At 37.1% G+C, this 72,089-nt stretch overlaps 1 protein-coding gene across 3 annotated transcripts; it reads right to left on the reverse strand.

Annotated features, from left to right (window-relative positions):
- Window positions 1–6,896: 6,896 nt before the first annotated feature.
- LOC149781718 (uncharacterized) lies at window positions 6,897–47,990 on the reverse strand. 3 transcript variants are annotated; one of them, XR_016414774.1, is made up of 3 exons: window positions 47,853–47,941; window positions 9,676–9,848; window positions 6,897–7,028 (listed from the first exon to the last, which is right to left on the reverse strand). XR_016414774.1 is itself a non-coding variant. In XM_089935821.1 (3 exons), the coding sequence occupies exons 1-2, from the start codon at window positions 47,917–47,919 to the stop codon at window positions 45,341–45,343; spliced, it is 231 nt and encodes a 76-aa protein (XP_089791947.1). In that variant the 5' UTR covers window positions 47,920–47,990; the 3' UTR covers window positions 42,215–42,346; window positions 45,332–45,340. The 3 variants fall into 3 exon arrangements, 1 of the variants encoding a protein (XP_089791947.1); XR_016414773.1 differs by lacking the exon at window positions 47,853–47,941 and adding an exon at window positions 11,801–11,936; XM_089935821.1 differs by lacking the exons at window positions 6,897–7,028; window positions 9,676–9,848 and adding exons at window positions 42,215–42,346; window positions 45,332–45,504 and having other exon boundaries at window positions 47,853–47,990.
- Between the last annotated feature and the right edge of the window lie 24,099 nt (window positions 47,991–72,089).

Raw genomic sequence — 72,089 nt, forward strand, 5'->3', positions numbered from 1 at the left:
ATCTTCTAACTTAGTTTCCGTCATGTTTGAAAACTCTGTCTTATTGATTCATTGCTAGCGTATCTATATAGGGAATATGACGTCATAGTTATCTCTCTTCGGATTGGAAGACAGACTCCACACTGTGACTGAATTTTGTAACGCGTGTTAGGATTGGCTAAAACAACTCAATCCGTTTCTATCAGCTCTTCCACTATCAATAACCTCAGTTAATTTCAGTCCCTTTACATGTTCTCGTTAGAAAAAGTGGACTAATGTTGAATCATCTACTCTTGTATCGACGATGTTTCTCCGTGCGGACTTAACCATGTATGTGAAATCATCATGTACAATCATCCGGATCACTAATACGATCATTTGGAAAAGACAAATTATGTAGAGTGATTAGGCTGTTTGAAGAGAGTCTTCATCTATGCTCCAGACATCATAACAAGTTTGAGGAAGAGATGAAGACCTATATTTGCCCTCTTAGTAAACGGAATGATGTGAACATAAAAACAAAGGCCCTTTTCAGGGCTACACTTATGCCTAGAAAAGATTTGCTTTCTGGCCAAACTATTTTTAGTCGGTTGTATAGTTATTTGTGAGATAGACTGATGTTCTTCAATCTATGTCTATGTGTTATTTATGTCTATGTATCTACTGTATTTGTCTCTATGTAGGGTAGCGCTTTTAGAGGTCAGCCACTTGCAACATTGTTGCCAGTACTCCGCCGAATTGAGGTCAGGCCCTTTCTACATTCTTCCCAATCTCCAGTACCGTGACATCACCTCACCTGTTCCATTCCTATTGGCCATATACAGCAACTCCACTTTCCCTTGTCGCTATATATGCCCAATATTTCACATGTTAAATATCCTTTGTCGATAGAATTGCCCAGGGTGATCTCAAACGTATTGTCGCTAGAGTTGCCCAAAGGAGTCTGTAATATATTTTTCATTGTCGATAGGGTGGCCCCACTATACTACTCACGGAATTATATAACCAGCTGGGTTGAGATATTTTACAACTTGGAGTAATTCCTTTTTTGCAAGGAGTTTAATATTTCCATATGTCGCCATCTAAGATAGCAAAATGCTCAGGACCTTAAACGTGTTATCTCAGTAGATTGTAAATTGTCCTACTTTCTTTTTCCTCTTCATTCTAAACAAGCGTTTTCTCGATAAATTTGCTCCCATTACAACACCAATAAATACATATTCATTAACTGCTTGGTTATCTATTCATTAATATCACTAATCCAAAAAGTAAATATCAGTTTTCGAATTAAAGTTAATATTTTGCAACATTTATATATCAACCTGATTTGTGTATTCGTTAATAATAAAGTAATATACAACTCGGTATTAATCTTTACTCAATTTTTGCTTACGGTGGGGTTATTTTGTCTGATCTTGGCAGAACAGAGATATTCCACTATCGTACATTGAAATGAGATACAAACTTGTTAAAAGCTAATACCGGTAAATGACACTTGGGCGGAATAATCAAATCTGAAACTGGCGCTCTTTAAATGTACACTCTCCACATTAAAGAAAACACCGAATAAGCAAATCATATTGTACGCTCTCGTTATCAAAGAAAATACTGAATAAGCAAATTGTATGCTCTCATTATAACAGAAAACACAGAATAAGCAAATCATATTATACGCTCTTATTATTAAAGAAAATTTAAGAAAATATACTGTACGCTCATTTGCTTCGTTTTGAATCTTCAGTAGTAAAAAAATGTTGGACTGAAATAGTAATTTGCACAAATATAGAACATTTTGCAAACTATATGGCTTCGGACATCCATTGCTATGTGTATTTTCACTGATGTAGCATACAAACTAGCTAGACTTTATTTTGAGACCTGAACGACGTTTCGCTTTTGGAAAAAAAAATTCAGATAAAAAATTGAGTTTTGGGCCCAGTAAGAAAAACAAATGGATGAACTTATAACCTACCATGGGTGTATTAACTAGATTTAATTTTCGAAATAAATATCACGTTATTGTTATGTATATTTAATTAATTGTTTGTTTATTGTTAGTTTTACAACTTTTTATTTAATTACATGATATTCCAATGTAACATTGTGTTCTAGACTTGATCTTGTCCAAAACTGATTTGATTTCTGCTTGACCTGATTGACTTTGTTTTTACTTCATTTATGTCAACAACTAATACATAACTAAAGTATTCTCTATGCGTATGAGCTTAATATCATGATTATTATTCAGGTAACAAGAAGGAGTAAATATTATTTTTTTCTGGGTCAGGGGTTTTTGAGTTTCCTATGTGAATATTATAGGTTATTGTGTTGTAAGTAAACAAGGTTCATATGATCATTCTAGAAGTTTATTTTCCATTAGGTAATATTTTATTTATAGAAACTGTTAATTGTTACCTGAGTTCAAGTAGAGAACTATATAATAATAATAATAATAATAATAATAATGAGGACTTGTATAGCGCCTAATCTTTAACAGCTCTAAGCACTTTACAACATTAGACAACACCTATACGATAAAAAGCATATAATGATATGATTACAAAAACAAACACCATGAAAATAGAAAACATAAAAAACATGCTGAGAATATTTAAGGTAGGAAACATTTTTAGGTCTTTAAGTTTGTTCTTGCAGTCGAAATAAGTGAGCTTTGAGAGCCCTCTTGAATGTGATCATTGTGTCTTTGTGTCTAAGTTCAGTGGGCAATTCAGTCCACGTTGCTGGGCTCTGGTATGCAAAAGAACGATGTCCATATGACTTTGTTTTCATACTTGGAATAATGAATATACGATTGCCAGAAGAGGAGCGTAAGTATCTGGCTGGTGTGTACACATGGGAGAGGTCGGATAGGTATGTTGGACTTGAGTCCGACAGTGAAACGTAGTACAGAGAATAAAGTTTGTGTTGGATTCTGGATCGAATGGATATCCAGTGTAGGGTACAGAGTAGCGGGGAGGTGTGCTCTGATCGTGGTACTCTAAGTATGATCCGAGCAGATGTGTTTTGAAGTTTCTGGAGCAAATATTGAGATGAACCAGACAAAACTGAGTTGCAATAGTCCAGTCTTGAAAGTACTAATGAGCACACAAGTGTTTTAGTGGAATCAACTGAAAGATATTTGCGAACTGAGCTAATACGTCTCAGCTCAAGATATACAACCTTGCATATGTTCATGACATGTTGGTGCAATGTGAGAGTACTGTCCAGAGTAACACCTAGGTTTCGTACTGATTGTGTGAATTTAATATTGGTATTGCTGATATTTATTGTTTGAGGTAAAGGATGTGAATGAGAAAGTCTTTGTGTTGTGATCAGAATGACCTCAGTTTTATCATCATTCATCTGCAGCTTGTTACGTGTCAGCCATGATATCACATCAGAAATGCCCCTCTCTACATCTTGGATGGTATCATCAACTTCAGTTGGGTGGCTAGATTTGTATATTTGAGTGTCATCAGCGTACAATTGGTGAGACACTGGATGATGATCTATGACACTTGAGAGCGAGTGAGTGTACATAGTGAAGAGAACAGGTCCAAGAACAGACACCTGTGGAACACCACAACATAGATCAACTGGGCTGGAGTGTATTCCATTTGCAGATACAATTTGTGTCCTGTTGACCAAGTAGGACTTGAACCACAGTAAGGCTGTATCATGAATGCCAAATACATGCTGGAGAGTGTGAAGTAATATATCATGGTCTATTGTGTCAAATGCTGCAGACAATCAAGGAGGGTGAGGACTGTAATCTTTCCGCTATCCAACGCAGAGAGAATGTCATCAACTACTTTTAGGAGAGTAGTTTCAGTACTGTGGCAGGGGCGATATGCAGATTGTACATTGCTAAAAAGACTGTTTGAATTTAGATGAGACACAAGCTGGGATACAACAACCTTTTCTAAGATTTTTGATATGAATGGGAGATTAGAAACTGGGCGGTAGTTCTTTAAATCGTTATGGTCTAGTGTTGGTTTCTTCAGCAGAAGCGTTACAATGGCAGTTTTGAAAACTGATGGGAATTGCCCGGATGAGAGAGAGGTATTAATAACATCAGTTAGTGAAGACAATGCTGGATCTAAGCAGTGATATTAGAATTGGATCAAGGTCACATGACTTTGGTGCACTCTTCATCACGATTGTACGTACGAAATCCATAGAGACAGGTTCAAATGCTGCTAATGGCTGCTTTTCAAAATATGTATCCCAACTGTATGGTGACGACGAGTCAATTGAAATTGTCAAGCTTATCCATAATGGTTTGTACTTTGTCACGGAAGAAATTTGCAAGCATGTCCGGAAGGTCTACTGGAGAGAAGGTAGTTGAAAGTGGTGTAGATTTGCTTCTTGACATTAGCTTGTTAATAATCTCGAAGAGCTCTTTGCAGCTGGAACTTTCCATGATCTTAGTAGTATCGTGGGCTGATTTCACTGCATATTCTATATTTGTGACATTCTTCTTAGCGGCAGTTATCATGTTGTTCTGCGGTATGAGGTAAGCAAGTTGTTAGGTTAGCTTGGATGTCGTGCATTAGCTTGGTTCTTTTTATCATACGGAGATTAAATCTTGTAACTGTGAATATTTTACCATTCGTGGTTTAACATCGAGCACTTTACAGTTGTATTATGTTGTGAACTGTTTGGGAATAATTGTATTTTATCAAAGTATTGAATTCAGGTGATTATTGTACTGGAAATACAACAGTGCTCTGATAAAATTCTTCGATAAAGACATTGACTGGAATTTAAAATATATTCAATGTTGGAATAATAGTTATGTGATTCAACAAAAACTGTTATAACATCTGCACTCCATAAGCTTCAACGTAATCGTCATCAGCTTCAGTTTTGTGTCTCTGCAGGAATTAAAATTAGTAGGACTTGACTCTTAACTAATTCTTGGATTATTTTGGGATTTAATTCGCAATAATTTTGTCTACTTTCACTTTGTATTCTAGGGAAATAAATTATTTGTTAAATTGTATAAAGCTTGTTGTCTTTTGCTCTTTTCTGTTACTTCTTTAAGAACATAGACTCGCAACACAATATTAATAACTGAAGATTGGGATAAATTTTCAAGTTTACCAAGAAAATTTTCGGGATGATTGTACAGGGAAAAAATTTGTTAGTTCAGAAAGATGTTACAGTAATTAGTGGGGGTTGGGGTTGGTTGCTCGCTGGTCATATGTGAAACAATTTCCAACAATAGTGTCTTGTTCATTAAAAAGTGTTTAGTTGAATTACAGTACATTTCTGGTGTGGACTAGAAATCATAATTTACATAACTGAAACGAAATATTAACATATTTTGTTTTCATTAAAAGCAAATTTAAATAGCTCTGATTTACCATTACAACTCAAAAACAGGAAATTATTGTATATGTATAATCTAATGCATTTTTCTTTTGATATTGACATCATAAATCATCTCAATCGATAAGTATTGAAATAAACAATTTTGTTTATAAATATAGTATGCTTATATTTTTGGCACATGTAAAGCTAGTTTGGAGAAAAGTTAGTACAATGGTGCTGAAGTGCTGTGCATTACCTATTTTGTTACGTCATAACAACACATTTGTGTGAGTTATAATAATAATGAAAACTATGACCAACAAAATACTTGAAACGAGGATTGATTGTTTAAGCAACATTCGCAAGTTTATCTAATTGTTTTGCAAAAACGAATGGTTTCTTTTTAGCCACGTTCATTATCTCCCATTTGTGATTTGACTATGTGGGTTGCATTTCAAGGTGTCTGAATAACTGGAATTTGCAGGCGAATTTTGTGACAAACTATTTTTTGAGGCACAAACTAGAGAAAAAGATATTCAAACCTATCTTTATTTTTTTGTTTCAATTTACGTATCCACCCAACGATCCAATGCATTACAAATATTTAATATATATATATATATATATATATATATATATATATATATATATATATATATATATATATATATATATATATATATATATATATATATATATGTGTGTGTGTGTGTGTGTGTGTGTGCATATATGTGTGCGTGTTTGTTTGTGTGCGTGCGTGTGCGCATGTTAATGGTTGCTGTAGTTTGTTTTGTCTCTGTTAGAATTAGTAGCTATCATAAAATAAATCCGCATGGCGATGCACTTATCTTAATAATATCTCGGAATTTTGTATGCCTTAAGCCTGTTTGGTCTTCGTGATCTTGAATGGCAATGTATTTTATTGGCATTGGGTTAAAAATGACAAGAAGAAATTAAATATGAACATTAACGATAATAGATGCATCGCAAGCAGCTAGCAAACTGTTTTCGGCTCCTGACATCTTTCCTTGTTGGTTTATTCATATAAGATTTCGATGTTAATATTTTGTGTTTTATTGTGAACAAAGAAATAGGTAAATCTTAGCGAAATTTCTCCGCTGAAAATATCATCTATGAAGTTTCAATCATGTATATTTTCATCTTATGCACTTCAATATTGTTTTTGCTTTTGTTAAACGGTGCTAGAATATTGGTAAAAGTAGTTGTTGCTCCTGTATCTGGAAAACAGTTTTTAAAAATCCAATAGGTATTTACATATTTTTTTGTGTGTGTCTACTTTGCTTTTATGCCAGGGAAATCCGTCTTAAATTGTTAATAAAACAACCTAATTATATGTATGTGTATAAAACAAGTCAAACTGCAAGCATACTTTCAATGATTAAATAATTAAGACAGACAGATACTCGAGGGTGATATCCTGTAAATCTCTATCTATCAAAGGATCTTCATCCATTCATTAAATTTACTTATTTATCCGCCCGTGTATTCATCTATTGATTTGCATCTTCCTGTATTTCCTCTTTTCTTTATATCTACCCATTAAAATCGTCTCCGATTAGAGCAAATAAATAAAACACAGCTGATAATAATATCTTTATTCATCTCATGTAATCATTTGATTATGCGTGTAACCCGGTGTCTCGTTGAGTAGCTTGCTGCTTTGTCCATTATAATGCCGGCTCATCCGGTTCCAACGCCATGTCAGTGAGATCCTGTGGATAGAAAGTATGATTATGCCAGGCAAAATCTAATTAATTAATGATTAGTTCTGACAATCCATTTCAATATTTTTCTCTGTCAGGTTCTACTTAAAGGTTACATTTATATGCATAGCAAAGTTAAATGATCCCGACTCTCTGAAAAGAGTGAGGGAAAATATTTTTCCCATTCCTATGAGTATGTGTGTGTGTGTGCTTGTGTGAAATTTGGATTCGTAACATATCTTCAACAATATATCAGTCCTATCGCTAACATGCCTGTAATGTGGCAGCTTATAGTGATGGCTAGCATTGGGGCATCATGCTGCAGACATGTAGCATGATATTCCACTCAGTCATATTATCCTGACACCTGGCCGACCAGTCCTAACACTAATCTCCTAATGCTGAGCGCCAAGCAGGGCAACTGCAAGTACCATTTGTATAAGTGTTTGGTTTGACTCGACCGATGTTCGAACATCCCAGATCAATGCTTTAACCACTTAGGCCACCGGAGCGATTCCTATGGTTGTATGATCCAGATAGCTATGTGATAAAACAATGAGGAATTAAGAAAATCCTTCATATGCATCAATGCAGAGAAGGTAATTTCCTCGAGTGCAACATAATTTGGCGACATAAAATGGAACATTGCCGAGACCTTCATGTAAACGTTTTATACAGAAGGTGAACTATTTCTATCTAAGACTAATACATGATAATTATTGCTTTACAGTGTACTGCGAATATTGATGCAAATTACAAATAGCAAAATTACCCCTAAAAATGTAATCGCGTGAAAATAGCGTTAGATTTGCCCATCATACTCTCAGCTGCATTCTTTTGAATTTGCTGTGTAAGGGCACATTGGACTGTAATAGTGAATGGAATACATTTGGAACCTTTCACAAACTATAAGGCTTTCAAATTTGTATCGCTATATCTTCCTGATTGATCCTAAAATCTCTCTAGACTTTATTTTTGAAACCCTGTATAACCTTGCGCTATCGGAGGAACCTTAACTCGAGAAGTGGAGTTTTGGGCCCAATTAACCAAATGAGAGCATGAACAAAATAGTTGGTGTCCATGTTGCTCTGATTCTTTGTGTGCATGTTGTATGTTGGCATCTAGAAAATGTCTTTATATATTCCGGGCACAATGAAGATGTCAATGCACATTTTGGTACATTGAAAAATAATTCGGTGTAGGCAAAAACGATAACGGTGCTATAGTTATGTGTGTGACTTATTTTGTTGCGTCATAACGACGAAATTCATCTGTGTTAACTAATATAATACTGATGATAAAGTCATTAGACGAGAATAACAGAGCAATTTTACAGTAAGAAACTGACGCACAAAACGCGAATGAACTATAATATTTCATTTAAGCTACGTTCGACATCTGGTTGCATTTTGCTGTATCGAATGATTTTATTTTAACCAAATTTATTATCATCCATTTGCGATTAGAATCGGTGCGCTGTATCACGAGGGTCTCGGACAGTATTGAAATTGCGGACGAATTTTGTCTCCACCCTGCTTCTGACATACATACTAGATATAGAATGTGACATAAATTATTTTAATTTTCCCTTTAAATTTACTCATTCATCAGACGATCCAGTGTAACATAATTCACTAATACCTAATGATAATTCAGTCCTTGAAAAATTAGTCAGCCACAGGGTACACAACTAAACATGCTACCAATTAAATATTGAGCTACTGTATGATTAATATTTAATTTTTATTGCAATGGCAATATGCATGATTAATATAGTTACCTGTACAGTATTAAGATAAATTCAATAAAGTAAACAAACATTAATGCGACTTGTAGCCAAGATGTTATATTTGAAAGAAAGTTTTTATATAAATGAGTCCCCGTCAAAATATATATTCTCATCAAGGGTAACACCAGACGCATGAACGTTTTCACACACACACACACACACACACAAACACACACACACACGTGCAAAATGCATGATTTCCAAAGGAAGGCTTCATATGCAGTTTGGTATTATCATTATTAAATATATCATTTTGAATCGTAGAGTGACGGTTGCAAATGCTGTCCATAGACACATAATGTGCGTAGGAGAAGTCTGAAGGATTGTCTGGGAAGATCGGTAACATGACTGTCTATGAAGCATATAAACGACAAATATGAAAACTGCTACTATTTCTACTATTACAATACAATTCATGAAGCAAGCTTAAAATAATATATAATCTAAAGTACTAAAACATGCTTAAAACATTCTGAATTGTGAACATAAACTTCTGAACGGGGTCGTACTCGAGAAAGAAATAATAGAGAATGAATCTTGTCACATCATATGAGCAACAGTACAACTCAGAAGGGGCCCTGAGTGGCCGAGTGGTCTAAAGCGCTCTCCGTTACGGATCACTGCCATCTCACCTCATTCTGCGCCGGTTCGAGTCTTGGATTCAGCCAATGTGGGTATGTGAAAAAGCTTGCCAGTAGCTTCTCGTGGGTCGGTGGTTCTTTCCTGGTTTTTCCGGGTTCTTCCTGCACCATTAATACTGGCCGCCATGTGTGCTGAAAAATGGCGTCAAACCCTACAACAACCACAACAACACAGAAATAGAAACTGACAGAGAGACAGAGGCAGAAACAGAGAAAGACTACATACATTTTAATGTCACCATCTTCTGCAGCAGTGCACCCAGCCGCACTTTAGAAGATGAGGTGGACAATGTGGGCATCTGCCCGCAAATATGGGATATTGCCAGGGACAAGCAAACCTGTCTGGTACGCAAATGCAATGGCGATGATGATGGTGATGATGCCGCGAGTAGCCATAACCTGTAAATGTAACAAGAAACGAAGCATCTTTATCGGCAGAAAGGAACGTATCACGAGAGATACTTATTGCATTGATCATATAAGACGACATTAGTTTCCAAAACTAACTTTCAACTAGTATAAGTGTGTAGTTTTCGACTAATACCAATTCAGTGCGATAGTCATGGCAAATAAGCCTTATCGTCCACTTCAAGTTGTTTAGCATTTAGGGTCGTTTGTGTAACAAACTCAGGTTAGGATTGCTTACACGCAGAGCCACGGAAGTTCTGAAGAAAAAGAACTTTCCCAACGGTTCGTGTAAACATGCACGTGTTCGGACGATTTTATCTTCTTTATTTAAATTGGGATTTTTTTTTGTACGAGTGGATATCGTTGTTGCTTATTTCTCGAATTAAAACAGGTTTTCCTTTTTGGACTGTCTTTTTCCGCTTCATACAATGAACGTACACTACAGTAAAAGTCTGGTGTTCCCGGCAAAAAGATGTAAAAACAACTCTGTGCACAACAATTGTGGACTGCCGCTATCAGATTATTCTAGAGAATGATTGACTAGAATAAGATTTTGATCTACCCGTCACACATAATGTACAGGAAATGCATTTATTTGTATCAATGATATCAATTTCTTTTTCCATTTCCTGTACATGGTCAATTAATATGGGTAGTCAGTCGGATATCGTGCAGCACATCAGTATTTTATAAATAAAAGGTCACTAATTAGCTGCAAACAATTGACCTTGTCTGCTCCTTAGCTATTCAACTTCAGCCAGACACGGATTCTGTAGCGATATGCTGCCCAATTCGATTGCTTAACAGAACGTTCTCCTTAGATGGTACTACCTACTGTCGGCTAGACCTGAACAGAGTTACTTATTGCTCAAGGTTGTGGCTGCATACTTTTATGTAATAAATTTGGTGGGCTTACTTACATATGAAAACACTACAGATAGAAATTCACCTGTTGCTAGAAATGACACGTTTACTCTGCATACTGCCTTAAATATTATAATTGTTCTGCATTTAAATGTAGCTCAGTTTTTAAACACTGCTGTAATGTGTGTGTGTGTGTGTGTTTGTGTGTGTGTGTGTGTGTGTGAGAGAGAGAGAGAGAGAGACAGACAGAGAGAGAGAGATTTCAGTCCATGAAATGGACGAAATTTTTTTTTATGGCAATACCAGCAGTATTTTCCTCTGTTTTGTTCCTTTACTTGTATTTTTTTAACTCATACTGGCTGGATAAAACCGAAACTCGTTGTGCTGTCTTCGGGTTTAGTAAGACAGTCTATAAATGTTTTTCTTATGTTTGCTCTTTATGAGTCTACAAACAAAATAATCTGCCCATTTTTCACAAATATTCAAAAGATTTCATAACTTGTTGAAAGTGACATTGTACAATATTTAAGACTTTTAAACTGTTTGCTTGCCATTCTTTTTTAGAAGCGGTTACAACATGGACATATATAGGAAGTAATAGGGTTTAAATTTCATGATCAGAGAGCCTTTGTACAGATTTTAACTCTTAACGGTACGGCACCGGCAGACCAACCCCATCTTTCCGGTACCGCCGTACAGTCAATGAATGTCTTACCGGCTTACCTTCACCGTTTCCTATTTAAGTCACGTCATTCCTTCAGGGAAGTTAATTTACTTTTCTCACATCAATAGAAATACATCTATTAGATTTAAGTAAAATATAATTGTATTCATCTTCTAATTAATGTTTGACAAGATCACAAGATTTATTGGGCTTTTTGATTGATCTATAAATATTACTGCTAATTAAATCTACAATTATCTGAAATACCATACATGATTTAAACAAATTATATGCGCCTAAATTTATAATTCCTTCTTTAAATCTAATTAGCATGATCAACTTTGCTGATTATCTGAACCATTAAATGAATAACGCTGGATTGTAATGCATGTATGTATTAATTATATGTACTTACCATCCGATGGAGCGATGAAAACTGCCAAAGCTGAGACAAAGACCAATAAAAGCAGCAGCTTCGACATTTTGCGAAGTTTTCTACACAGATTAGCCTTGTTTACGTATGGAAGTCTTACTCAGTCTACTGATTTGTCGAATATTTCGAACTCTTTTATAGTTTATAAGTTTAAAAATAAAACCGCAATGCGGTCTGCTTTGAACCACTGTGATAATATGTTTTATTGTTTATTTGAAGGGCAATTTGATAAATGGTAGGCTGTGTTGTAATGAACGTCGTACATTTTCTTCTTTGTAGAACAAAGTTAAATTAATATTTTTTTCTTAAATAAAATGTATTTTGACAAGAAAATTCAGCAAATGTTTCTTTTCTTTCTTTGCATTCAGTGGTACAAAGTGACAGTTTGATTTATTGCTAATAAAATGTTTTTGAGCAAGTATATAGTAGCAATTGTTTTCTTCGATTAGTTTCATTGACTATGTTCCAAGTCAATTTTTTATGTTTAACGAACTCGATCACGACCAGTACCCCAGATTATAAACATGCTCTCTGTTTCGTGTAGAAGTAAAGCGAGCCTAAACACCTAAGTATGCATGTGATAAGTGAGCATTTAAACAGTTCCAGGTGGGTGTCTTTTAATGCTTTATAAGGATATTAGAATATTCACATGTTGTTTTCTCTTCATCGCGTACTAGTATTCGAGAACACCGAAAATTAAAATTAAGCAACACTTATTACAGCGACAAGAGAGGAGAAATTTTAAAGATGAATATTGATGTGAAGCAAATATCTTGCCGGAATAAAAGAATATTTTAGGAACAGAAAATTTAACAGTTACTAGACAAGGTATGTTTTATGTTCGTTTCTACTCTTTCAGTTGGGATCTGAGAACATTAGAAATAAAACTCATGCAATTATCAGATCACTCGTATATTTGTGTACCTCCATCAAGTTATGGGACGTGGATGGGTGACATAATATGATCACCCCACCCCCCTTAATCATCATCTAGAAGATGATCAACTACGGTTTTAGTGCCGGGATCGAGCAAACAATAATATAAAATATGAAATTAATCTATGGAGTAATAGAGATATAAACGAAGACATAGAATAGAACAACAGGAAGTGAACAGAGCATTACTACCAATTTAATCAATTATATAAACCAAATCAAATAGGACATGACATTTGTATTATACACTTTCTATTTATTAGAAATAGAATGAAAAAATTAGGCGCAATACAATTGGAACGTTCTGTTAAGACAAATTTCTTCATATAAGGGAGTGAATGATTGAATTCAACTTGATGACATGTCAACATAGCCTGGTTGCTTCCTGTCCCTTCCAAATCACTGTTGGTGACATGTCTGAGTTACTGTATTTAATTTCCTTCTCTCTGTCTCTCGTTTTCTCTGTCCCTCTCTCACTCCCTCCCCCCCACCTTGACAGTAACGTGGGAGTCTGCTTCAATTCCCACTACATGGTACGGGAATGGAGCTATGTTTTATTGTTCTTTCCCAATACTCTATCTATCTCTACTATGAAGCAGAATCTCTTTCCAGTTCCAGATCCCTCAACTGTTTTTCAGACCAACATCCCTTTGACGATTTATTTAACGACACAAATTGATATTTTTTTTTCAGAGTCACTCAGACTTTCCTTTCGGCATCAAAAACACATAGACGTACTAATTTCACGAGAGAGATTGCTTAAAACCTTGGATTAATTCTGGGAACACACACACACACACACACACACGCACACACATAATATCACTCCGGCAAAGTGAATCAGTGTTTATAGTCACACTACTCTACATTCACGCATAACAAACATCCTTTAGTACAAAGAAGAGGGATTTTCTTAAGGGAAACGCACACACACACACACACACACACACACACACACACACATATATATATATATATATATATATATATATATATATATATATATATATATATATATATATATATATATATATATATATATATATATATATATATATATATATATATATTATTTGCAACTTGATAAGACTGTTCTAGAGATTCGGTTAGCCCTGAGAAGTGCTAGATTTTTAATCTCCAGTTGTACCTATCAATGATTGACTTCCCAGGTCGAGCACCATATACGCAACGCCAACTCCAATCATTGCCCCAATTGATTCTTGTTGCTAGGAGTGAGGACGAGGGTGGGTGGCCTCATCATCCCAATTCTCACTTTCCCGTCTTTCTCTGCGGCGTGCCTGCAGATGTTGTCGTTTGACACTGAGGCTCCCATTCCTGCCGCTGCTTATCCAATTTTTCTTCCAAGTTTTCTATACGGGAGATAGCGGTTCTGTGTGGTGGTATCGATGGTGGTCTTGGTCTTGTGGTAGTGGTGGTTTCCTCACCGCTGGCTTGACCTCACAACTTTGCCTCAGGATAATTTGAGGCAAAATTGTTATTTTATTTTACTTCTCCTATTCTTTCTTTTACTTCTCCTCATCCTCTTCAAGCCTGACACTTTCTTTCTATTGCATCCTTTGTTATCTCATCCAGGAGACGACAGGCATATTTCAGGTGCATCTGGAGTTTCAACAATTTGGTAATTCTGCTCATTTCTCGAAGCTGATCAGTGAACGATGGGTAGCCAGACTGACTGACGGACCTTTGGATTAGAGTCGTCACACGCGTCTATAAAGCATGCGCGACCAGTTAATACCTCCATACGGAGGTTAATTATTTTTTCGCGGGGCGAGGAAAGAGTGCCTCACCCCCAGCGCATAATGACCTCAGTGAGTACTATTTACCTCAGCCAACAGGTCGTGGGGCAATAAATCTCATTCGGCCTGTTTGTAAGACTACCGTGAGTGGTAATGGACCCAACACACACTCAATGTAAATAATGTAGATAAATATCTGTATATTGCAGAATAAAACGTCTCGTTGGCTTGGATACTGCTCTTATAACGTCACCCTGGTTCCGTGCTTTCATGCTCGTCGGGGCACCTGATTTATAGACGAGTAGGAATCGGTTACACACTCGTCTTTTAATGTTCGATTAGGCAACGAGGAGAGGGACGAGGAAGGAGACGGGAAACGACAGCCGGAACGCACATGAAACGCCAGAATTGATGTTGTCAAATTCAACGCAGTTGTCTATGTAGTGGGTATTTCCTATTACCGATTTTGTTTAGCCACAATTGCAATCAGAGTCACCAAATTAGTTTCAATTTTACCAATCTCAAATTATTTTCAGAAGCATATAGTGTGCATATTTCTTATTTAAAATAAATGAAATAGGTCTGAGATACCATTACAAATCTTTGATCGTCTAGTTAGGAATTTTGGTTTAACGGCACTCCGTGGAATTTCAAAAGCTCATTTATCAGCATCGCCAGGATTGGTATTGGGCAGTGATAAAACTGTTCTCCTCGAGTGATAATGTCTACGATGGATTTTTTTGCATCTTCATATTTCTGCATGAATTTCTCCCTAGTGATCCATCGTAGTAGATATGTTTGGTGGGCGTCTTTTATTGTTCGAAGTTCATCAGAAATGTATGTCGTTGCAGATGCATTTGGTAGTAGATTTGTAAGACCCAATTCATCAAGTTGGTCGGCCACATAGTTTATCATGTCTGTCTGCTGGTGTGTGACTTGATCTGTCTTAGTTTGGCCGCGTCTTGTTTGGGGTTTTGTGTCTTTTTGCTTTGGTTTCTTTGTTCGTAACTTGTATCTGTTATTTACTTTTGTCTTGTGGTGTTCTGGTTTTTGGTCTGGCAACAGTTGCTGACGACTTGGTTGTAGTTATATCTGTTGAATTTGTAGTAGGTTGTTTTTTGGTAGGATCACTAGTTTTAGTTGTTGTTGTTGTGAGTTTTCCAGGATTGGTAGGTTTACTTTCAGCAATTATCCCACTTGGTGATTTAGGTAGTACCGCCGTAGGTATCAATGCTGATATTACTGGAGTTGATATTGAAATCGTGTTCACTTGTCGGGTTATGACTGGCAAAGCTGCTACTACCCATCGTCTTAAGAAGGTTGAATTAATAATTTCCTACGGTGCTGGTATTGGTAAAGGAATTATTTCCCCTTTCTGTGTGTCTTCTATTGCCATAGACCCCGTTACACTTAGTTGATGACATGTATACACATCTATGACCCTCTCGAAAGCCTCTTTTTCATGTTTGGTTGAGATTTCAACTGTTCTTCCTATATCTAGTTGAATTGTTGGAGAGGATTTAATTGTTGTTAACATCATTCCGTGGGCGGGAGTCATTGCGGTGCAGACACTGGGAGTCACTTGTTGAGTATTTGAAGTTCGCAAGTTAAGTTTTGCCACCTCTGCGGTGCCCCATTTTGTCTTTGTTGTGTCGGTCTTCTTGGGGGCGCATTTCTCCAATTTCGTCTATTGACACCTTTCCATTTAATTATGCTATCTTCTTCCCATATTAGCAACAGTAAAGTACTCTTTTGGAGGTTTAACCCCCTAATTGCATTCAACACATGTTGTGGGAAAATTTCTTCCATCTCTGACTTTCTTAAATCTGCTCGAGCTTCTCGCTGCTTTCTTAGGCGACAACTGTAGCCAAAGTGACGAACGATACGCTTTATATACCTGAAATACGGACATGAAGGTAAACAGCTCCTTACACAAAAACTAAGAATACCTAAACCACAACCGAAACATGGACAACGTGTACCTCAAAGAAACACTCGTTTCTCCCTTTTCATACAAACACAATTTATTACCATCCATACATATAACCATAAAACAAACACACACTATCTTACAAAGTCAGGGAAATCAAGTATTGATATGAACACTTCTATCTGTTGTCATACAATCATACTAAAATACCAACACAAATACACACATTTTGGCAATAGGGTATTATCTCGTTTCAAGAAGTTTGTGGTAGTCATGAAAAGGGCTATTTTGCTGGTTAAGAGTTTTGACAATCTCTCAACGCCTGGGATTACGTTCCGTCTCACTGCAGGCTTACCGACGGGATAGGGCATGCTTCTGAGGAAGAAGAAGAAAACTCCTTCGTGTCCACATGACAGTCCACAAAACCTATGTCTGTCTTTTGCTGCTGCTGCTGCTCTCTCTTCGTTTCTGAAGTCAGTATTGCTCTGTTCACTCCTCTTACTCATTTCTGATATCTTCTCTAAAGATCTCTTCTATCAGGTCTTGTGCCACTTTTATCATGAGTGGGAATGGGCCAAACACACACGCAATGTAAATAAATGTTTACTATAGGATAAGACGTCTCTCTGGATTGGGCACTGCTCTTATGACGTCACCCGGTTCCGTGCTTACACGCTCGTCGGGGCACCTGATTTATAGACAAGTGAGAATCGGCCCTCACACTCCTCTTTTAATTTCTGAGTTGGCAGGGAAGAGAGGGACCCGCAGGGAGAGACCAAACGCCAGCCGAAACGTGCATGAAACGCCATGACCTATTATATATAAAATTTTCCCCAGTTATATAATTATGGTGATTCCTTATAACCAATTATGTGTTAGTCACAAATGTAATTAGAGTCGCGCAATATTAATATAGAATGCACTTTTCCTATGTCCTAACGAACCAAATTAAGGAGCACATAGTGTACGTAATGCGATACACTAACCTTTCGTATCTAATTTGTTTAAGCGACAGAAAAAGTTTCGTCAAATATCAGGTATCATATTTATTTTTGAACGTTGGATAAAGTATCAGATCAATATTGTGGTTTAATCGAATTGGGATTCAAAGCTAAAATGAAAGAATGAGGCATTTTGAAAGTCCTAAAAAGTTTTTTTTTTTATGATGGCAGATTGAAGGTTCTTCAGCGGTCATCTTCTTTTTTGCACTCGAGTTTCTTCGCTGGTCTGTACAGAGAATGCCTCAAATCCATATATTTTTGATAATTATTCAGCAGCTTCCACCAGACTGGATAGAGGATGTTGTTGCAAAGCCTGATGGTAGAATTGGGAGAGGAATCTAACTCCATACTGCCATTGGTGGGGCCATGGCTTCCTGGATTTTAGGCTTCTCCAGACAAGGTACTTGACAGCGCTAATGTAATGACCTGCACTTTTTGAGTCCTCAGCGCTTCTCATTGTCTCACAACTAACAACCTTTGCTTCATGGGGGTCAAACTCCTCTTCCTCTTCCACCATTTCCCGATCTATTTCCTTTTCGTCTTCTATTTCTTCAGTCTCTTGTTATCCCTGACCTTCGTCGTTAGAAGAAGACGAGATTTCCAAATCTGATTCAAGTCTGGTTGTGTTTCTTCGGGAATGTTTTCTGACGGTAGCCATGATACTTTCCATTTGAATCTCACGGTTGGTATTCTGCCATTTTAGTGGTGTTTTTTCTTATTTTTTGAGTTAGGGATAAAAGGCTCGCAAATGTCTCCTGTAATTGTTGTTGTTGTTGTTTCGTTTTTATTTTAAACGTGGTCCGATTTTTCCTGGGCAGTCAAGACCTTTGGCAGGGCCCCAGATGAACTTCTACTTCTTTAATTGGGGGAATTTACTCTATGTGGCTCGGTTGGCTCGTTGAGATTGTGTTCTTGTTGGGTCGTAGTCAGAGTGGGCTGCTCACGAACTGGGTCTACATGGGTTGCTCGAAATGTTGATGCTGCTTTCTTCCACCTCTAGGAAACCTGGGCCTCTGTCTTACTTATATTTGTTTGTGCCATATTAAAAGCAATGCTGTACTTACTTTCTTACTTAGCTGGATTAAAGTTGCGTTCGTCCGCTAGGGCATGTGCGACTGTTAATGCCTGCACGACAGGCTTGTAATTTGATCTTGGGGGAATTAATCAGTGCCACACCTTCCCCCCCACGTATTTCAGCACTCAAAGAGTGCTGATGATTTAGCTGATAGGTCCTGGGAGTAATTGTCCCATTCAACCAATAAGGTATGCTTTTATGAATGGGAATAGACCCAACACACACTGATGATTCAAGTCCGTATCAACTGCAATGAGTACATGAGTAGGAATAGACCCAACACACGCCCATGTATGAATCTAAAGTAAATTCGTTTAAGGATATGTCATACTTTGATTATTTATGCGTGCACTGCGTGCTGATAATTGCTGAGTCTGTCAGAGGCAATGGCGGAAGAGGTCAGGTCGGCACAAGGTCACAGGATGGTGCCTAGATATTCGAGGGTTCATGGCCTAAAGGTTGTCGTCTTTGACGAAATTTAGAATAAAATAGCCTCTGTGCTGTTTTTGAGAGAATTAGAGAAAATGAAATGGTTTCATGGATATCTATCTTATATTATTGATCTAAGTTTGCCATCTTGTATGGCTGGCCTAGATTGTCCTAAGCTTAACACTACCTTATATGTGACTGCATTTGGGATCTTATACTAGCTTTAGATTTTGAAGTTGGATATTTTAGTTGTCGCATTGTGCTGCTGAGCCTTATGATATCTGGTGTTTAGTCCACCTTATCTAAGTTAAATTGGGGGCTTATTTTCCTAAGAATGTTTTTTTCTTGTTGTGTTGTGCCACCTTGTGCGGCTCGGCCCGATAGTCCTGTGTGTTTGGACGATCTTATGGGTTCTTATTTTATGTTCTTCTTATCCTGGAATTTCAAACCTTGCCTAATTTATAGCAGTCACTTCGGGCTACAGATGTAGCGTTTTGGAGCAGAAATATTTATTTTCCTACCTTGCTGTTTGTGTTTGATATGTGTGTCAGATGGCTCGGCGTGCCACCCCTCCGGTGGTGGCTACCAGGACTCTCGCCGGTGAAACCACGCGGCGGTTGCCCAAGTACGCAAACTTGCGATATAGATTGTATGAATGTTTTCGGCCGGTCACCGATAAGGGTGTCACGTTCCGCCGTCCTGATTTCTATAACCTGCTGTCACTATTTTTCTATTTTTTCATCATAACCTATTTGATTATTTAATGGTAATGGGATAAGCTTGGTTTCATCCCTAATTGTTTCTCTCAATACCTAATATTAAAAAGGTATGGGTTAAACTTTGATCTAGACGGACGTCTTCGCTGAGTAATCAGGTCTCTTCGACGTATCGATGTCATCCATCTAGAGGGTTGATCTTATATTAAGCCTATTTTATTTTTAGACCCTATTTATTGGGAGTGTCTTCGAGTTTGTTTATTAATCATGTTTCCCTAGTAAAATGTATTGTATTCTGTTATGTACTATTAAGATTAGGGTTTTGTTTCCTGACAATGCAGGATATGTGATTGGGCATCCATTTTTTTTGGGAGGGGGGGGCACTGGGGCAGATGTTAAAAATATGTTGCATCTCTTTCGGAATTTTGCAATGGAAGCAGTTTATGTTGGCTGGTTTGTATCCTAAGTGCTTTCCGAAACTGCTATCTAACTTTGTTTTTCCGGATGTGATTGTGTGAGGGCTACTTTCTTTGGGTGGTTTGATGGCTCTGTCTGTTTTGTTTAGGACGGTAAAGAGTTTCGTCCTTTGACAATTTGATTCCATTTTTCCTGCAATTTGTTATTGATGTATGCTCTGATAATGCTATTTATTTTTAGTTACACGGTACTTTTTGGGTGCAGGGTTTGGATATTTTACTTTTTGTTAGGCGGCCTGATCAGCTCGTTGGTTTCCTAAAATTCATATGTGAGATGGTATCCACATAAAGGCTACTTTTTTGTTGTTATTAAGTTCCTTTAGCAGTAGGTATGTTTTTGTTAGGAAATGTTCACTAGAGGCAGTGCTTTTTGATTGGATTGATACTATGATACTGGGCGAGTCACATATGATTACAGATTTGTTTATGCTATTATTTTTAATCCATTTAAAGTGCTTCAATTATTGTCCAGAATTCTGTTCTGAAGGTGGAACAGTGGTAAGGAAGTCTGTCTCGCATTTGAGTGTTTAAATCTGGTATTACCTCAGCCGCTGATGTTCTGGGTGGTGTAGTTATTTTAGAGCCGTCAGGATAGATTTTGAAAAAAACTGGAGTAAGTTTTCAGTATTCCCATTATAATAGCTGATTTTATCATTAGTTTTGATCAACGTTGTTACCAAGTTCCGTTACTTTGGTGTTTGTCATTAGTTTAAACGCTATCCTGGGGGCCTGGTAAGGGTATTCCATAGGTTCTACCTAATAGTCATTGATTGGTAATTGTATTAGGAGTTGACGTATTAATTTCCATCCTGGGATATTTTGAACTAGTTTACGGCTGAACTGTTTACCACACTTTTGTATGGCTATTCTGGTGGGTTGCTTAATTGGGTGGATTGATAATCATGCTGCATGCCTTAAAATGATCTCATGGCGCCTTCGTTGCTCGGGCAGTTTTCCAGTGAGTATTTGCATTTCGTCTAACGACGTTGATGGGAGGGTGCATGTACAAATAGCCAGTGTTTTTCTTTGTATTGCGTCAAGTGTTTTAAGGTATTTTTATTTAGCTGAGTTATATACCTGACATCCATAGTCTAGTTTTGATCTGAGGAGACCTCTCTGTATAGTTATTAGGGTTTCTTGATTGGATCCCCATGTGGTTCATTTTAGGTTTTTAAGTAGGTGTAGGTCTTTATTACAGCTATTTAACAGGTATTGGATATGGTGGCCCCAATGTAGGTGTTCATCATAATACATGTCTAGGAATCTTAGTACCTTTACATATTTGATAGGATTATTTTGAATGAATAGTTTTGAATATATTAGATTGTTGTTAAATGTTGAGGAGAAGATGATCGATACTGATTTTGTATGTGACATTTTGAATCCCCATTTGACAGCCCATCTCACTGTGTTATCAAGGCTTCACTAGATTTCACTAATTATTATTTGGTTTTTGTCGGGTTGCCTGCTCACTAGATGCCACTATCATCTGTGAATTGTGATATATCTATATTTGTGATTATATTTTCATCCAGGTCATTAATCATGATATTGAAGAGTGTGAGACTGAGTACGCCCATTTAGGCTACGAAGAGGGCAACGACCGCTTTAAGGCTCGAACTAACTCAGTGTTCGATTTGGAAGTAAAAAAGATACCACCCATGAACATTTGGAAAAAACGTCGATGACAGGATACAAATATTTGTAGCCACGATTGTAAGTGGTTGGACGAGAGATATTGGCAAATTCGGCTTGGATAATGTTCGTCGAGTTGGTTTGTTTGAGGTGCACTTGGCTTGTTCTATTAACCATGGTTGCACTTAAGGTAAACGGAGACTTTTCAGGCGGGTTTCGGAAGCACGATACAATTTATGAACTCCTCTCTAACCTGCAAGATGGGATTTATGGTAGTAAATACTGGCAAACACCTTCTTAATTATTTAATAAGTCACCCACTCTTCGCTGTTGCTAATTTGGATGGGGCGAAATGGAGGTTTGGAAACGGATTTACGTGTCCGACGTGCCTCGGAAGTAGACGGCAAGGGTGGTGGTAATGGGATGGCTTTGGTATTCACCTCTGGTTTCCCTACTTCCTTTTTTCACTTCTTTTGAAGGATAAATTGACATCATCTTTATAACTCAAGTTTTGAGTTCTCCTCGTTGAAGGGTGGTTGAAGAGATCAACAAAGACGCTGCAATCTCGCCAGGGATAGAAGCCGCTGACAGTGTTTGAAAGATTTCTCGTGCCTATTCTTTCTCAAGTACATGTAGGACTGCATCTCTCTTGGTCACTGAATGTTGGTGGTGATAAAGCTTTCATGAGGGCCTTAAAATCTTTCATAGTTGGTCGAGCTGTTTCGAATAAAGCTTTCTAGTGAAAGAGTTGAATATTCTGCCATACTTGACCGTGTCGTTGCGATTTTTCCGTTCCTAACAAATCACTGCGACCCATCAACGTTTTCAATTCGTATTATAACTGGGACATCGCGGTCAGATGAGGATTGGGAGTTTAGTGAGGGGTGCGTTGTTTTGCCAACTATGGAATCCCATCTTGGACCGCCTTGCGAGGCGCGAGTCCTGAGATAATTGTTCCCAAAATTCCTTTCACCAAGGGTCCTAACAACAGGTGCACAAATCCTCCGCTTTGCACCAACATCTTTATCTTTTGACGGATGGGTATTTCCTTTTGGATCATTTTTAAATGAACATGTCGATGCTTGGCTAAGCGTCCATTCTTCTGCTTAGACAAAGGTATCGTTCCTTTCAAGACAGTCAGGTAACATTTGCACATGGTATCGATGACGTCTTTCGCGGCTGTTTGTATGAGTTGTTTTCGCATGGATGGACGGGCTTAGGACAGGACCGACAACACGTCCTAATATTTGATTAAACGAGGAGGGAGTCCTTTCCTTTCTTTCATTTTTTATGTGGTGGGGGGAATTTGGGGCTGAAATCTTTGTTTGTTTCGAAGCATGCACATAAAAATACATTGACATCGACGAATTGCACACGTACTTTTATCTTAGTTATTTAATATTTTTTTTAAAATTAGTTCAAAGAGTTTTTGATCAGTTTGTTTAACGAACTCTTTCACTATCCCATTAAATAATCCTCCTATTTGCTTGCTATTCTTTTTCTTTGGACGATTAGGTCTTTCCTCGGGTGAACGATGCTAGCTAGGCTAGACGTTTTTTTCGGCTGTTGGGACAAACGACGAGACCGTCCTTCTCTTTTTCCTCTTTTTGGACAGGAGAATGGCGATGGTGGTGTGCACTTCTTTTGGTGACATATTTATGCATTCAGAGCACAAAAACACTAATACCCATGCCGTTGGTCTTTTATAGTGGAATGCGTCGGCACTAATAGTCGGTACGTCATATCAACATTATGACACGGAACGCTCGAAGCAGAGGAGTTCGAAGCGGACAGTTCTTGCTTGGATAAGTCCAGGTACCTTGCTAGCAGCTACCACTGCAGCTAAAGAGGAGGAGTAGGTGACTACGCTGGAGGAGAACTTCCTGGTGACAAAAGGTTTATATTTTTTCATCAAATTAAGAAAGGCGGGTGACAAATCGGACTTGGCTGGCATCACTAGCAACGGTGAAGTAAAAGAACATGAGGTTACTGGAGACATGGTCACAGTCGCAGGTCATCGCTTGCTGATGTAAGGTAGCTTTCAGGTCGTAGTACCTCTCGTGCGGGTAGAAGCTCTTTTCTTGGGTCTTTCCTTGGGACTTTTGTTCGAAATTTTATTTTTCTGGGGCTGTGATCTGGTCTTGACACCACTGGTCTTTTTTCTGGGTATCTTTGGGCCAGAGATAAGTTTTATAATCGGGGATCACAGCTTAGGCATTGCGATCCCATTTTGAGAGCTACTGTATGATGACATCTCCTAGACTACTTCCAGGTTTCAACATTATTAACTTTTTATTAACTTTTTGGTTTGAGTGTCGATGCACGAATCTATCCATTTGCTTCCAGGCTACATTTGTTTCGGTCCAAAAGTGTTTGTTTTTGATGTGGAATGTGAACGATGCTTTGAAGTAATTGACATCTTGTCACCTTACACCAGAATAAGACTCCTCTGAGACTGGCTTCTAAGACACGAGTTTGTATTAATGTATTATTTTCGCGACTGATGTCGTACAAGGAGCAACTCATTTGGACGGGAAGATGATACTGAAGGGACGTCACGTTGACCATGTTGTGATATACTTGAAATATCCGAGGTTTATATAGATATTTGAAAGTCGATTGGGACGTGTACACGAGATACGGAGGGTCTTGGCACCAGTAGTGAAACAAAATCGCAAATATTTGGTGGATGTGGGTTTTAATTCCACGAGCAAGTATACGTGAGGGGTTTGAGTGGCATCGTCGTACACATGAGTCAGCCAAAGAATTCCTAACTGTTTGGCTCACATTTGTACTTGCGATTTTTCTCTAGGGCTTTTAAACAAGACTACATGAATAGCATTGATATTAATGGTGCGATGTGCTTTACTTTGTTGAAACACATTTTGTATAATGTAAATGACACTGGCATTACGGTTTGAATGGCGTCAGACACGATCTTGTCGTCTTCGTGACGAATACCATCCACAAACAATGGAATCTCCTTGACTTTCTCACAGGAAGCTGTAAGCTGATGGCCAATCTTTGTAACACCATGTTGAGGTGGACGACCGATTAAATGAATTTTAGGTTCGATCGAACCATTGACAAATTCGGTTTAGCCTAAACCACTAGGTCCATCAATTAACATGTTAAAGGGATGGCGAAGATACAAGGCCTCCCAACTGGCACGATCTAATGTTTGGGCGATGACTTTGAAGGTCGAGGAAGAGAGAGAAAAGACAGCAGAGGTTTCTATATCAAAGGTGGTCCCAATATTAAAACTTAAAGAGACAAGACAAGAAATTTTATACTTTTTTCAAGACACGTTTATTCCAAACGGTTAAGTACATCGATGAAATGCACATCAAAACGATCAAGGTGTGCCACATGTGTAACCAAGGTGTGGTAATGTTCTTGCTATCTCTATAACTCTAGACACAGTCTCACAGGTGTCCTCCCGGAATAGATTTTCGGGCGTATGTATGTCAGTGACAGTCCTGTCCTGAATAGGATAGTTTTCCTCGGTGTATGGTTCTTCTGGTACTGCTGCTAAAACAGGTTGAAAGGTTACATTTTTTACTAAACATTTTAAGTTCACTTTTTCTTATGAATGCATAACAATTCGTGGACAATGTAAGCCACTTCTTTTGTCCAAGCCTCCAAACCAAGACTTTTACAGTTACGTACATCTTTCCAGTGAGAGTGTAACCAACTAAAACTTCACAAAGAAATTTGTATTCACACAGAAGTCAAGAAAATTGGAGATGAAAACGCAACGCTTTCAACAGAGTGGGGTTCTCGTGTGCATTTAAAGGAAACTCCATCATGTTTTTGTGGTAAACAATGTTCATAAAGAGTCCACAAGGAATAGTCAGGTAAAGGAAATCACAGAGAGGAAGTCATTATGACACACGCCACAAGACGTCACGAATTCAAAGGACACAGTTCTTGTAAAAAAGTGTTGGTAATCCTCCGCAGTCTGAATAGTGTCATTGTCTTCCTTCCACGGAATCTGTTGTATCACGAATGAAAAAGGTCGTGGCATAGTAGCATGTTTTTATAACCTCTTTTGTCGGAGGTAGTAAATGTACATTTTGTGCAAAACTCATCGTATTCCATATTATTCAGTAACTTGGTCACACACCACACACTGCACATAATTTTCCTCTACAGGCAATATTTATTGTTGTAAAAGATTGTGGTAATCCTCTACGTCTTCCTCTGGAATTCGTTGTAGTATGGACACCTTGTAAGTAGAATGAGTAGCAATCAAAGTCTTCTAACCCTTGGGTAGTTTAACAGTGTCTGACCATCGAAACGCTTTTAAACGAATCAGTCTACTTATATCATTCATTTACCAGTTGGTAAAATGTTGGTGACGAAAAATATGCAATTGGTTTTTGCACTTAACTTGCATTTTGAAGAATTCTCGGTAAATGTGTTCTATCAACTCCACGAGCAAGCCTCGAATTTTCTCTTGTAAAACATCCATGAAGAGATTTCTGGGGACCCACTAAAGTGACCATCTACCATGTTCCAGGTAAGGCGAATCTTTCTGCTCCAAGACACACCAAAACTGAAGCACTCGCTTTACTATCTTCGCCCAAGTAGACAAATCCGGCACTTCCTAAGTCTTGGGGGGGGGGGGTAGATTCTCCAATTAATGTAGGCCACTTGCTTTGGAAGATTTTGAAACGTCTTTCAAAGTCGCATCATTCAGACAAATGCACAGGGAAAGAATATATTTATTTCACAGGTTCATTTCGATGAAGGTACAGTGAAACCCAAAGTAGCTCGCTCAGGCAGAGATGATATTGTTCTGTCTTGGGAATGTGGTAAATTTATAGCGGGTGGTATCCCGGGTTCAGAGTTTTACAAACTTCCACGCTGATCAACGTTCCTCTCAAGACGCTTTCTTTCTGAGTGTGGAGACAAGGTTGGTTTTGGTTACATATTCAAAGGATCAATCCCTCTGTGTTCCACGAACAGTTCTAGAAAGTTTTCACAGCAACGATGTAAAATGTCCACATATCTTAACATTTCTTCCTGAAAGTCGAAATGGTCCGAGGAGTGAGTTTGATACCGAGCGTAGAAAGCTTCTCGTTGTTGGGTGCGCATGTTGTCGGGCTTGTATTAGTGATCATCAGGCAAATGTGGCAGGACAGCGTGTTGATTGGTTTCGTTATTGAGTAAGAGTGGAAATAGCCATTGACCATTTCTCTCATTCCAAACGTTCTGGCATTCGACTCAAAGGCATGGCCAAGTAACTCATCGAATCTTTAAACTATACTTGTCCCACTTACAAGAAAATGAATTGTACTAGTTCAAAGTCACTTAAGGACGTTTGGTGGTGCTTGGTCCATATACTATTTGAGAAGAAATTGCCCATCCTCTCGAGTAATTGTGAGCAATCACCGCGGCATAGCGATGGCAATCTCCGTAACGTTCGATGTCCTCTTGACTCGATAGCGTCTAAAATCCACTGAGCAAAATCGGTCAACGTGTTAGGGTTTCGACAGATTATACGACATCCTTCGGGAATCTTGCTACAGTGAGGGCAATGACATAAGATAGGATTTAGGATGCACTTCTCGCACGCCCTATGAGCCGTCCAGAAATTAGAAATGTGAATGCCAGTCTCTTGCATGCATTCGAAATCGAAATATAATGAAATTGCCTTTCTTCTGGCCATCCTACTCCTCCTGTTGGGAATGGTATTTTGGAATGTTGCATTCGTATTCAAAGTCCGCGGTTTAGTTAAAAGTGGGACATCGTTTCTTTCCTGAACATGCGTACACCTTGGCACTGTTGGTGCGTATGACTTGTAGAACATCATTTCAGTAATTGTCAAGTACGTTTCTGCTGTGAACCTTGCGTATTTAGATGCTGATCGTAACATGTTCGACTGACAAATGTTCGTTGATAGGCTGAATAATGAACTCGTTTATGTCCTTGGTCTAGACAGGGTTTAGAGGACAAACATACTGGACATTTCCATCCGCAATGCTCTCCATGGTTATACCCATATTCACATTTCTCACAATAATAACCGTGTCCCAAAAATGCATTGATACTGATAATGACAGGCCAGCTTGCTTTAACCGGAGTTCTGCTTCTCTTTATTGTTCGGCTCGGTTCGATCTTGAATAGTTTTCTAGTCTTTTTTCCATTCTGCCGTGTCGTTCTTGTCTGCATGCGCTCGCGCTCGTGCTATGACGATGGCACGAGTTCGAAACTTCTTTTCTTGAGATCTGTTAACTTAAAAATCGCTGTCCACCACTAACACTTTTCTGCATTGTCCGGTCATTTGGGAAGACAAACGGGGGCTATGTACATTGTGAAACGTGTCGTTGGACTGTTGAACTTGTTCAATCTTGTCAATGACTTTAGAAGGTATAAATTCTGTTGATCTGCTAAACTCGATGCAATCAAGTGACTTCTAACTGTCGTGATAAACGAAAAGTGTCAAGCACTCGTCTTCATACGTTCGGCATTGCCATGTTAATATGTTTAACAAAGAATCCAACAAATCGTTGATGATCTCCTCTGTTTTCTCCAGAGCAAAAGTCTGACCTGAAATCTTTAAATTTCACCGTGTACGTGTAGGCCGTGGTTCTGAATTTTCTAGATGAGCGTTTACCCGTCTCTCGAATGTGGTAATACTTTTCAGGTGATAGTGGTGGTGGTGGACGTTGGTTTGACGTAGACCCTCTGTATCTGGATTCAGACGCGACAGGTGTGGATTCTGGCTCACTGGTATCATCTTCGAAATCACTGACATGAATTTGAGCCAAGACTTCAGCTACTGTGCAAGCCGATAGGTCACGTTTTTGAATCGTGCTTTCTTCTCCTTTCTCCATGAAATGGTGCGATCTTGTCATAGTGATTGCACAATGTCAAATGACTCAATTCTAAACGCCATGGTGCATACATATAAAAGTAAGGTTTGTTTCGTCCATATATAAAAGATCACTCTCTTCCCTTAAAGTATTCATTTCACTCTCTTACAAGAAGATGGAAAGGCCAACATAGATTGAACTTCTGATCAAAGGTTTGCGAGCTATCATACGAAGGGTTTCTTCAGAGAAGCCGATGGACTAGTCACACTTCTTTCAAGATAAAAGTCGAAATACTTGCTATATCTGTCTGAAGAAAGGGCACTGGTCATCAGAATGTCCACAACGTTAAAGCAAGACAGGTGTTAATATAGACAAATTTCAAGTTACTTGTTATGACTGCCAGTAGAAAGGACATTGGTCTATATACTGGCATAAGATGAAAGAGAACTATCCACAAAACACAGGAGCAGGAGGAGAAGGCTTCCGAACATGAAGAAGAACCCTGCGATAAGGAGGAAGAACCACCAAGAAAGAGAAGACGAGAAGAAAGCGAGGAAGAATAAGAGGAGCAAAACTTTGACAGTGAAAGTAAAGAAATTCAAACAAAGAGAGCGAAAAGAAAACAAGAAGCAAAAGGAACGTTTTAAAGTTATATGCTGTGAAATTCGATTGTAGCTTCTAAAAGAGTAGACCAGAAACTAAAACGTGAGTGTCTCTTGGTTCTGCTTTTTTGTAATAATAATAATGACTCATGTACTCACATACGTACATCATGGGAAAAAAGGGATTTGAGTTTTATTTGATTTTGGCAAACGTTGAGTAGTTTCTTTTCGAGAGAGGTGGGTGGTTCCGAAAAGGACCGTTCTGTGTTTGTTTATTTGACAAACTCATGAACGGGAGTTAATGCGCTTTGACTACCTTATCCCTTTGACACGACCAAAGCCTACTTCTTGACCTGCTACTGTCGATGATTTCGTAGAAATCACTAATGTTGGTATCTCAGGCGTTGTGGGACGTAGTTGACTGGGTTGGACTGTTTGGCCCGGGAAGGTCTTTTTCTCTTGGGTCGTTTTAAAATAGTCTGATACATCTGTTTCAGACTCCTTAACTCTGCCAAAATGTCGAAGAGTACCGTCACCATTTGACTTTTACTGTCCTCCTTCTCTCTTAGACCTTGTTTCTTCTCTGCTTTTTCTTCTTCTTCCTGTCGTTTTCCTCTTGCTTTTTCTTCTTCTGTCTGTTGCTGTTGAATGAGAAAGGCTTGTTCTGCCTCTTTCTGCTCTTGCAAAAATGTCTCCAATTTTTCATTCTGCCTGTCTACAATCCTAGAGTATAGATTATGTGATGAATGCTGCTTTTAAGTGCATTCTATGTATGACATTGGAATCGAGTATGACATTTATTATATCCGACTTAATATTAGAGCAGTAATTCTGTCTTTTGTGATGTAGTCAAAATCAATATCCATTTGTGTCATTTTGCTAATATATTTAGCCACTATATCTGGTGTAGCTGTGCTATACCGATTATAAATGTTCTCCAGTTATTAATTCTGGTCAGTGCAGGCTGTCACTTCCGATGCTTTTTCTAATGTAATCGCAAGCATGGTATCTCGAAGAAGATCAAAGAGAATGATCTGATGTTAGTATCTTAAACTTCAGACTGCTTTTGCAACACTAGCAGGATTGCACGGAATACAATAATCAGTTGGATTGAGACGTCTTACAGCATGTGGTAATTTCTTGTTTGCGAGGAGTTTAATATTTTCATATACCGCTATCGTTGATAGCTAAATGCTCACGATTTTAAACTTGTTATCGACAGCGAATGTATCCGTATGTAAATAATCATAAATTCATGACCATCATAAGGTTAAAAAGTTATGTTTGTTTCTCATCAACAGCCTCCTTATCGGTCGAAGAGTAAATAGGAATGGGCCCATTCGTATTAATCAAGTTTTAATCTTTCTTTCCATTCCTCTAGTCAACTGGAAATTTAAACACGAACAATATCATATATTAGGTTAATACACAGAAATGTGCACCTCAGATTGCTTACGGAAAAAATCAAATGTGAACCGAACCAAAATTTAAAATTACAATTCGTCACTAAACGGAAACAAAAAAAAGATACAATAATCACACTATCTTCGATTAAACTTGTAATTAGAAGTGATATTTTTCTCATTAATGAAAATTAAAAGCTGAATGCGAAAAATAACAATTACAGATACATGCGCGTTGACTCAATATTGCTCTGCAAACTCTGTACATGTAGCTAGGTCAATCAGTGGAAATTGTGCGGAACACTAACGTCAGCCTAAAAATACTTGAAAAATTGAATATGTTGTGATGGTGATCGTTGTAAAAGAATGTTTAATTGATGATGACGACCACGTGGTTATTTTACAGGATCTTGGGAGAACATGCGACGGAAAACAGCAATCACATGATCCAATATGGAGATACTCCCCCATCGTTGTCTGTCACTGGAAAGCATGGTCACAGATAACTAGGAATGTAAGGAATAATAATCAATCATATACAATGAAGTGAAAAATACAATGACTAAAATCTGCTTCCGGTCAACTACTTCAGACACAATGGCGGCATTATCAAGTCCTAGATTGTTGCACAAGGTGTATTATCTAAATGAATGTCTCATTCTGAAAGAAAATACCGAACAATTAAACCACATTGTATACGCAGCTGCTTCATTTTGAATCTTCAGTGGTAAAAATAGGTTGGACTAAAAAGTAATTTGCATAAATTTGGAACCTTTTGTAAACAATATGGCTTTGAAAAATCATTAATATATGTATATACCCTGTTGAAGTATGAAATCGCGCTAGACTTTATTTTAAAACCTGAACGACGTTTTGCTATTTGACAAAATCTGACCTCAAAAATAGACTTATGTATACCCATATTGTTCGTTAAATTTTGTGAATCTATATATTTTAATGGTTGTTTAGTAGGCATCATATTAAGTAGCTAATATTGTTCGTTGGTAAATTAGGTTGAAGTCATAAAGTTTTTTTTAAAAAAACAGGATTTTTGAGGCGTTTTGACCTTGGAAGGAACCCAGGAAGTCTTGTTAACTAACTGTATTGGATTTGATAGCAGGTCATTGGTTTCCGATAGGAAAACTTTGTCACCCGATTTCTGATTGGCTGGTTGTTAAAGAACCTGACCTTGTTGACAAGTTAGAATGATCTGGAGTTGAATATTTGACCCAAATCCCGCTTCCTAGGTTTTGTATATAAGGGATGTTTAACTGAAAATTAATTATTTCTTTTAAAGACCAGTCTTAGTGGAATATTTTTTAGTTGCGTTCAACTATTATGAAGGAAGTTTATTTTCTTCCAATTATTTATTGGAATTTCAAAGTGCTCTTAAAATTTAGATCTAAATAGCACTTTTGAATTACTTTAATTTTATTTGAAGACATTTTGGACTGTATTATTCTGATACATCAACAGTATTCAAGGCTATTGGCACATCAGCACAAACGATTGGACTTTATTCGGAACACTACTGGAACTCATTTCGAATACTCGCTAATTTTCGATCTGTGATAGAACCATTAGGACTGTTTCGTTCACGACAGTCTATGTTCTTTCCAATTTTTTTTTGTATTTTGGGGAACTAAAGTATGTGTTGAATTTTATAAACATTATTTTCATTATTTTCTGTTACTTTGTATAATAACATAGGTGCGTAACAAGCAATTTATGGAGCTCGCTTTGTGATACGACCTTCTTTAAAATATCACCAAAAAACAGGTTACAGTTGATTTTGAATTTTAGATTGATCTTGGTTAGGATTTTCCTTAGTCCTTCGTATTTTTGTTTCACATATTAGAGACACCCACTGGAGACCAAAAAACCTCAAAGACATCCTAGTCATGGCGAAGCTAACGCCAATCACTAATCAAGACCACCCTAGTCAATCTGGCCCATGTGGCGGTAAAAAATACAAAACCTGTCAACATATGATACAGACCAGGACATTTGCTAGCACAGTAACTGGAGTAAAACTAAACAGACATGGTCCAAACAAAACGTGCAAAATAGAGAATGTAATTTATCTCATCACATGTAAGATCCGTAGCCTTCAGTATGTTGGAGAAACTGAAAACACAAAAGGATCAACCTTCAAAGATCAGATTGGAAGACAAAGAAGCTATATAGAAGACCGGTCGCAGAACACTTCTCCTCCTCTGGCCACACTTTCAGTGATATAACACTTATTGCAATTGCTCACAACACCAACTGGAGTTCCCGAACCAGGAAAGGAAAGGAACCTTACTGGATACGCCGCCTTAGAACTTTGAAACCAAGCGGTTTAAACCAAAAAGACTAGAAAAAGACAATCATGCACAGACAAAATAATATTTTGCAGCCGACACATTTTCTTTTAACTAATTCTCTAGATTTGGTTAATAGCCTATGACTACCATAAAAACAATGAAATATCCGGGATATAATTTGCATTTGCATACATTTCCATAAAATAATAGATGTCGTCATGGCGCATCAATTTATAGGTCAATACAACTATTCTCCAGTATAACCAACAAGCTGAAACTAGTTGAAACATAATAAAGTTAAATGATTTTATTCCTGTAGAAACAATCATGTAAAGTTTCGCACAAAAAAAAATGTTTTTCTGTTTTATCTGTTTGTCTTGTCTATGTTTTGTATTTATCTTTGAAGGAGACTCATAAAAGAGTCTAAAGTGCTCATGCTAGCTAGATATTGGTTTCGCACTGTTCGTTGTCAGTTTATTGCATTCACACACACACACACACACACACACACACACACACACACACACACACACACATATATATATATATATATATATATATATATATATATATATATATATATATATATATATATATATATAGATATAGATATATACGTATGATGTTTTGACGTTTTCTATTCAGTAGGAGTTAGAGGTGTCTGCAAGAGTTTTATAGATAATAAAATTTATATTTTTGATCCTAGCAAGTTTTCGTCTCTGTTTTGCTTAAAATATATATGTATAAAATATTGCGTTATGTCAAACTCAATGAATACGTATTTAGGGTCTTACATCCGGTGTTATCAGAGCACCTCTGATCTCTGCACTTTCAGCTCTACAATATAGGGAAAAATAACAACATCCATCAATGCATGCCTGAATGTGCAATCGCACATGTGTAAGTATGTATATGTCTATTCATATGCATTATATATATATATATATATATATATATATATATATATATATATATATATATATATATATATATATATATATATATATATATATATATATATATATATATATATATATATATAGATATATATATATACATACATGCATACATACATACATATGAAGTAATGGATAACCACTGTATCCTTATTCACAGGAAAATTTTCACATTACAAAGTAAAACGTAAGTCTGTAAGCGTGCTTCAAATGGTTAAATAAATAAGGGCGATGGATACTCGAGAGTAAGATGTTTCAAGTCCTCCATCTATTAATGGATCCATCATCATTTTCTTAAGTTTTCTTTCTCATCCGTCCATGAATACATCTCTTGATATGCATCCCTCTTTAATTTTTTGTTTATATCTAGGTATTTAAATCTTTTACAATTGAGAGCAGATAAATAAAAAACAGCTGATAATAATTAAATCTTTATTGATATCATGTAATCAATTGATGATGCGTGTGACCTAGTGACACGTTCATTAGCCCGTTGGCTTGTACTTCATTGTGTCCGCTCATCCGGTTCCAACGCCATGTCAGCGAGATTCTGTGAATATAAAGTATGATTGTGACTGGCAAGAATAAATTAATTAATGATTTTTTTTCACATTATATTTCAATATTCTTCTGTCAAGTTATAGTAAGTACATTTATATGCAGCAAATTCTACTATGTGGTGACAAATGTGACATCTTTTCTTTCCTGAACATGCGTGTGCCTTAACAATTTTGGTAAGTATGCCTTGTACACAAGTAGGACACAATTTCAGGAGTTGACAAGCACTTTTCTGCTGTGAACCGTGTGTCTTCAGATGTTGTTCGTAACAGTTAAGGCTGACAAAAGTGCATTGATAAGCAGGGCAATAAGCCCGTTATTTTCCTTTGTCCAGACAGGGTTGATAGGCCAAACGTCCTAAACATTTCGATCCGTAATGTTTTGTGTTGCTCTCGATTGATGTAAACATAGTCACATTTATCACAGTAATAACCGTATCCCAGGAATCCGACGATACTGGTAATGGCATGGAAATGTTCATTGTGATAATAAAAGTGAATGTATTTTCCTTTTTTGAAATTTTTGGCTCGAACCAATAGAGGTCCGCGCACGTCTTGGGGATGCACTTTCAAGGTGCCGCGTAGAGCCAAGACATCTTACATTATTTACATTTCAAGAATGCCACAGGGTGTGTCTTTGGATAGCCCGACTTGCTGTAACAAGAGTTCCGCTTCTCTTCGTTGTTATGCTCGATCCGATTTTTGATTAGTTTTCTATGCTCTTTTCAATTCTGCCGTGTCGTTCTTGTCGACATACGTTCGTCCCACCACGATGACAAGGGCTAAACACATCTGGTCTTGAGGGTTTTTAATTCGGACAAGGCTCGTTTTTGCCGCTGCGTAGGTCGTCTACCATTAAAACATTTCTGTGTCCGGTCCTTTAGGAAGAGACACGTGGATTATGAACAGCGTCGCTTTTTCATCGGTGATGTGAAACTTGTTGTTGGATTGTTGCACGTGTTGCACGTGTTGAATCTTGTCGAAGAATGGAAAGTCACAAGCAGCGACTGTCTTCTTTGGCTTCACATTGACGTATCATTGATAACAATGAATAACACACCTCAGTCATCACCCTTGTGCTTTAAATCTTTAAACTTCCTTGTGTAAGTGTTCCGCCCAATTGAGGTCAGGCCCTTGCTACATTGTTCCCCAATCTCCAGTACCGTGACATCACCTCACCTGTTCCATTCCTATTGGCCATATACAGCAACTCCACTTTCCCATGTCGCTATACAGGTCCAATATCCCCCATGTTAAATTCCCTTTGTCGATAGAATTTCCCAGGGTGATCTGAAAAGTCTTGTCGCTAGAGTTGCCCAAATGAGTCTGTAATATGATTTTCATTGTCGCTAGGTTGCCCACTATACTACTCGCGGAATTATATAACCAGCTGGGTTGAGATATTTTACAGCTTGTAGTAATTTCTTGTTTGCAAGAAGTTTAATATTGCCATACGTCGATATCTAAGATAGCTAAATGCACAGGACCTTAAACTTGTTTTCTCGGTAAATTGTAAATTGTCATACGTGCTTTTTTCTCTTCATGCTAATCAAAAGTTGTCTCGATAGCTTTGCTCCCATTACAGCACCAATAAATAAATATTTATTAATTGATTTGTTATTGATTCATTAATATCACTAATCCAAAAAGTAAATATCAGTTTTCGAATTAAGGTTAATATTTGCAACATTTATATATCAACCTGATTTGTGTATTCGATAATTATAAAGTCATATACAACTCGGTATTAATTTTTACTCAATATATGCTGATTCTGGGGTTATTTTGTCCGATCTTGGCAGAACAGATACTCCCCTATCGTACATTGGAATGATTAGATACAAACTTGTTAAAATCTAGTCCCGGTAAATGACACTTGGGCTGAATAATCAAATCTGAAACTGGCGCTCTTTACACTCTCAATATAAAATAAAACACGGAATAAGCAAATCAGATTGTGCGCTCTCATTATCAAAGAAAATACGGAATAAGTAAATTATATCTCTCATTATAAAAGAAAATACCGAAGAAGCAAATTATATTGTCTGCTCATTTGCTTCGTTTTGAATTTTCAGTGGTAAAAATGTGTTGGACTAAAATAATAATTTGCACAAATATGGAACTTTTCGCAAACTATATGGCTTTGAAAAACCATTGCTATATGTATTTTCCCTGATGGAGCATACAAACTCGCAAAACTTTATTTTGAGACCTGAACGACGTTTCGCTATTGGAAAACAGATCAACAGCTGGAGTTTTGGGCCCAATAAAACAAACAAATGGATGAACTTATAACCTACCATGCATGTATTAAGTAAATTTAGTGTTCAAAATAAATATCATGTCAATGTTATGTATATTTAATTTAACTGTTTGTTTACTTGTTAGATTTAAAATTTTTTTATTTAATTACATGCTATAATGTAACATTGCATGCTGGACTTGATCTTGTCCAAAACTGAGTTTATATCTGCTTAACCTGATTGACTTTGTTTTTATTTCATTTATGTCAACAACTAATACATAGCTAAATTATTCTCTATGTGTATGTGCTTAATATCAGGATTATTATTCAGATAAACAAGAAGGAGTAAATATGTTTTTTTCTGAGTCAGGGTTTTTGGAGTTTCGTAAGTGAATATTATAAATTATTATGTTGTAAGCAAACAAGGCTCATAAGATCATTCTAGAAGGTTATTTTTCATTATGTACTATTTTATTTATAGGAAATGTTAATTGTTCCCTGAGTGAAGGTAGAGAACTAGATAATCTTGTAACTGTGAGGATTTAAACATTCGTGATTTAACATCTAGCGACCAGTTTGGGATGAATTGTATTTTATGAAATTATTGAATTCAGGTGATTAATTTCTCTGGAAATACAAAAGTGCTCTTATAAAATTCTTCGATAAAGACATTCACTGGAATTTATAATATATTCAAAGTTCGAATAACATTTATGTGATTCTGCAAAAACCGTTGACACATCAGCACTCCATAAGCTTTAATGTACTCGTCATCAGCTTCAGTTTTGGATCTCTTCGGGAGTGTTACTTAATTTTATTCAGGAATTAAAATTACTAGCTTTTGACTCTGCTCTAATTCTTTGATTATTTTGGGATTTAATTCGCAATATTGTACGTTTTGTCTACTTTCACTTTGTATTCTAGGGAAATAAATTATTTGTTAAATTTTACAAAGAAGGTGGCCTTTCACTCTTTTATGTCACTTCTTTAAGAGCAAGAGCATAGACTCAGGACACTGTATTAAGAACTGAAACCTGGGGTAAATTCTTAATTTTACTATGTTTTTATTTGGATTATATCGGGATGATTGTCCAGGGGGAAAATTTGTTAGTTGATGTTATAGTAATTAGTAGCGGGGAGGTTTGCTCGCTGGTCATATGTGAACCAATTTTCAACAATAACGTCTTGTTCATTAAAAAGTGTTTAGCTGAATTACAGTATATTTCTGGTGTGGACTAGAAATCATAATTTACCTAACTGAAACGAAATAGTAACATATTTTGTTTTCATTAAAAGTAAATTTAAATAGCTCCGATTTACCTTTAAAACTCAAAAACAGGAAATTATTGTATTTATATAATCTAATGTATTTTTCTTTTGATATTGACTTCATAACTCATCTTAATCGAATAATATTTATTGTCATAAACAATTTTATACACAGACACACACACACACACACACACACATACACACACACACATATATATATATATATATATATATATATATATATATATATATATATATATATATATATATATATATATATATATATATATATATATATATATATCTTGTATGCTTATATTTTTGGCACATAGGATGCCAGTTTGGACAAAAGTTAGTACAATGGTGCTGAAGTGTTGTTCATTGTCTATTTTCGTACGTAATAACAAGACATTTGTGTGAGTTATAATAATAATGATGATGACGTTAATATAGAAAAATGACGATTAACAAGTTGAAGAAAAAAAATGACGAACAAAATACTTAAGGACCAGGATTGATTATTTAAGCAAACTTCTCGATTTTATCACATTGTTTTGCAAAAACGAATGTTTTCTTTTTATCCACGTTCATTATCTACCATTTGCGATTTGACCCTGTGGTTTGCATTTCAAGGTGTTTGAATAACTGGAAATTGCAGGCGAATATTGTGACGACCGTTTTCCTGAAACACAAACTAGAGACAAAGATATTCAAAATTATCTTATCGTGATTTTTTGTTTCAATTTACTTATCCACTCAACGATCCAATATAATACAAATATTTAATAACTAAGGTAAATGTAATAATGCTAAAAGGTATGGGCACTATGTTATAGAAAATAAACAATTAAATGTAGAATTATCTGCTACAAAGTAGGATTAATATAGCTATAGGATTATATTGGAAATATACTGTAGCCACGATGTCCGGGATTTTGCTACTACATTCAAAAGAAAGTTTCGATTTAATTAATATTTACACATATTGTGTGTTAAATTTTATGAATCTATAGATTGTAAGGGTCATGTAGTAAACAACATATTAAATAACTGATTTTGTATATTGTTCGTTGGTACTTTGGGATGCGGTCATTTCTTTTCTAGCCTTTTGACCTGGAAGGTGTTGAAGAAATCTTGTTGACAAATTTGATGGGGTTTGATTGCAGGTTGTTGCTTTATCCCAACGAAAACAATATCATTAGATTTCGGATCGGCTGTCAAAGACCTAACATTGTTGAAAAGTGTGATCTCATCCTGCTTAGGAAATTGTATCTTTGTTGTTTGCATATAAGAGATAAGTACCTGAAAACTAGTTAATACTATTTTAAACATCAATCGTTGTGAAGACATTTAGTTGTGTTCAATTATTATTTGAAATTATTTATTTGTTTCAATTTTTCATAAGAATAAGGTGTACATAAAATTGAGAGCTAAGTAACAATTTTGTAATTTCTGTGAATTCACTGAAAGACATTCTGGATGGCATCATTCTGATACATCAAGAATGTTATCATATCGACAGTATTCACATCAGCACAATATATTATACTTCATTTACAAAAATCACATTGAACTCTTTTTGAATTCTCGAAATGTATAGGCTTGTGATAGAACGTTTAAGACTATGTTGGATTTCATTCACCATACTGTAAGTTATTTTTAATTTCCACTTTTCATTCAATGGAAAAAAATGACTTGTTGAATTTTATAAAACTTGCTGTTTTTATGACTATTTTCTGTTACTTTTTTAAGACTATAGGGTAAACACTATATATATATATATATATAAATATATATATATATATATATATATATATATATATATATATATATATATATATATATATATATATATATATATATAGGGATAATCATCATCATCATCATCATAGAAGGCACAATGCAAAACGATTTAGTAACAAACAACGAGGTGCTTGAACAAGCCAAGATTCCCAGCATGGTCGCACTCCTCCGCCAACGTCGCATCAGATGTATGGGACATGTACGTCGGATGGATGACAGACGGATCCCCAAAGACATTCTTTATTCGAAACCTGCCTCCAGCAAAAAGGTCGATAGGGCGGCCCCATCTCCGCTTCAAAGCTGTCTGCAAGCGCGACACGAAAGCCCTTGACATCGATGTCAACACCTGGGGAGAGCTCGCTCTAGACAGGTCCAGCTGGCGACATGCTCTGATCCCTGGTCTGAAAGCCGGAGAGGACAAGCTACGCTTGCTAGCTGATGAAAAGCGATCGCAGAGGAAGAAAAATCAGCTCCAACCGACACCAGACGCAACCTTCAAGTGCAGCAAGGACTGTCACAGCGGACGCTGCATAACCACAACCGGGATATATATTATGGGCGCACTAACGGATGCCAACTTTAATATATATATATATATATATATATATATATATATATATATATATATATATATATATATATATATATATATATATATATATATATATATATATATATATATATATATATATATATATATATATATATATATATATATATATATATATATATATATATATATATATATATATATATATATATATATATATATATATATATATATATATATATATATATAATGTATGCCAATGAACCTGCATAATTCTAAAGTATATATTTTATCACCGCTCTTATGTGCTAATTATTCCACGCATCACTCTATAGCTGTGTCCTCGGTTTTTATAGTCTCTCCAGCCCTCTAGTTCCAAAGGTGTTAGATTAATTCTTTATAGAAGCGTAACGTCTAAGAGTGATCCTCGTAACAGTTCAAGGTACTCCTACACAACAATTCCAATATATAATGGGCAACTACTTTCTCGGTGCATACATTGTCCCGATATGCAGTAAATGTTATAAGTTTTAGAATTTCTAATTCGTTTCTATTTCGGACCGTTCCATATGTCCGGACAAAATCTTTTCTACATATAAGCAGGAAAATAATTTTGTTTTAGTCGTTGTTGGAAAGTGAAACAATTACCTAACGTTACAACGGCCGATGCGAGAAACACAGTACTATGTATGCTGGCTTTTACGTAAAACGATCCCACAGATTCGTAAAAAATTTATAAACTAAATCAATATATCTGCAATAGTATTCATCTCTCCCGTTTCTTTCACGTATTTTATGGTATCGCTTTAGTCCTGGGAATTTCGAGGAAATTGTATTACGTAAATGTTTATATTCCTTTCCTTGTCTGTGTTTACAACTCCATTTGCAATTCATCATATATATATATATATATATATATATATATATATATATATATATATATATATATATATCTGTGTGTGTGCGTATGTGTGCGTGCGTGCTTGTGCCCCACCTGTTACAATTAGTAAATGTCAAAAACTAAATCCGCATGGCGCTGCACTTATCTTACTAGCATCCCGGACTATTTTATGTCTTAAGTCTGATCTTCATGATCTCGAGTCGCAATGTATTTTAGTGGCATTGGGTTGAGGATGACAAGAAGAATAGAAACATTAAAGTAATGGCTGCACCACAAGTAGCCAGCAAACTCTTTTCGGTTCTTGAAATCTTCTTTTCTTGTTTGTTTATTCATATAAGGGTTCGATGTTAATTTTTGTGTTCTATTGTGAACAAAGAAAAACCTAAATCTTAACGTAATTTCTCCGCTAAAATTATCATCTATGAAGTTTCAATCAAATATGTTTTCATTTTTGGCAGTTCAATATCCGTTTTGCTTGTGTTAAATGGTGCTAGAATGTTGTTAAAAGTAGTTGTTAGTCTTGGATCTGGAAAATAAGTTTTAAATATCCAATTGTTATTTACAGATCCTTTTGTTATCTACTTTGCTTTTATACCAGAGAAATTCTTTATAAATTGTTAATAAAACAGTATAATGATATATATATATATATATATATATATATATATATATATATATATATATATATATATATATATATATATATATACACATATTGAACGAATAATGAAATTTTAAAGTGAAGTAACGGATAACCAGTATATCCTTATTTACAGAATGAAGTTCAGATTGACAAATATGACTGTAAGCATACTGTCAATGATAAAATAATTAAGAGAGACAGATACTCGAGAGTGAGATGATTTAAATCTCCATCTATCAAAGGATCCTTCATCCATTCATTAAATTTACTTACTCATCCTCCAATGTATTCACCTATTGATTTGCATCTTCCTATATTTCCTACGTTCTTTAGATGTACCCATTAAAATCGTATACGACTAGAGCAAATTAAAAAACACAGCTGATATTAATATCTTTATTGATCTCAAGTAATCATTTGATTATGCGTGTAACCCAGTGACTCGTTGAGTAGTATGCTGCTTTGTACATTATAGTGTCGGCTCATCCGGTTCCAACGCCATGTCAGTCAGATTCTGTTGATAAAAAGTATGATTATACCTGGCAAGATTTAATTAATTAATGTTTAGTTTTCACAATTCATTTCAATATTTTTCTTTGCCATGTTCTACTAAGGTTACATTTATATGTATACCAGGTTAATTGATCCCGACTCTCTGAAAAGAGTGAGGAAAGCTATTTTCCCATTCCAATGAATATGTGTGTGTATGTGTGCTTGTGTGTAATTTGGACTTGTAACATACCTTCAACAATATTTCAGTCATGTCGCTAAAATGTCTGTAATGCAGCATATAATAGTGATGTTTAGCACTGGGGCATCATGCTTTAGACATGTATCATGGTATTCCACCCAGTCAAATTATCCTGAAGCCAGGCTGGCCAATCCTAACACTAAGCTCCTAATGCTTAGCGCCAAGCGGGGCAACTGCAAGTAACTTTTATAAGTCTTTGGTTTGACTCGACCGAGGTTCGAACATTCCAGATGGATGCTTTAACAACTTAGGCCACCGGAGCGATTCCTATAGTTGTATGATCCGGATAGCTATGTGATAAAGCAATGCGGAATTAAGAAAATCCTTCATATGCATCAATGCAGAGAAGGTAATTTCCTCGAGTGCAACATAATTTGGCAACATAAAATGGAACATTGCCGAAACCTTCATGCAAGAGTGTAATACAGAAGATGAACTTTTTCTATCCAAGACTAATGCATGATAATTATTATTTTACATTGTACTGGAAACATTGATGCAAATAAAAATAGCGAAATTCCTCCTAAAAATGTCATCGCGTGTCCATAATACTCTCAGCTGCATTCTTTGGAATCTACAAGAGCAATTTGGACTGTAATAGTAAATGGAATACATTTGAAATCTTTCGCAAACTATAAGGCTTTCAAATTTGTATCGCTATATCTTCCTGATTGAGCCTGAAATCTCTGTAGACTTTAGTTTAGAAACCCTGTATAACCTTGCAATATTGGAGGAAACTTAACTCGAGAAATGGAGTAGTATGAACGAAATAACCATCTTATTGTGTTAAGAATTACATTGTTAAGATTACTAAATATTTACATAACCTAATATCGGGAAGAATGTCTAGGGGAAATACTATTTGTCTTTAGAAAGATGTCCTGGTAATTTGATTGCGCATTTTTCGCTTTATGATAATTCAAGGGGGAATGTCTTCTTCATTATAAGGTGATGTGATGAGAATATGATTTGGTTTTTAACGTAGCTTTAACGATTTTTCAGTCATATCGCTACGATGTCTGCAATGTGGCAGTTTATAGCGATATATAGCACTGGGGCATCACGCCGCAGACATGTAGCATGCTGTCCCGCTCAGTTACACAGTCCTGACACCAGGCCAACCAGTCCTGACACCAGGCCGACCAGTCCTAACACCAGGCCGACCAGTCCTAACACCAGGCCGACCAGTCCTGACACTAATCTCTTAATGCTGAACGCCCAGAGAGGCAGCTGTTAGTACCATTTTTGTAAGTCTTTGGTATGACTGGAACACACGACCTCCCGCATCCGAGGCGGAAGTTCTAACCACTAGGCCATCGGAGCGGTCTCATTATAAGGTGGTTAGCTGAATTACATTATAGTTTTGTTATTGAGTAGAAATAAGAATTTGCAGATTTGAAACGAAAAACCTACCGTGTCTTCATTAAAGTCGACTTTAAATAGCCCAGAGTTATCTTCAGACATTAAATACGATGGAAATGTGTGTATTTAATGTATTTAATGCATCATGACACATTAACTCATATTAATTGTACTGATTATTTGTGTGCCTGGTCTTATGTTGGCATCTAGAAAATGTTTTTATATATTCCGGTCACAATGAAAATGTTTGTGCACATTTTGGTACATTGAAAGCTACTTCTGTGTAGGCAAAAACGATAACGGTGCTGTAGTGATGTGCGTGACTTATTTTGCTACGTCATAACAACCGAATGCATCTGATTTAAGGAATATAATAATGATGACAAAGTCAGTAGACGAGAATGACACAGATCAATTTTACAGTAAGAAACTGACGCATAAAACGAGCATGAACTAGAATGTTTCTTTTAAGCTACGTTGGACATCTGGTTGCATTTTGCTTTATCAAATGATTTTATTTTAACCAAGTTTATTATCGTCTATTTTCGATTAGACTCGGTGGGTTGAATCACGAGGGTCTCGTACCGTATTGAAATTGTGGGCGAATTTTGTCTCCACCATGCTTTTGACATACATACTAGATATTGAATGTGACATAAATTATCTTTATTTTCCGTTTAAATTTACTCATTCATCAGACGATCCAGTGTAACATAATTCTTTAATACCTAATGATAATTCAGTCCTTGAAAAAATTAGTAATCCACAGAGTACACAAATAAACATACTAGCAATTAAATATCTAAGTAATTGAGATATTGTATGATTAATACCTCACTTTTATTGTAATGGAACTATGCATGATTAATATAGTTACCTGTAGAGTGTTAAGATAAATACAATAAAGTAAACAAACATTAATGCGACTTGTAGCTAAGATGTTATATTCGAAAGAAAGTTTTATATAAATGAGCCCCGGTCAAAATATATATTCTAATCAAGGGTAACACCAGACAGCAAGAAAGCTTTTGCACACACACACACACACACACACACACACACACACACACACACACGTGCAAAATGTATGCTTTCTAAATGAAGGCTTCATACGCATAATGGTACGATCATTATTAAATATATCATTTTGAATCGTAGAGTGACGGTTGCAAATCCTGTCCCAGGCAAGCCTAAAATGATATATAATCTAAAGTACTAAAACATGCTTAAAAACATTTTGAGCTGTAAAAAAAAACTTCTGAACGGGGTCATACTCGACTAAGAAATAACAGAGAATGAATCTTGTCACATCATATTGGCGACAATACAACTCAGAAATACACACTGACAGAGAGACAGATGCAGAGACAGAGAAAAGATTCATACATTTTAATATCACCATCTTCTGCAGCAGTGCTCCCAACCGCACTTTAGAAGCTTATGGGGGCAAGATGGGCACCTGCCCACAAATATGGGATGATGCCAGGGACAAGCAAACTTGTCTGGTACGCAAATGCAATGGCGATGATGATGGTGATGATGCCGCGAGTAGCCATAACCTGTAAATGTAACAAGAAACGAAGCATCTTTATCGGCAGAAAGGAACGTATCCCGAGAGATACTTATTGCATTGATCATATAAGACGACATTAGTTTCCAAAACTAACTTTCAACTAGTATAAGTGTGTAGTTTTCGACTCATGCCAATTCAGTGCGATAGTCATGGCAAATAAGCCTTATCGTCCACTTCAAGTTCTTTAGCATTTAGGGTCGTTTGTGTAACAAACTCAGGTTAGGATTGCTTACACGCAGAGCCACGGAAGTTTTGAAGAAAAAGAACTTTCCCAACGGTTCGTGTAAACATGCACGTGTTCGGACGATTTTATCTTCTTTATTTAAATTGGGACTTTTTTTTGTACGAGTGGATGTCGTTGTTGCTTATTTCTCCAACTAAAACAGGTTTTCCTTTTTGGACTGTCTTTTTCCGCTTCATACAATGAACGGACACAACAGTAAAAGCATATTTTTCGGCAGAAAAGAAATTATCCCGAGAGATAATTATTGCATAGTATAAGTGTATAGTTTTCAACTCATGCCAATTCAGTACGAAAGTCATGCCAAATAAGCCTTATCGTCCACTTCTGGTTCGTTATCATTTAGGGTCGTTTGTGTAACATACTGAGGTTAGGGTTACTTACACACAGAGCCGCGGAAGTTTTGAAGAAAGAGAACTTACCAAGGGTTCGTGTAAACATGCACGTGCTTGGATGATTTTCTTTTCTTTATTTAAATCGGGTTTTTATTACTTGCGGATATTATTGTTGCTTATTTCTCGAACTAAACAGGTCTTCCTTTTTGGACCGTCTTATTCCGCTCCATACAAGAAAGGAAAACAAAAGTAAAAGTCTGGTGCACAACTATTGTGGACTGCCGCTATCAGTTTATTCTAGAAAATGATTGACTATAATAAGAGTTTGATGTACCCGTCACACATGTTGTATAGGAAATGCATTTATTTTTATCGATGATATCAAGTTCTTTTTCCATTACCTGTGCATGGTCAATTGATATAGGTCTTAAATCGGATATCGTGCAGCACATCAGTATTTTATAAATAAAAGGTCACGAATTAGGTGCAAACAATTGACATTATCTGCTCCTTAGCTATTAAACTTCAGTCAGACATGGAATCTTTTCTTCATGCGTAGAAAACCGCACACGTTTTAGTTCTGACTGACAAAAGTGAGGGCGATTGACTAGAAGACCGAAAGATAATTCTTACTTTGTGATCTGCTGCCCAATCAGATTGCTGAACAGAATGTTCTCCTTAGATGGTGCTACCTACTGTCGGCTAAAACTGGACAGAGTCACATATTTCTCAAGGTCGTGGCTGCACACATTTATATAATAAATTTGGTGGGTTTATTTAAATCTGAAAACATTACAAATATAATTCACGTATTAGTATAATTGACACGTTTACTCTGCCTACTGCCTTGAGTATTATCGTTGTTCTGCATTTACATGTGGCTCAGTTTTTACACACTGGTGTAATGTGTGTGTGTGTGTGTGAGAGAGAGAGAGAGAGAGAGATTTCATTCCATAAAATGGACGAACTGATTTCATGACGGCAATTCCAACAGTATTTTCCTGTTTTGTTTCTTTACTTGTGTTTTCTTAACTCATACTGGCTGGATAAAACCGAATCTTGTTGTGCTGTCTTCGGGTTTGATAAGAGAGTCTATGAATGTTTTTCTCATCTTTGCTCTTTATGAGTCTACAAACAAAATTATCTGCCCATTTTTCACAAATATTCAAAACATTTCAGAAGTTGTTGAAAGTGACATTGCACAATATTTAAGACTTTTAAACTGTTTGTTTGCCATTCTTCTCTAGAAGTGGTTACAACATGCAAATATATAGGAAGTAGTAGGGTTTAAATTTCATGACCAGAGAGCCTTTGTACAGATTTTAACTCTTAACGGTACGACACCGACAGCCCCACCCCGTCTGTCCGGTACCGCCGTACTGGCAATGAATGTCGTTCTGGCTGACTGTCACCGTTTCATATTTAAGTCTCGTCATTCCTTTTGAGAAGTTAATTTTCTTTTCTCACTTCAACTTAAATACCTCTTTTGGATTTAATTTAAAATATAATTGTGTTCATCTTCTAATTATTATTTGAAAAAAAATCACAAGTTATTGGACTTATTGATTTATTATAAATAGTGATGCTAATTAAATCTACAATTATCTGAAATATCATATATGATTTTAAAAATTGCATACGCTTAAATCTATAATTCCTCATTTACAATATAGCATGATCATCTTTGATGATTATCTGAACCATTAAACGATTACCGCTGGATTGTAATGCATGTATGTATAAGTTATCTTTACTTACCATCCGATGGAGCGATGAAAACTGCCAAGGCTGAGGCAAAGACCAACAAAAGCAGCAGCTTCGACATTTTGCGAAATTTTCTACACAGGTTAGCCTTGCTTAAATGTGAAAGTCTTACTCAGTCTCCTGGTTTGTCGAATATTTCGAACTCTTTTATAGTTTATAAGTTTTAAAAAAACCGCAATGCGGTCTGATTTGAACTACTTTCATAATATGTTCTATTGTTTATTTGAAGGGCAACTTGATCAATTGGTAGGCTTTGTTGTAATGAACGTGGTACATTTTCATTCTTTGTAGAACAAAGTTAAATTATTTTTTTTTAAAAACAAAGACTATTTTGACAAGAAAATTCAGCAAATGTTTCTTCTCCTTCTTTGCGTTCATTGGTACAAAGAAGTGACAGTTTGATTTATTGCTAATAAATTGTTTTTGAGCAAGTAAATGGTAGCAATTGTTTTCTTCGATTAGTTTCAGTGACTATGTTCCAAGCAAATTTTTTATGTTTAACGAATTCGATCACGACCGGTACCCCATATTATAAACATGTTCTCTGTTTCGTGTAGAAGTAAAGCGAACCTAAACACCTAAACATGCATGTGAGAAGTGAGCATTTAAACAGTTCCAGGTGGGTGTCTTTTAATGCTTTATAACGATATTAGAATATTCACATGTTGTTTTGGAGAAAACCTAAAATTAAAATTAATAAAAAACAAACACTTATTACAGCAACAAGACAGGAGAAGTTTTTCAACATTACTAAAAAGTTTTAAAGATGAATATTGATGTGAAGCAAATATCTTGCCGGAATAAAAGAATATTTAAGGAACAGAAAATTTAACAGTTACTAGACAAGGTATGTTTTATGTTTGTTTCTACTTTTTCAGTTCGTATCTGAGAACATTAGAAATAAAACTCATGCAATTAATTGATCACTCGTATATTTGTGTACCTCCATCAAGTTATGGGACGTGGATGGGTGATATAATATGATCCCCCCCCCACTTAATCATCATTTAGGAGATGATCAACTACGGTTTTAGTGGCGGGATAGAGCAAACAATAATATAAAATATGAAATTAATCGATGGAGTAATATAGATATGAACGAAGACATAGAATAGAACAACAGGAAGTGAACAGAGCATTACTACCAATTTAATCAATTATATAAACCAAATCAAATAGAACATGACATTTGTATTAAACACTTTCTATTTATTAGAAATAGAATGAAATAATTAGGCGCAATACAATCTGCCGTTCTGTTAAAACAAATTTCTTCATAAAGTGGAGTGAAAAATTGATTGAACTCAAATTGGTGACATGTCAGCATAACCTGGTTTCTTCCTATCCTTTCCAAATCACTGTTGGTGACATGTCTGGGTTACTGTATTTATTTTCCTTCTCTCTGTCTCTCGTTCTCTGTGTCTCTCTCTCTGTCTCTCTCTGTATCTCTCTCATTCCCCCCCCCCTTTCTCTCTCCCTCTCTCTCTACCTTGACCGTAACGTGGGAGTCTGCTTCAATTCCCACTACATGGTACGGGAATGGAGTTAGGTTTTATTGTTCTTTCCCAATACTCTATCTTTCTCTTATATGAAGCAGAATCTTTTTCCAGTTCCAGATCTCTCAATTGTTTTTTTTCAGACCAACGTCCCCTTGACGATTTATTTGAACTAGAAAAATTACAATTTTTTTTCATAGTCACTTAGACTTTTCTTTGGGCATCAAAATCACATGGACGTACTAATTTCACAAGAGGGATTGCTTAAAACCTTGGATTCCTTCTGGGAACACACACACGCACACGCACACGCACACACACACACGTTTTGCTTAGCCTATCAATATTAAAGTTTTCTAACAACAAAAATTTTAACACGCCCATCGAAGTCAATTTCTTTTCTTAAACAGCATTACTTAATAACTAATCATTTTATGACACATATTTCAAATGGCCCCCAAAACTCCCTGGATTTACTCTACTTTGTCATCTCCTCAACTTGACTTAACCTTAACATATCGGTCGGAAAGTTATCATAGCCGGTTCTAATTAAAGTTCATCATGTCCCAAAAGAAAGAGAGATTAACCATCTCAAGCTACCAATTTATTGCGAGCCAGGCCCATACGTAAATCTTAATGGGTGCTTGTTACGCTGAGCACAACAAAATGTGCTGCGACTAAACATTTACAAATATATTTCATTATTTCACCCGTAGAGGGAAATGGACCAATCAGACTCAATGTATGAACTTTCGAACATCATTACATAATTACAAGATCAGTGAGACTTAGGGATGTTTTGAAACAAAAATCAATAAACTGTAATTGAAGTAATGATAAGCATACATTGGGATGTTATGAAAATCTGTTAAATATTTTTCAGTTTAATTTGATATTTAAAAACGTTAATAGTTTATTTGCATAATTCATAAGTGTATGTGATATATAACATATTTATTCCATGAGTTGGCAGAGCAACGGACAAGTAGTCAAAGGGTCACTAGTTAGAAAACTTCCCCGGCCTGTTCTTACTGACTTCGTCAGTGTGACCTTGGAAAGAGTATCTTTCTCCAGCTTCCTCTGTAAAATATAGTTAAAGATGTTCAAAAGGTTCTGCTTAAACCCGATCACACACAAACACCCAAATTAATAATTCAGCTAAAATGTGGATAAGATCCATCCGCAACCACCAAAAAGCAGTAGTTAACATTTTAAAAAAAAGAGATACATAAACCCTCACCTGCAATGACCAATCCTACCAAACACACACACACACACACACACACTATCACACCGGCAAAGTGAGTCAGTGTTTATTGTCACATTACTCTACATTCTTACATAGCAAAGAGCCTTTTGTGTAGGGAAGAGAGATTTTGTTAAGGGAAACACACACATACACACACATACATATAATATTGGCAAATTGATCAGACTGTTCTAGAGATTCAGTTAGCCCTGAGAAATGCTTGTTTTTTTTAACCTCCAGTTGCACCTATCAATTACTGACCTCCAAAGTCCAGCACCACATACGCAACGCCGACTCCAATTATTGCCCATATTGGTTCTAGTTGTTGGGAGTGAAGATGAGGGTAGTAGGCCTCATCATCCCAATTCTCACTTTTAGGAATCTGAAGACTCTTTCCCGTCTTTCTCTGCGGCGTGCCTGCCTCATTGTCGTTGACACTGAGGCTCCCTCTCCTGCCGCTGCTTATCCAATTTTTCTTCCAAGTTTTCTTTCTGGGGAATAGCGGTTCTCGCTAGTGGCATCGATGGTGGTGCTTGGTCTTGTGGTAGTGGTAGTCTCCTCGCCGCTGGCTTGACTTTGCTTGATTATAATGTGAGGCAAATTTTTTTTTATTTTCTTTTACTTTTCCTATTCTTTCTTTTACATCTCCTTTTTATCCTCTTCAAGCCTGACACTTTCTTATATTGCATCCTTTGTTATCTCGTCCAGGAGGCGACGGGCATATTCCAAGTGCATCTGGAGTTTCAACAATGTGTCAATTCTACTAATTTCTCGAAGCTGATCAGTGAACGATGGGTAGCCAGACTGACTGACGGACCTTTGGATTAGAGTCACAAGCGTCTATAAAGCATGCGAAACCAGTAAGTACCCACATACGGAGGTTAATCAATTATTCGCGGGGCAAGGAAGAGTGCCTTACCTGCCAGCGCATAATGCACACATTGAGTACTATTTACCACAGCCAACAGGTCGTGGGGCAATAAGTCTCATTCGACCTGTGTGTAAGACTACCATGAGTGGTGTTGGACCCAACACACACTCAGTGTAAATAATGTAGATAAATATCTGTATATTGAAAAATAAAACGTCTCGTTGGCTTGGATACTGCTCTTACAACGTCACCCCGGTTCCGTGCTTTCATGCTTTCGGGGCACCTGATGTATATCCGAGTGGGAATCGGTTATACACTCGTCTTTTAATTTTCGATTAGGCAACGAGGAGAGGGACTCGGAAGGATACGCGAAACACTAGCCGAATCGCATCTGAAACGCCAGAATTGATATTGTCAAATTCAAGCCAGTTGTCTTTATATTGGGTATTTCCTATTACCGATTTTGTGTTAGGTTTTGACTGCACTCCGTGGAATTTCAGAAGCTCATTTATCAGCATCGCCAGAATTGGTATTGGGCAGTCATAAAACTGTTCTTCTCGAGTGATGATGTATGCGATGGATTCTTTTGCATCTTCATATGTCTGCATGAATTTCTCCTCTAGTGATCCAGTAATATCAGCATTGATACCTACATCAGTACTACCTAAATCACCAAGTGGGATAATCGCTGAAAGTAAATGTACCAATCCTGGGAAACGCACAACAACAACAACAACAACTAAAACTAGAAATCCTACCAATAAACAACCTACTACACTTTCAACAGATTTAACTACAAAAAGTCGTCAGCAACTGTTGCCAGACCAAATACCAGAACACCACAAGACAAAAGTAAATAACAGATACAAGCTACGAAAAAGAAACAAAAGAAAAAAGACTCTAAACCCAAACCAAAACGCGGCCCAACCAAGACAGATCAAGTCACACACCAAAAGACACATATGATCAACATTGTGGCCGAACAACTTGATGAATTGGGTCTTACATATTTACTACAAAATGCTGCCGCAACCACATACGTTACTGGTGAACGCTAAACAATAAAAGACACCCACCAAACATATCTACCACGATTGGTAATTGTATTTGGGTGGATTGATAATCGTGCTGCATGCATTAAGATGATCTCATGACGCCTTCATTGCAACAGCAGTTTTCCAGAGGGTATTTGCATTTCGTCGAACGATATTGATGGGATGGTTATTGTACAGATAGCCAGTGCTTTTCTTTATATGGTATCCAGTTTTTTAAGGTAGTTTTATTTAGCTGATTTATATCCCTGACATCCATAGTCTAGTTTTTATGTGAGGAGACCTCTGCATGTAATTATTAGAGTTTCTTGATTGGATCCCCATGTGGTTCCTTTTAGGTTTTTAAGTAAGATATGATGGCGACAATTTAGGTGTTTATCATAGTACATAGGTAGGAATATTAATGCCATTTCATATTTGATAGGGGTATTTTGAATTAGTGTTTTGAAGATATTGGATTGTTGTTACATGTTGTGGAGAATATGATTGCTACTGATTTTTTATGTGATATTTTTAATCCCAATTTGACAGCCCATCTCACTATGTTATCAAGGCTTCGCTGGATTTCACTAATTATTAGGTGGTTTGTCGGGTTGCCTGCTCGCCAGATGCCACTATCATCTGTGAATTTATGATATCTATTTGTTGTGATTAGATTATGATCCATTGAAGAGTGTGGGACTGAGTACGCTCCCTTGTAGTGTACCATTTTCTAGATAGAATGACTCACACTATTATTAATCGTCTATCCTATTAAACTTTCGGCATCTTATTCCATAGTTGTTAAGTTTACCTATTAAACCTTTACTCCAAACAAGGTCGAATGCCGTTAGAGTATTTCAGGGAAAGTTTGGCGGAACGTAACCGATGCAACTGCTCAGTAAAATGGTCCACAGTTGTTTGTCTCCTTGGTGCAAACTCAAATTGGCAATGAAGTTCATCAGTCCGGGGGTTCACTCGATATCAAAGGAGTGTCCATAAGAGGGCTGTTGTTGTTGTGTTGACTGTTGCAAAGGTTGCTGGTTTTGTCCGAAAGGCTCCCGTTGTTACCGGTAGAGTATTTGAGGGAAGGATAGGGGAGAAGGTGACTGATGCAACTGTTCAGTTAAATGGTCCACAATTGTTCGTCCCTTTCTATGGTCACTCGTTGCAAGTCGGCAAGTAAAAATCTCCTTTTAACACAGTTCATGTCTTCTAATTTAAAGACACCGGGATGACCGCCACACACTCATCCAGTGATACGAAACAATTCGGTGGTCCACTTGGGGTAAGTTACATTTGTCGAAAGTGTGTTTGGTTTTGCCAATGCGCACATAAATTCCCCGTCATCAACGCTCCACTTTCATGGGGACAGCAGTAGTCGGACACGTACCAAACAGACGCTTAAAGACGATCACTTCGATCACGGGAGTCGCTTCTTCAGGTACGCATCCAACGCTCTGATGGTAAGATTGGTTTTATGCTTTGATCAGGTGCGGTAAGATGTCGATGTTATTGAGAGTGTGTTGATCCGTAACATATTTCCATATGCGTTCTTTGAAGGTAGGTTGAAAACGTTCCACGATACTGGCTTTGGTGTTGGTATTATCGGTGGGGATTAAATGGATGTCTTACTTCTTCAATTCGTTTTGGAAAGCGTGGTTCACAACATCGGTGCCTTTTTCGGGTTGCCATCGAAGAGGACGACGACCGATCTATTTCAACACCTGTTGTAAGGCTCGCACTAACTCAGTGCTCGATTTGGAAGTCAATGCAAATTTGGAAAAAAAAACCCCACCGATGACAGTATACAAATATGTGTTGCCACGATTGTAGGTGGTTGAATGAAAGATATCAGCAAAATCGGCTGGGAACATTTTCGTCGAGTGGGTTTGTGTGAGGTGTACGTTGACTTGTTCTTGTAATCATCGTTGCACTTGAGGTAAACTGAGACTATTCAGGAAAGTTTCGGAAGTGCGATGCTATTCCTGAACTCCTCGTAAACCGCAGGATGGAATGGAGCGTAGTAAAGCTGGCAAACACCTTCTCAATTTTTTTAATAAGTCAACAACTCTTCGCTGATGCTAATTTGGATGGGACGAAATGTAGGCATGAAAATGACTTTACCTGTCCGATGTTCCATTGGAGTAGAAGGCAAGGATGGTGGTGGTGGTGGTAGTAATGGGATGGCTTTGGTTTTCTTTTCGTTTTTCAGCTCTGGTTTCCCTATTTCCTTTGTCATTTCTTTTGAAGGATAAATTGACATCATCGTTATAACTCAAGTTTTTAGTTCTTCTCGATGAGGGGTGGGGAAGAGATCAACAAAGAATCTGCAATCTTGCTAATGATGGAAGCCGCTGACTGTTTGAAAAACTTCTCGTGCCTATTATTCCTTAAGTATAAGTAGGGCTGCATCTCTCTTGGTCACTGAATGTTGGTGGTGATAAACCTTTCATCAGGGTTTTAAAATCATTCATAGTCGGTCGAGCTATTTCGTCTAAAGCTTTCTAGTGAAACAATTGAAGACTCTGCCACGCTTGACCGTATCGTTGCGATTTTTCCGTTCCTAACAAATCACTGCGATCCATCAACGATTGCAGTTCGTGTTGTAACTGGGAGATTTCGGTCAGATGAGGATAGGAAGATAAGTGAGTGGTGCGTTGTTTTTGCCAACGATGGAATTCCATATATCGTTTGTAAGGGACTAAAGTCAACTTTCGTCCTTCCATCAGGTTCTGAAGTACACGACTGAGATCGTTTCACCCTAGAGGTGCCTTTTATCTTCTTGGGTTTTTATATCTTGGGCCGCCTTGTGAGGCATGAGCTCTGGCGAGTCCTGAAATAATTGTTTCCAATAATCCTTTCACCAATGGTCCTAACAACAGATGCACAAATCTTCCGCGTTGCAGCAACATCTTTGTCTTTTGACGGATGGGTATTTTCTTTTGGACCATTTTGAAAAGAACAAGTCAATGCTCGGCTAAGCGTCCATTATGTTGCTTAGACAAAGATATCTTCCCTTTCAAGACATTCAGGCAACATTTGTACACGGTATTGATGACTTCATTCGAGGCTGTTTGCATGAGTTGTTTTCGCATGGGTGGTCGGGATTAGGACAGGAACGACAACACGTCCTAATGTTTGGTTAAACGAGGAGGGAGTCCTTACCTGTCTTTCATTTTTTTTGTGGTGTAGAGGAATGGAATTTGGGGCTGACATCTTTGTTTGTTCCGAAGCACGCACATTAAAAAAAAAAAAAAAAAAAAAAAAAAAAACTGACATCGATGACTTGGCTCACGTATTTTTATCTTAGTTATTTTAAATGTTTTTTTTTTTTAAAAAGTCGTTCAAAGAGTTTGTGATCAGTCTGTTTAACAAACTCTTTTACATCCCGTCAAATAATCCTCCCATTTGCTTGCTACTCTTTTTCTTTTAACGATTGGGTCTTTTCTAGGGTGAACGATGTTAGGCTAGATGTTTGTTTTAGATGTTGGGACAAACGACGAGACCGTCCTTCTCTTTTCCTCTTTTTGGACAGGAGAACGGTGATGGTGGTGTACACGTCTGGTGGTGACATCCTTTTGTATTCAGGGGCACAAAAACACTAATACCCATCGACAGCCTTGGGTCTCTTTTATAGTGGAATGCGTCGCCAATAATTGTCGGTATGTCGTCTCAACAATATGACAGACAACACTCGAAGTTGAGGGGTTCGAAACGGACAGTTCTTGTTTGGATAAGTCCAGTAAACTCTGTAACATGCCCAATTTCTCTTGGACTTTGATGTCAGGGGCAGGTACCTTGCTTGCAGCTGCCGCTGCCACTAAAGAGGAGGAGTAGGGTGACTACGATGGAGGAGAAGTTCCTGGAGACAAAAGGTTAATATCTAAGGAAAGGCGGGTGACACATCGGACTTGGCTGGCATCACTAGTAACGGTGAAGTGGAAGAACATGAGGCTAGTGGAGACATAATCACAGTCGCAGGTAGTCGCTTGCTGATGTGAGCTTTCAGGTCGCAGTACCGCTTCTGCGGGTAGAAGCTCGTTTCATGGGTCTTTCCTTGGGACTTTTCTTCGAAATTTAATTTTTCTGGGGCTGTGATCTGGTCCTGATACCACTGCTCTTTTTTTTGGGGTACCTTTGGGCCGGAGATGGGTTTTATAATCGGGGATCACTGCTTAGGCATTCTGTTCCTATTTAAGAGTTAGTGTATGATGACATCTCCTAGACAACCGCTACTTCCAGGTTTCAAAATTATTTGCTTTTTGGTTCGAGTGTTGATGTGAAAATCTACCATTTTCGTCGAGGCTACTGTTTTTCCGTCAAAAGTGTTTGGTTTTGATGTGGAATGTAAACGATGCTTTGAAGTAATTGAAATCTTGTCACCTTACACCAGAGTAAGACTTCTCTGAGACTGGCTTCTAAGACACGAGCATGTATTAGTGTTGTTTTTTTTCGCGACTGATGTCGTACAAGGAGCAAATCATATGGAAGGGAAGATGAGACTGAAGACAAGTGACGCTGACGATGTGTGAGACAGACCAGAAATGTCCGAGTTTTATATATATATTTTAAGTCGATGGGGACGTGTACACGAGATGCCCTCCGTCATGGCACCAGTATTGAAACAGACGGGTACGAAATGGCAAATATTCGGTGGATGTGGGTTTCTATACCACGGGCAAATAGACGTGAGGGGTTTGATTGGCATTGTCGTACGCATAAGTCAGCCAAGGAGTTCCTGTTTGGCTCACATTTGCTCTTGCGAGTAATTTCTAGGGCTTTTGGACAAGACTACATGAAATGCATTGAGATTAATGGCGTGATGGGCTTTAGTTTGTTGAAACACAGTTTGGGTACTGTAAATGCCACTGGCATTACGGTTTGAATGGGATCAGACACGATCTCGTAGTCTTCGCGACGAATACCCTACACAAACACGATGGACTATCCTTTACTTTAAGTAATTTCCAATCTTTGTAACACCAAGCTGAGGGGGACGACCAATTAAATTACTTTTTCCGTCGATCAAACCTTTGTCAAATTCGGTTTAGCCTGAATCACTGGGTCCATCAATTAACATGTTAAAGGGATGGCGATGATTCAAGGCCTCCCAACTTGCACGATCTAATGATTAGTCGATGACTCTGAAAGTCAAGGAAGAGATGGAAAAGAAAACGGAGGTAGTTATTGCAAAGGTGGTCTCAATTTTAAAACTTAAAGAGACTAGACAAGAAATTTAATACATTTTTAAAGACACTTTTATCCCCAAATTTAAAATTGGACAGGAAATACGATCAAAGTGGAATATTAACAGGTATCTGTACCACATGGATAACGAAGGTGTGGTGTCCAAGGGGCACTTGGTAATGTTCTTCGTGTCTCTGCAACACTAAACACGGTCTTAGAGGTGTCTTCCCGGAATGGCTTTTCCGGCGTGTCTATGTCTGTGACAGTCCTGTTCTGATTGGGATGGTTATCCTCGGTGTGCTAAAACAGGTTGAAAGGTTACATTTTCACTGAACATTTTAAGTTCACTTTTTCCTATAAATGCATCACACAAATCTTGGGCAATGCAAGCCACTTCTTTCGTCCTAGCCTCAAAACCATGACTTTGACAGTCACGTACATCTTTCCAGTGAGAGTGTAACCAACTAAAAGAAACTTTTATTCCTACAGAAGTCGAGAAAATTGGAGATGAAAATGCAAGGCTTTCAACGGAGTGGGGTTCTCGTGCGCATTTAAAGGAAACACCATCATGTTTTGTGGTAAGTAACGTTCATAAAGAGTCCACACGGAATCGGGTGTATCATGAATGAAAAAGGTCGTGGCATGGTAGCATGTTTTTATAACCTCTTTTGTCGGAGGTAGTAAATGTACATTTTGTGCAGAACTCATCGTACTCCATACTGTTCAGTAAATTGGTCACACACCATACACCGTACAGACTTTTCCTCTACAGGCAATATTTAATCTTGTAAAAGATTGTGGTAGTCCTCTAAGTCTTCCTCTGGAATTCGTTGTAGAATGCACACCTTGTAAGTAGAATGAGTAGCAACCAAAGTCTTCTAACCTTTGGGTAGTTTATCACTGTCTGACCATCGGAACACCTTCAAACGAATCAGTCCACTTATATCAATCATTTACCAGTTTGTAAAATGTTGATGACGAAAAGGATGCAATTGATTTTTGCATTTCACTTGCATTTTGACGAATTCTCGGTAAATGCGTTCTCTCAACTCCACGAGCAATCCACGAATGTTCTCTTTTAAAGTGTCCATGAAGAGATTACTGGGTTTCCGCTAAAGTTGCGTGGTCACAGTGACCATCGAGCATGTTCCAGGTAAGGCGAATCTTTCTGCTCCCACTCGTATAGTGACACACCACAACTTAAGCACTTGACTTTTCTATCTTCGCCCAAGTAGACAAATCCGGAACTGGCTAAGACTCCGGGGGTTAGATTCTCCATTAATATTTTCCACTTGCTTTGGAAGGGTTTTAGACGACATTGAAAGTCGTAGCATTCAGACAAATGCACAGGGAAAGAATATTTTTCTTTCACTGGTTCATTTCGATGAGGGTACGGTGAAGCCCAAAGTAGTTCGCTCTGGCAGGGATGACATCCATAGGGTGGTAGCCACATGGATTCACGTTGATGATGAAAACAATTAAAGAGTCCACGATAACAAGTGGCATCGATTTCTCATCCGTCAGGTTTGATACGGACAGCATCACTTTCCATGGTAGGCGTTGTAGTAGTAGTCATGTTGTTGTGCTGAATCACTTAGGGCACAAGGTACGGCATGACAGAATATGAACTGAGTCTGTCTGAAAGGATTCATCTTCCTCGCATAGCATTGGTAGTCACAATCAACTATCTGTCTTGAATGCTTTCCCTTTATATATGCTGACCAATATCATCGTGTGCGTACGGTAAAGTGAAGTGATAGGGAAGTCGCACTCGCTTCAGGTACACGATTTGATACAATTTTTCAAAGGGTCGACTAAGATTTGGTGAGTGGCTAAACGTGCAAGCTTGTGAGGTTGGTAAGTGGTCTCTTTTAGGTGTAGATCCTCTCCAGACTGCAATCTGTCTGTCGGGGTGTTCGTTTGTCCAGGCTCCTAAAAGGTCTCCTTTGATTTCATAGTGTCTGTGACCAAGGATATCGATGTAGCTGCAACTGTTCGTGTCAAAATATAGCACACGATCTCCTAACAGGTGCAATGCTTCGCACAGTTTTAAGCGAGCATGGTCTGTCACGTAGGCTGCAAAAATGACATTTCCAAAATCGTCAGCCTGTACAAACTCCAATTCTTCTTCGTAATTGACTAAATCAAGTCTTTATGAAGGACGTCTACGTGTTTCATGTAATTGGTTTTGTCGTGAATGATCTGGAAGTAGCAGAAAGGTTCTGTCAAATACTCCGCCTTGAGTAAACACGGTCGTTGTGCCATTATTTCCCACAAGCATTGCAAAATCAATTTGGCAAACGATCGTTTCCTTCGTATTTCTCCACGTTGTTTAAAGTGATGCCTTCCTGTTCAATGTTTGTTTTTTTGAATTTCTTTTGGTCTACGGGAGTGTGACAGCAAGAAGGATGACCGCTCGCTTCTTGTTTAAGTTTCAAAAAGGGCATCCACGTAGTCTGAGAAAATGACTTTTGAGTCTCGTCACCCTTGTGGTACTGTTCTGTCTTGGGAATGTGGTAAATTTATAGCGAATGGTATCCCAGGTCCAGAGTGTTACAAAATCTACGCTGATCAACGTTCCTGTCAAGACGCGTTCTTCCTGAGTGTGATGACAAAGTTGGTTTTGGTTACATATTTCAGCACATGTGCAGAACAAGGGAAACTTTAGTTTTCCCTTGCAATGGTAAGGTAAAACGGGATGGTACACGTCCGATGGAGGCAAGACTTTACATTTAATCAATCCTTCGTATTGTAGAATGCTGCCTACGTTAATGGGTTCCGTCAGCAATTGTGGTTGACCTGCGGCAAAGTGACAATATTTGCACACGTACGGATACAATGAACATGCGTTCAGGTATTTGATTTATTGTCCTTTCTTCCCGTCCGCGATGTACAGCAGACATGTAGCAATGGTCTGTCCTCCATACAAACTGTTCCGCGGGGTCAGAGGGTCGACCAACTTCTAACTCTCTACTTGGCATCCTTGCTTTTCTTACTTTTAGCGTCGCTAACAAGTGGCATTGTATACGTCATGCATGGTACGTTGTAAAACTAATTGTGGGTGTCATGTTGAGGGTAGCAGGTCGGACATCTGTGAAATAAGAATCTATTAAACTTTTAAACGATCTTTGGGTTTTCTATTCCCCACCTGTGCACCGAATGATTTCCAATAATATTTTCGCCTCCTCCGCTTCTTTGATGTTGGAACACGTTCTGTTTTTTGTCGCACAAGTAATGTAGCTGGCACAGGCTTTGACCGAGTATCGACGCTTGACAAAATTGCTTGTTTGAAGGCGGATGACAGCCAGGGTCTTCTCAGGCATCAATTGTTTGCCGTACCCTAAGGAGGACGCCTTGGCAATGGTGTAGGCTTTTATCAAAGGATCAATCCGTCCGTGTTCTACGAACAGTTCTCAAAATTTTCGACAGCAACAATGTAAGATGTCCACGTCCAATCGAAAATACTTGAACATTTCTTCCTGAAAGTAGAAGGGATCCGAGGAGTGAGTTTGGTACCGAGCGCAGAAAGCTTCTCTTTATTCGGTGCGCATGTTATTAGGGTTGTATTAGTGAGCATCAAGCAAATGTTGCAGGACAGCGTGTTGATCGGCTTCGGTATTGAAAAAGAGTGGAAATATCCTTTGAACATTTCTCTCATTCAAAACGTTTTAGGTATTCGACTCAAAGGTATGTCCAAGTAACTCATCGAGTCTTTAAACTATAGTTGTCCCACTTGAAAAATTAATTGTGTTCAAAGTCACTTAAGGACGTTCAGTGCTTTCATATAAGATTGGAGAAGAAATTGTCCATTGTTTCCCGATAAATTGTGAGCAATCACCGCGGAATAGCGATGGCAATCTCCATGACGTTCGATGTCCTCTTGACTCCACGTTTCGTCGACAGGGTATACGATCCATTGAGCAAAATCGGTCAACGTGTTAGGTCCCGAAATATTATATCACATCCTTCGGGAATCTTGCTACTGTGAGGGAAATGACAAAAGACAGGATTTTGGATGCACTTCTCGCACACTCGTTGAGCCATCCAGAAATTAGAAATGTCAATGCCAGTCTCTTGCATGCGTTCGAAATCGAAAAATATTAAAATGAACCTTTTTCTGGTCATCTTCCTCCTCCTGTTGGGAATAATATTTTTCAATGTAGCATTCGTGTTCAAATTCCGCGGTTTGGTGAAACGTGTGGCATCGTTTCTTTCCTGAACATACGTACACCTTGGCACTGTTAGAGTGTATGACTTGTAGAATATAATTTCAGTAGTTGGCAAGTAAGTTTCTGCTGTGAACCTTGCGTCTCTAGATGTTGATCGTTACAGGTTCGACTGGCAAATGTTCGTTGATAGGCTGAGTAATGAACTCATTCATGTCCTTGGTCAAGACAGGGTTTAGAGGACAAACATCCTAGACATTTCCATCCGCAATGCTCTCGATGGTTATATCCATATTCACATTTCTCACAATAATAACCGTGTCCCAAAAATGCAGTGATACTGGTAATAACATCGAAATTTTCTTCGTGACAATAGACTTGAATCTATTTTCCATCTTTGAAATCTTTGCCTCGAAACAACAGAGGTCTCCTCACTTCTTAAGGGTACACTTTCATTGTGTAACGTACAGCCAAGACGTTCTGCAATTTTTGCATTTTAGGAAGGCTATAGGGTGCGTCATTGGACAGGCCAGCTTGCTTTAACTGGAATTCAGCTTCTCTTTGTTGCTCGGCTCGATTCGATCGTTGAATAGTTTTCTACACTCTTTTCCATTCTGCCATGTCATTCTTGTCTGCGTACGTTCGTCCTATGACGATGGCACGAGCTTAACACATCTTTTCTTGAGTTTTTTAATAATTTGGACGAGACTACGCTTGATGCTGCGAAGGTTGTCCACCAATAACACTTTTCTGCATTGTCCGATCCCTTGGCGAAGACACACGGGAACCATGTACAGTTTCGCTTTTCCATCGGTAGTGTGAAACATGTCGATTGATTTGCTGAACTTGTTGAACCTTGTCAATGCCTTTGGAAGGTATCAATTATGCTGGTCTTCTAAACTCGATGCAATCAAGTGACTTCTAACTGTCGTGATAAATGGAAAGTGTCAAGCAATCGTCTTGATACGTTCGACGTTGCCTTTTCAATGTGGTTATCAAAGAATCCAAGAAATCGGTGATGAACCCCTTTGTTTTCTCCTGCGGTAAGTCTAACTTGAAATCTTTAAGTTTCACCTGTAGGCCGTGCTTCTGAATTTTCTAGAGGAGCGTTTATCTGTCTCTCGAATGTGGTAATATTGGTGGTAGTGGACTTTGCTTTTGGCCTAGACCCTCTGGATCTGGATTCAGACGCGACAGGTGTGGATTCAGACTCGCTCGTATCATCTTCGAAATCACCGACATGAATCTGAGCCAAGACTTCAGATACTGTGCAAGCCGATAGGTCACGTTTCTGCGTCTTACTTTCTTCTGCGTTCTCAATGAAATGGTGCGATCTTATCATAGTGATTACAAAATGTCATCTGACTCAGTTCTAAACGCCATGGTGTGTATATATATATATATATATATATATATATATATATATATATATATATATATATATATATATATATATATATATATATATATATATATATATATATATATATATATATATATATATATTTATTTATATATATATATATATATATATATATATATATATATATATATATATATATATATATATATATATATATATATATATATATATATATATATATATATTTATTTATAAGTGACCTTAGTATCTTCCCATTATAAAAAATCATTGTCTTCCCTTAAAGTATTCATTTCACTCTCAATCTTACAAGGAGATGGAAGAGCCAACATAGATTGAACTTCATACGAAGAAAGAGAACTATCATAAACGCAACATGAGCAAGAGGAGAAGGCTTCCGAACATGAAGAAGAACCCTGCGATAAGAAGGAAGAACCCATATCCACCAAGAAAGAGAAGAGGAGAAGAATAAAAGAAATTGAGGAAGAATAAGAGAAGAGAAAACCAGTGACATTGAAAATAAAGTAATTCAAACAAAGAAAGTGAAAAGAAAACAAGAAGCAAAAGGAACGTTTTAAAGTTATGTGCTGTGAAATTCGATTGTAACTTCTAAAAGAATAGACCAGAAACTAAACTTGAGTGTCTCTTGGTTCCGCTTTTTTGTAATAATAATAAGGACCAATGCTCATGTACTCACATACGTACATCGTCGGGACAAAAGGGATTTGAGTTTCATTTGATTTTGGCAAACGTTGAGTAGTCTCTTTTCGAGAGAGGTATGTGGCCCCTGAAAGGACCGTTGTGTCTTTGTTTATTTAACAAACTCATGAACTGCCTTATCCCTTTGACACGACCAAGACCTGCTTCTTGACCTGCTACTGGCGATGATTTGGTAGAAATCACTAGTGTTGGTATCTCAGGCGTAGTTGTCTTGGTCGGACTGTTTGGCCCGGGAAGGTCTTTTTCTCTTGGGTCGTATTAAAGAAGTCTGATACATTTGTTTCAGACTCCTTAACTCTGCCAAAATGTCGAAGAGTACCTGCACCATTTGACTTTCACTGTCCTCCATCTCTCTTAGATCTTGTTTCTTCTCTGCTTTTTCTTCTTCTTCATGTCGTTTTCCTCTTGCTTCTTCTTCTTCTCGCTTTTGCTGTTGAATGAGAAAGGCTTGTTCTGCTTCTTTCTGCTGTTGCAAAAATGTCTCCAATTTTTTATTCTGCTTCTGTCTACAGTCCTAGAGCATATATTATGTGATGAATGCTGCTTTTAAAGTGAATTCTCTGTATGACATTGGAATCGAGTATGACATTTATGTTATCCGACTTAATATTTGAGCAGTTATTCTGTCTTTTGTGATGTAGTCAAAATCAATATCCATTTGTTATTTTGCTAATATATTTAGCCACTATATCTGGTGTAGCTGTGCTATACCAATTACAAATATTCTCTAATTCGTAATTCTGCTCAGCGCAGTCTGTCACTTCCGATGCTTTTTAAATGTAATCGCAAGAATGGTATCTCGAAGAAGATCAAAAGAAAATCCTGATCGTAATTCCACAGGTTTTCTATCATGATACCCTATTATACTCGTTGCCGTTCCGCATATATCTTTAAGGACCATGATAATATTGCAACCGTTTATTTTTAACCATATTATCACAACCATAAGCAAATGTTAGATATGTAGTAGGTGTTGTCCCTGTTTTGCTCACAACTTAATTACCATATCATTAGCATCTCGTATGTCGATGATATCAAAGGTAACAAAACTTCCCCAGGCACAATCAGTAAACAGTCTCCAAATCCAGGTATCGCATGTTTTAATCCAGGTATCACCGTCTACCAATATTGCACAGATATTTCACTAGCAGGATTGCACGGAATACAATAATAAGGTGGATTGAGACGTCTTACAGCATGTGGTAATTTCTTGTTTGCGAGGAGTTTAATATTTTCATATGCCTCTATCGTCGATAGCTAAATGCTCAAGATTTTAAACTTGTTATCGACAGCGAATTTATCCGTTGTGCCATTTTTCTCTTCTTTCTAATAGAAGAAAAACCCGTATGTAAATATTCATAAATTCATGGGCATCAGAAGGTTAAATAGTTGCTGTTTCTCATCAACAGCCTCCTTACCGGTTGTTGTTGTTGTTGTCGGGGCCCCACCTCCTTACCGGTAGAAGAGTAAAGAGGAAAGGGCCCATTCGTATTAATCAAGTTTTAATCTTTCTTTCCATTCCTCTAGTCAACTGGAAATTTAAATACGAACTATATCAAATATTAGACTAATACACATAAATGTGTACCTCAGATTACCTACGGAAAAACTCGTCACTACACTGAAACAAAAATATACAATAATAACTCTATCTTCGATTAAACTTGTATTAGGAAATGACTGTGTTCTCAATAATCAAAGTTAAAACCTGAATGCGAAAAATAACAATTACAGATGCATTCCCTTTGACTCAAAATTGCTCTGCATACTCTATACGTGTAGCTAGGTCGATCAGTGCAAATTATGCGGAACACTAACTTCAGCCTCACCATACTTGAGAAATTGAATATGTTGTGATGGTGATCATTGTAAAAGAATGTTTAATTGATGATGACGACCACGTGGTTATTTTACAGGATCTTGGGAGAACATGCGACGGAAAACAGCAATCACATGATCCAATATGGAGATACTCCCCCATCGTTGTCTGTCACTGGAAAGCATGGTCACAGATAACACTAGGAATGTAAGGAATAATAATCAATCATATACAATGAAGTGAAAAATACAATGATTAAAATCTGCTTCCGGTCAACTACTTCAGACACAATGGTGGCATTATCACGTCCTAGGTTTTGTATATAAGGGATGTTTAACTGAAAATTAATTATTTCTTTTAAAGACCAGTCTTAGTGGAATATTTTTAGTTGCGTTCAACTATTATGAAGGAAGTTTATTTTCTTCCAATTATTTATTGGAATTTCAAAGTGCTCTTAAAATTTAGATCTAAATAGCACTTTTGAATTACTTTAATTTCATTTAAAGACATTTTGGACTGTATTATTCTGATACATCGACAGTATTCAAGGCTATTGGCACATCAGCACAAACGATTGGACTTTATTCGGAACACTACTGGAACTCATTTCGAATACTCGCTAATTTTGGACCTGTGATAGAACCATTAGGACTGTTTCGTTCACGACAGTCTATGTTCTTTCCAATTTTTTATTGTACTTTGGGAAACTAAAGTATTTGTTGAATTTTATAAACATTATTTTCATTATTTTCTGTTACTTTGTATAATAACATAGGTGCGTAACAAGCAATTTATGGAGCTCGCTTTGTGATACGACCTTCTTTAAAATATCACCAAAAAAAAAGTTACAATTGATTTTGAATTTTAAATTGATCTTGGTTAGGATTTTCCTTAGTCCTTCGTATTTTTGTTTCACATATTAGAGACACCCACTGGAGACCAAAAAACCTCAAAGACATCCTAGTCATGGCGAAGCTAACGCCAATCACTAATCAAGACCACCCTAGTCAATCTGGCCCATGTGGCGGTAAAAAATACAAAACCTGTCAACATATGATACAGACCAGGACATTTGCTAGCACAGTGACTAGAGTAAAACGAAACAGACATGGTCCAAACAAAACGTGCAAAATAGAGAATGTCATTTATCTCATCACATATAAGATCGGTAACCTTCAGTATATTGGAGAAACTGAAAATATACACAAAAGGATCAAACTTCAAAGATCAGATTGGAAGACAAAGAAGCTATATAGAAGACCGGTCGCAGAACACTTCTCCTCCTCTGGCCATACTTTCAGTGATATAACACTTATTGCAATTGCTCACAACACCAACTGGAGTTCCCGAACCAGGAAAGGAAAGGAACCTTACTGGATACGCCGCCTTAGAACTTTGAAACCAAGCGGTTTAAACCAAAAAGACTAGAAAAAGACAATCATGCACAGACAAAATAATATTTTGCAGCCGACACGTTTTCTTTTAACTAATTCTCTAAATTTGGTTAATAGCCTATGACTACCATAAAAACAATGAAATACCCGGGATATAATTTGCATTTGCATACATTTCCATAAAATAATAGATGTCGTCATGGCGCATCAATTTATAGGTCAATACAACTATTCTCTAGTATAACCAACAAGCTGAAACTAGTTGAAACATAATAAAGTTAAATGATTTTATTCCTGTAGAAACAATCATGTAAAGTTTCGCAAAAAAAAAATGTTTTTCTGTTCTATCTGTTTGTCTTGTCTATGTTTTGTATTTACCTTTGAAGAAGACTCATAAAAGAGTCTAAAGTGCTCATGCTAGTTAGATATTGGTTTCGCACTGTTCGTTGTCAGTTTATTGCATTCACACACACACACACACACACACACACACACACACACACACACACACATACATACATATATATATAGGAGTTAAAGGTGTCTGCGAGGGTTTTATAGATAATACAATTTATATTTTTGATCCTAGCAGGTTTTCGTCTCTGTTTTGCTTAAAACAGATACGTATAAAATATTGCGTTATGTCAAACTCAATGAATACATATTTAGGGTCTTACATCCGGTGTTATCAGAGCACCTCTGATCTCTGCACGGTCAGCTCTACAATATAGGGAAAAATAACAACATCCATCAATGCATGCCTGAATGTGCAATCTCACAAGTGTAAGTATGTATATGTCTATTAATATGCATTATATATATACATACATACATACATACATACATACATATGAAGTAATGGATAACCACTGTATCCTTATTCAAAGAAAAATTTTCACATTACAAAGTAAAACGTAAGTCTGTAAGCGTGCTTCAAATGGTTAAAACAATAAGGGCGATGGATATTCGAGAGGAAGACGTTTCAAGTCTTCCATCTATTAATGGATCCATCATCATTTTCTTAAGTTTTCTTTCTCATCCGTCCATGAATACATCTCTTGATATGCATCCGTCTTTAATTTTTTGTTTATATCTAGGTATTTAAATCTTTTACAATTGAGAGCAGATAAATAAAAAACAGCTGATAATAATCAAATCTTTATTGATATCATGTAATCTATTGATGATGCGTGTGACCTAATGACACATTCATTAGCCCGTTGCCTTGTACTTCATTGTGTCGGCTCATCCGGTTCCAACGCCATGTCAGCGAGATTCTGTGAATATAAAGTGTGATTGTGACTGGCAAGACTAAGTTAATTAATGATTTTTTTTCACATTATATTTCAATATTCTTCTCTCAAGTTATAGTAAGTACATTTATATGCAGCAAAGTCTACTATGTGGTGACAAATGTGACATCTTTTCTTTCCTGAACATGCGTGTGCCTTAACAATTTTGGTAAGTATGCCTTGTACACAAGTAGGACACAATTTCAGGAGTTGACAAGCACTTTTCTGCTGTGAACCGTGTGTCTTCAGATGTTGTTCGTAACAGTTAAGGCTGACAAAAGTGCGTTGATAAGCAGGGCAATAAACCCGTTATTTTCCTTTGTCCAGACAGGGTTGATAGGCCAAACGTTCTAAGTATTTCGATCCGTAATGTTTTGTGTTGCTCTCGATTGATATAAACATAGTTACATTTATCACAGTAATAACCGTATCCCAGGAATCCGACGATACTGGTAATGGCATGGAAATGTTCATTGTGATAATAGAAGTGAATGTATTTTCCTTTTTTGAAATTTTTGGCTCGAACCAATAGAGGTCCGCGCACTTCTTGAGAATGCACTTTCAAGGTGCCGCGTAGAGCCAAGACAGCTTACATTATTTACATTTCAAGAATGCCACAGGGTGTGTCTTTGGATAGCCCGACTTGCTGTAACAAGAGTTCCGCTTCTTTTCGTCGTTATGCTCGATCCGATTTTTGATTAGTTTTCTAGGCTCTTTTCAATTCTGCCGTGTCGTTCTTGTCGACATACGTTCGTCCCACCACGATGACAAGGGCTAAACACATCTGGTCTTGAGGGTTTTTAATTCGGACAAGGCTCGTTTTTGCCGCTGCGTAGGTCGTCTACCAATAAAACATTTCTGTGTCCGGTCCTTTGGGAAGAGACACGTGGATTATGAACAGTGTCGCTTTTTCATCGGTGATGTGAAACTTGTTGTTGGATTGTTGCACGTGTTGCATGTGTTGAATCTTGTCGAAGAATGGAAAGTCTCAAGCAGCGACTGTCTTCTTTGGCTTCACATTGACGTATCATTGTTAACAACGAATAACACACCTCAGTGATGACCCCTGTGCTTTAAATCTTTAAACTTCCTTGTGTAAGTGTTCCGCCCAATTGAGGTCAGGCCCTTGCTACATTCTTCCCAATCTCCAGTACCGTGACATCACCTCACCTGTTCCATTCCTATTGGCCATATACAGCAACTCCACTTTCCCATGTCGCTATACAGGCCCAATATCCCCCATGTTAAATTCCCTTTGTCGATAGAATTTCCCAGAGTGATCTGAAAAGTCTTGTCGCTAGAGTTGCCCAAATGAGTCTGTAATATGATTTTCATTGTCGCTAGGTTGCCCACTATACTACTCGCGGAATTATATAACCAGCTGGGTTGAGATATTTTACAGCTTGTAGTAATTTCTTGTTTGCAAGAAGTTTAATATTGCCATACGTCGATATCTAAGATAGCTAAATGCACAGGACCTTAAACTTGTTTTCTCGGTAAATTGTAAATTGTCATACGTGCTTTTTTCTCTTCATGCTAATCAAAAGTTGTCTCGATAGCTTTGCTCCCATTACAGCACCAATAAATAAATATTTATTAATTGATTTGTTATTGATTCATTAATATCACCAATCCAAAAAGTAAATATCAGTTTTCGAATTAAGGTTAATATTTGCAACATTTATATATCAACCTGATTTGTGTATTCGATAATTATAAAGTCATATACAACTCGGTATTAATTTCTACTCAATATCTGCTGATTGTGGGGTTATTTTGTCCGATCTTGGCAGAACAGATATTCCCCTATCGTACATTGGAATGATTAGATACAAACTTGTTAAAATCTAGTTCCGGTAAATGACACTTGGGCGGAATAATCAAATCTGAAACTGGCGCTCTTTACGCTCTCAATATAAAATAAAACACGGAATAAGCAAATCAGATTGTACGCTCTCATTATCAAAGAAAATACGGAATAAGTAAATTATATCTCTCATTATAAAAGAAAATACCGAAGAAGCAAATTACATTGTCTGCTCATTTGCTTCGTTTTGAATTTTCAGTGATAAAAATGTGTTGGACTAAAATAATAATTTGTACAAATATGGAACTTTTCGCAAACTATATGGCTTTGAAAAACCATTGCTATATGTATTTTCCCTGATGGAGCATACAAACTCGCAAAACTTTATTTTGAGACCTGAACGACGTTTCGCTATTGGAAAACAGATCAACAGCTGGAGTTTTGGGCCCAATAAAACAAACAAATGGATGAACTTATAACCTACCATGGATGTATTAAGTAAATTTAGTGTTCAAAATAAATATCATGTCAATGTTATGTGTATTTAATTTAACTGTTTGTTTACTTGTTAGTTTTAATTTTTTTTTATTTAATTACATGCTATTGTAATGTAACATTGCATGCTGGACTTGACCTTGTCCAAAACTGAGTTTATATCTGCTTAACCTGATTGACTTTGTTTTTATTTCATTTATGTCAACAACTAATACATAGCTAAATTATTCTCTATGTGTATGTGCTTAATATCAGGATTATTATTCAGATAAAGAAGAAGGAGTAAATATGTTTTTTTCTGGGTCAGGGTTTTTGGAGTTTCGTAAGTGAATATTATAGATTATTATGTTGTAAGTAAACAAGGCTCATAAGATCATTCTAGAAGGTTATTTTTCATTAGGTACTATTTTATTTATTGGAAATGTTAATTGTTCCCTGAGTGAAAGTAGAGAACTAGATAATCATGCAACTGTGAGGATTTAAACATTCGTGATTTAACATCTAGCGACCAGTTTGGGATGAATTGTATTTTATGAAATTATTGAATTCAGGTGATTAATTTCTCTGGAAATACAAAAGTGCTCTGATAAAATTCTTCGATAAAGACATTCACTGGAATTTATAATATATTCAAAGTTCGAATAATATTTATGTGATTCTGCAAAAACCGTTGACACATCAGCACTCCATAAGCTTTAATGTACTCGTCATCAGCTTCAGTTTTGGATCTCTTCGGGAGTGTTACTTAATTTTATTCAGGAATTAAAATTCCTAGCTTTTGACTCTGCTCTAATTCTTTGATTATTTTGGGATTTAATTCGCAATATTGTACGTTTTGTCTACTTTCACTTTGTATTCTAGGGAAATAAATTATTTGTTAAATTTTACAAAGAAGGTGGCCTTTCACTCTTTTATGTCACTTCTTTAAGAGCAAGAGCATAGACTCAGGACACTGTATTAAGAACTGAAACCTGGGGTAAATTCTTAATTTTACTATGTTTTTATTTGGATTATATCGGGAGGATTGTCCAGGGGGAGAATTTGTTAGTTGATGTTATAGTAATTAGTAGCGGGGAGGTTTGCTCGCTGGTCATATGTGAACCAATTTTCAACAATAACGTCTTGTTCATTAAAAAGTGTTTAGCTGAATTGCAGTATATTTCTGGTGTGGACTAGAAATCATAATTTACCTAACTGAAACGAAATAGTAACATATTTTGTTTTCAATAAAAGTAAACTTAAATAGCTCCGATTTACCTTTAAAACTCAAAAACAGGAAATTATTGTATTTATATAATCTAATGTATTTTTCTTTTGATA

This window comes from Sinohyriopsis cumingii, chromosome 15, assembly GCF_028554795.1.
Source record: "Sinohyriopsis cumingii isolate HCF-2022 chromosome 15, ASM2855479v2, whole genome shotgun sequence".
Classification (NCBI taxonomy): domain Eukaryota; kingdom Metazoa; phylum Mollusca; class Bivalvia; order Unionida; family Unionidae; genus Sinohyriopsis; species Sinohyriopsis cumingii.

Bases quoted from the DNA above. Each gene is read 5' to 3' on its own strand.
- LOC149781718 (XM_089935821.1), bottom strand. From the start codon at position 47,919: ATGTCGAAGCTGCTGCTTTTGTTGGTCTTTGCCTCAGCCTTGGCAGTT. The intron at 45,505-47,852 runs GTAAGTAAAGAT...TTACATTTACAG, and splicing joins TTTCATCGCTCCATCGGATG to GTTATGGCTACTCGCGGCAT.